General features: G+C 40.8%; 3 protein-coding genes across 6 annotated transcripts in view; all 3 read left to right on the top strand.

The window, feature by feature from the left end:
• The first annotated feature begins 8332 nt into the window (after window positions 1-8332).
• On the top strand, window positions 8333-33653 carry KLHL7 (kelch like family member 7). Of its 3 annotated transcripts, XM_080340727.1 has the most exons (11): window positions 8333-8589; window positions 12381-12483; window positions 13793-13886; window positions 15019-15143; window positions 16938-17113; window positions 19686-19860; window positions 21280-21422; window positions 26636-26876; window positions 29775-29976; window positions 30266-30363; window positions 32345-33653. In XM_080340727.1, exons 1-11 carry the CDS (start codon window positions 8470-8472, stop codon window positions 32626-32628), a joined length of 1761 nt encoding a protein of 586 aa, XP_080196853.1. In that variant the 5' UTR covers window positions 8333-8469; the 3' UTR covers window positions 32629-33653. The 3 variants fall into 3 exon arrangements, with proteins under 3 accessions (XP_080196853.1, XP_080196855.1, XP_080196854.1); XM_080340729.1 differs by lacking the exon at window positions 12381-12483 and having other exon boundaries at window positions 8459-8589; window positions 15057-15143; XM_080340728.1 differs by lacking the exon at window positions 8333-8589 and having other exon boundaries at window positions 12385-12483; window positions 15057-15143.
• An 848-nt stretch (window positions 33654-34501) lies between these two features.
• Window positions 34502-42866, top strand: NUP42 (nucleoporin 42). 2 transcript variants are annotated; one of them, XM_080340730.1, is made up of 7 exons: window positions 34502-34765; window positions 36082-36328; window positions 37591-37685; window positions 37955-38031; window positions 40160-40246; window positions 41958-42042; window positions 42175-42866. In XM_080340730.1, exons 1-7 carry the CDS (start codon window positions 34648-34650, stop codon window positions 42741-42743), a joined length of 1278 nt encoding a protein of 425 aa, XP_080196856.1. In that variant the 5' UTR covers window positions 34502-34647; the 3' UTR covers window positions 42744-42866. The 2 variants fall into 2 exon arrangements, with proteins under 2 accessions (XP_080196856.1, XP_080196857.1); XM_080340731.1 differs by lacking the exon at window positions 34502-34765 and adding an exon at window positions 34908-35031.
• Window positions 42867-65230: 22364 nt separating this feature from the next.
• The window catches only part of GPNMB (glycoprotein nmb), a gene marked incomplete at both ends in the record, with an annotated part of 16563 nt that continues 13770 nt past the window's right edge, over window positions 65231-68023 (top strand). The window contains one exon of the mRNA XM_080339391.1: window positions 65231-65300. Within this exon, the coding sequence (XP_080195517.1) occupies window positions 65231-65300 (70 nt within the window). The remainder of the gene's footprint in view (window positions 65301-68023) is intronic.

Below are 68023 nucleotides of genomic sequence, written 5' to 3'. Positions count from 1 at the left end.
CTTGTGCTGGCTCCATACAGCACATGCACGCTGTCCCAGGAATGAAAGAAGCAGCAGGACCTATTCCAGCAGCAGGATGGAACAGCAGCAATAACAGGAAAGTATTACAGCCAAGCGGGGGGCCCACTGACTGGACGTATGGATTCCATACTCCCTGAATTTCATGCATCAGGTCACGCAGAATGATTTTGCCCTTCCTAAACAAGCTGTACCATTTGTTTATAATTTGTTTATAATTTGCGAGACCCTCCATCCCACACCTGCAATGAGCAGGCTCTAACGTATAGTTACCTCTTCTCAAACCTTTCTCTCCTTGCATTAGTTCTCCCGCACCTCACAGAGTAGGAGACTTGAAAATTAGAACCAAGAGGCTGAGAAACACAGCCAGAACTAAGCCCATGTATGACTGGGAATATGTGAAAAACTGTTCTAAAATAGTATTTGCATAATACAGAAAGGTACACAGAAAAAAAAACCAAACAAGCCACACAAGTTTGTGAGTGCTGCCGTGTTACCCACGAAAATCCATAGTGAGCTCTCCATCTACTCTGAGGTTCCCACAAGAATTAACTCTCAGAAAGTATATTTTACATTCAGTCATTCAAACAAGTGTTTAATGAGGAGTAAAAGTTTTATGAGTCTTAAATGATCACAGGCTCATACTTTTTTTCTTAACATAATCCAGAACAAACTATCACTGAAATGGCATTTTAATCTTCCTGTGATGTTCTTCTAACATCAACAACTCAACATTAATTCTTACTGTCATAAACAAAAAAAACCCCAACAGATTGCTTCTAAGGCCATTGGGCAATTATGTGAGTAACGTAATACTGTTTATAATTGGATGTTTTAGTTGGATATACACGACTTTGTTTCAAAGGAGGTGCCTCAATTGCACGTCTCTCAAGGATGACTCACACATTGTTTCCTTTAAGGCATCCCATTCCAGGCAGCATTTGGAATGGAAAAATTTGATTTGTTTAAAAATGTATATATAGAACTATCATCACATGTATTGGCGGGGTGTAGAGGCAGTGACTTCCTTTAAATAACAATGGAATCCAACACCACTATGAAGACAGTTCTACTATTCCTAGCGTGCTTCTAAAAAAATTAAAAATTGTATTCCCTACTCGAGGGCAATCCTTTCTTCTTTTTTGGTCCTTGAACAATAAGCAATTCATTGTCTTATTCAAGTAGAAGGGTCTCAGGAATATCTCTTGTTCACCTTGGGATATTGGTAAAAAGCTTTAAATCACAACCGCTGACAGCAACTTTTTCTGTTGACGAAATCCAACATTTGCGAGCCTTCATTGGTAGATGAGATGGCATAAACTTCACTCAACTGTTATTGTTGTGCTCCTCTGCTCTTCCTCAGTTTAGCTGTGGGTTAAGCTCACAGGGACAAAGGTAATTCAGATAAACTCAGTCTCTGGCTTCACTGTTTCTACGTTGTCCTATATGTTCCTCTTTACAAAAACAATCAAATAAACAAACAAAACGACAAAAAAAACCTACTAAGTTACAAACGCGTTGAAAATAATCACATTCAAAGAGTTCAAATACAGATTAATTTTTTTTTTCTGGAAGGTCAGATGATGTTTGTTATTTGGCTGAAAATAAATCTCTGAACTGCTGAAACCTTAGCTGTGGAGAAACTGATGCTCTCTATAACACAAGGCATCAGTTCTACCCATTGATTTGGACTTTGGCGCAAACAGCTCTACTGCCCCCGATTCTGTTCCCAGTTGGGACACTAACCTAACTGTGAGCTTAAACAAGTTCAGACACTTAAACACATACTGCCTGAATTCCCCTACTTAGCAAGCAGATTTCTTAACACTGAGAGACATTCCCAACAGGAGCTATTTAGGTGTAGGTAATCCTTTTCCTGCTAGGTTTCTCCCAAGCAAAGACTAGTTCTCAAGAGGGGAAGACGGCCCTTGGGAGGACTCTGGTTGCTGGAACTTGCAGAAGGGCAGAACATGATGAGAGAAGACAGGTAATATTCTATTGTATGTTGTCACTTTAAGGTTATGGTAGTTCAAACTCACTAAAAAGAACTCATGTTTAAGTCTTCATCAAGTTGATGTCCAGTGACTTTAAGCAATAAAATCAAGAAGGGTACTTTTTTTTTTCCAATTAATCCCCCTGTGGACTTCATTTTTTTCAATCCTATGGTTATTACGAGCTTGCTACGAAGTCTCCCTTGCTAGGGCTGCTTGCTTTTCCCTCTCATGGGCAAAGGCTTTTGCAGTATCCAGACACTTGGCAGCAGGTTCAGGCTCCACTGTCCCAGATCCTGGCGAGCTCCCTCGGGTCAGCTCTGGAGAGCAGCAGCCTCTGCTACAGGCTGACAGCGAAGCCAGCCCCAAATCCGCACACTGCAGTGACAGGCTTGCGATGTTCAGCTGCTCTGCTGCTGTGTTGATACAACCCGTGCTACAGTAGTTGCTGAACTGGCTTGAAGACACATCAAATATTACTTTTTCCTTGAGGAAGAGAAGTGGGTTGGATTAGAAGTGTTGTAGACAGTCTAAATATTTATCTTTCTTCAGCGTGGAAAAGCTAAATGAAGGAAAAGGTCTGGAATTAGTTCCAAACATTACCAAAACCCGTGAGATGTATTCATCCTACGACAGATGTTAATGACTTTGTGCAATGGCAGAATTAACTTCATCCCACCCACTAGCTGGGGTCAGCCAAACAGGGATCCAGGGAGTCCTCTGCCTTCCTTGTCTTATTTGCTTTATCTGTTCCAGAAAATAGTTTTCAGAGTATTTACATGCATTTGTCACAGTTGCCTCTTTGGGTTGGCTCTAGCAATAAATCAGTCTGCAATAATCTAAAATGGAAGTGCAGGCGTGAAAAAGAACCGGTGCCTGACAAGAAGCACGTACCAACCTGGGCTGCCGGGACAAAGATGCCTTCGCTCCTTAACCCGTCACGTCCCCAGCCTCACCAATGAAACACGTGTGAGTTATGTTACAACTACAGTGCAATTAAACACTTAATTCAGCTTAGGAGAATGTAGGAGGTACACTTTCGAAACCAAATACATCAGGTGTTGTCTCACTGGAAGAACCTCCCTCATCCAAACCGCTGGGGCCCTGGGCAGGGTGCGCTGCGCTGAACACCCTCATCCAGGATCCCTGCCTGCTGCCCCGGGGCTGGAGGTCCTTGTCACCTTGCCTCTTCTGACAGCCACTGGACCATCGGCAGGTCCTGTCACCACCCCGGCCCTGCTCGGACATGGGGGACGGTGCCCTGACAGGCTGGGGTCTCCTCAAGTGGTGGGCCCCCACGGGGCAGCCCCGCTGTTCCCTCCCCCCAGCACAAACGTGCTGCTTTTGGCTAAGTGTCACTGCTTGGGGGAACAAGCAGTAAAAATCAAACAGCACACATAGCAGTTAGACGATGTGAAAAAGAATCACTTTGCCAGTTGGGGGTTCACATGTAAATTATTTCGTGGTCCAGGTTTTCAAAGCGGACTTTAGACTTTAATGCAAAAAGGAAGCAAAAACCCCCCCACTTCCTTACAACACACATAAGCAAATAAAGTGTAAATCCATTTTAGTCTCTCTTCCCTCTACTTTTAAAGCTTTAATGCAATTGATGCATCTCTCAGAACAGAAGATGTGAGATGCCAGGGGATGTTGTAAGCCACAGTTCACAGCATGGTAAGAAAACGAGTCTCCACTATCACCTAAGGCACATGAGAGAAAAAAAAGAGGAACACTTTCATTATGCAAAAATAAATAAAGCCATGTGAAAAGGCTACTTGGATTCTAGAAATAAGCAGCAAGCAAGTCTTAATTCAGGTCATTAAAACAATTCTCCAAGCCAAGACATCAGAAGGACCTCTAGTAAACTGTACAGGATGGAGTATCTGGAAATACTTCAAACATGAGGAAACAGTTCAGACCAAATTCTCCTCGTGCTCTGGCACAGCTTGAAAGGACTAACAAAACGTGGGACCAGGCATCCTTGCCCAGAAGAGGCCACTGGCACCCAGTTAAAACATGCTCCTAAGAAGACCAGCAACAGTTAAAAATGTGCCAGTCAAAATCAGAATATTGATTTCAGGAAGTCTAAGTTCTCCCACTGCTCTTGGGAGTACAAGGAGATAAATATTTGATCTCCTTAATGCATACAGTAAGGCACACTGGCTAATGTGATAAGCCCATTTTATCCCTGAAGTTTACGGCTCCTGTGAGCATCAATGCTATGACTTGCCCTGGTGCTTCTTCTGGCATAACACAGTTAAAATTCCTACATGTAGCTGTTTGGAAAACAAAACAAAACAAAAACCAAAACAAACAAACAAATAAACCCCATCACCACCACCAAAAAAATAACTGATCTGGGATAAATGAAGAACAACCTTGAGGTTTTTTTAAAACTAAAAATATATCTGGTATGGGTTAAGATTAAGAGTCAGAAACATTAACATTTGGAAAGTATTTTGCCACTTTGTTAGATAATAGACCCAAGACCCACACGCAGTCCACTTAAAAAAATCAAATGTGCTGACAGTCCCTGGTTTAATACTATGCCCAACTAAGCATCTATTTTCATCTTGGATGTCGTATTTCCGCTAATCCAGTAGTGTCTGATCTGAGTGCTTGTCATTGATCTTTTTGCTCTCTGCTGTGACTCCTTGGCTCATATTTCTCTAACCTACTGAATATGAATTGATCACAAACTCAAGCGGAAAACTGATTTTAAAAGCGGTGTCTGTTAAACATATAATCAGGGCCTCATCTGGGCAATTTTTCTTTCATGCTGAATGTGCCAGCTGCTCTTCAGTCAATATACTCTGAACAAGACCTGTTACTGACCCCAAGTCACAGGTTTCTGTTGGATTTCACTGCTTCACCTGGGCTGTCAGCTCTACACACGACAGCAGCACCGCTTGCACCCGTCAATCATCCCCGCGTAAGCTGAGGGCACCCGACCTGCCACAAAAGCTGACCCAAGGCATTTGACTCTTTGGATACAGTACCACTTGAAATAGGATCGGAATAGCACTGAGTGTCACAACAGCATTAAATCTTCCGGAGAGGATTGTTGTGCTTTTGAAGGGAGGTGGTTTGGTGCGGCAAGCAGGGATTTCTCCTGATTTCTGTGGGAAGAGCAGGAGGCTCCCTGGGGAAGCCTTCCTTTCATGGCAAAAGCTGCACTGCAAGTTGCCATGAGATGTTCTCCACGTTCAGTGTAACCTTCCCCTTCTCTCTCACATTCCTGCCAGAACCCACAACTCTTCTCAGCTTCTCCATCTTCCCAAACATGTACATGTTGCCCATAAAAGGCAGAGGCACTGGTAGCAGGAAGATGGGAAAGAAGGGAGAGCCCCTGGGAACAGTGTTGCTTCATCTGAATGAAGGGTGAGTAGACCCAGGCCCAAGAGAACAAGATATAAAACATGAATGACAGATGTATCTGTGTTGTGGCAGCAGTTTCCATACCGAGTCCAAATCATATGCGACATAATGAGATATCACAGACATTTGGATTCAGAACTCGACTATTTTTCTGACTTTGTGAATCGCAAAAAACAAGACAGAGGTGAACTGTTACCCTTCATAGACAATATAGAACAAATTATTAACGCCAAGGAGAATCAATCTCACCTGAGTGCCCAAGTAACTGAGGAGCACTCCTGAAGTACATTCACCTCTGAGAAAAAAGGATGCTGTAAATACTCTGAGTCTTGGTCCCAATCCGGCCTAAAGAGCTGAACATAGCTGGTAGGTACCCTGTGTCCTTCTGAATTCATACTGCACAGCCAGGCCTTGCTAATCTTCTACATTTCGGCCTGATAGGCTCATTACTCCAGCTTCTTGATGGAAACATCTCTACCACACTATGGATTAGAGATTATTGGATTAAGCAAACAATGTTCACTAAAACATTTCAGGATATCCAGCTGTCCTGCACCAGTCTGTTTAGCAGCATTAGCTGATTGCTCAAAATGTAATTTGATACAGTTTCAAAACCACAATGGATACGGTATTGTTCATGCCAGGCCGATGATTTCCCTGTCAAAGTCAGAAATAAAACGTGCTTTAGAGAAGAAGATAATCCTTTTCTATTTTTAATTTGAACATCAGTTAGTGAATCAGGGGATAAAATATCATTAAACTGTTAATGTTTGTAGAGCACTTTGGGGATTACAGTGTGTTTAGAAGAGACATAGCACATTATGATGCTTTCATTTGTATTAAATCTGTTACAAAGTGCCTATTCATTTAAATGATTTGAATTTAATTTCTCAGATTTCACAAGGAACTAACTCTTCTTCTTCTTTCCAGTCCTCATCTCAAAATTCTGAATAAGAGATTTTTCTCTGAGAGTGAACCATTTTCTGCCACCCCTCCAAAATTCTGATGCCTTGGACCTGAAATCTAGGACTCCCATACGTTTAATTTTTTAAATCTTGATGTGTTCTTCCTTTGTGGCTTTGTTTAATTACACATGGCAGTGCATGTATGTATGTACAAATATGTATACACACGCATCAATGAGAGCTGCTTTTCATCAAAAAGGAATATAGAATCTCAGGCAAAATGATACTTAATCCTAAGAGCATTTAAGCTAAATCAAGAGCTCTCTTGCATAGCATGCCAGTTTCTTGTTGGTAAAGCACCTGCACCCACCCGCCTTGGCATCACGTTCTGATCCCACCTCACCACCCTTTTTTGGAGCAGCCAGCCCTCGCTGCTCTCCCACAGGCTGTTCATCTTGTGCTGTGACCTGAAGTAGTGAAAACTTCCCCAGAGAAACGGGCTCTGTGGCACGTCGTTGCCTCTTGTGGAACACAGAGGTTCCCTGCCTCACTGGTCACCCTCGATCTGAAATCCCAGGGAAGCTGCTCACAGAGTCTGGGTAGAGCTGAGCCCTCATCCAGCCCGATGGGGACACGGACGTCACTTGAGCTGCCCGCCTGTGTTACAGACACCTCCTCAGTTGTCTCCTCTAACATTGTGATTAATGCTACAGGACTGCACTACTAGTGCCGCTATGCTACATGACTGTGCGAGCACAACTAATGCAAATTAGTAACGCTAATGATTAGGTGAGGTAATGCTGCCCACCCCAGGGTGGGCAGTACCAGGGCAGGTGGCACACGAGTGGTACCAGTGCGCTGAACCGCTCACGCGGTGTCCATCACTGGAGCAGGAGCCAGCGGTAAATTCTCTGCTCAGAAGCTGCTCCCCAGGGAAAGCAGGGGCAGGCCCTTGCTCTTTGCTTCCCCCAGCACAGCTCTTATCAGCAGAGCAGCTGACCTTGGGCACAGCAAGCTGAACTCCTTCACTCAGCCGGCTGAGCTCCCAGCACAGCGGAATGCACTCGGGGGCCCAACACAGCTATTTTTGTGTATCTCATACACAAAGCAGGCATCTTGTGATTGCTTTCAACCTCAAATTAAAAATACTGTACACTGAAATCTGAAAGTAGCCAGATGTGCATACCCAGTTTTATCAATCTGCCACTAAAACAGCTCCACTAAGATTTGAGATAACCGGCTATTAATCTGGCAAGGGAGGTGCAAAGTTCTTATTTTTACTGTTATAAACAAAATATGGAAAGTCAACTGATAGCTGTGTCAGTGTGTTTACTTCAATGAAATAAGGGATGTGTTAAAATTCTTACTGCTTCCATGTAGGAGTAATTATAAGATGGCAGAACAAGATAATACAAAGCCTGGTTTATTAAGGCTTACCATAAGGCGTGCAACATCAGGAACAAAACAGCTCATTGCTTTAGTTAACAAAGCCTCACTTTATTGCCTGCATAAATCTGTCTCCCTTCCAGCCACTGTTCAACACCTTGTTATCAGTGGGATTAAAACTGGACGCACCATACAAACAAACAGCCCATTTACACCGGAGTGCAGCTTTGGCTGTCGGAACCCTATTAAAGAACAGGGACCGAAGCACCAAACCCTCGGTCAGCCGCATTGTTTCTGCAGAGGGGCGAGCGCAGCCGCTAAGGAAGGGAAGTGGTTGCCTCGGGTTCACACTTTTTTCCCATCTCAGTCCATTCGAGCCTGAGACGTGTCCGGCCCGTCAACGCGGCCCCAGGGGCTCCCCAGAACACTCCCAACAATACCCCCCGCAACACGGCGCGTGAGGCGCGAGCACGCTCCCCAGCGCGGACCCGGCCCCGCCCCGCAGCCGCAGGAGCGCGCACGCGCGCCTCCCCACGCGCCACTTGACGCGCCCAAACCCCGCCGCTCTTTGTTTATCCCGCATGGGGGCCGCGCGCCGGCCGATGGCGTCAGTGCGCCTTGCCCCGCCCCCTGCGCGAGGGCCGCTTCCGCCGCGGCGAACAGCGTCGCGGTGCCGAGCGCTGGGAGCCGGGGGTCGCCGCCCAGCAGCCGGCGAGCGTCGCCCCAGCGGCGCATGTGCTCCGGTGGGGGCGGCAGGCCGCCAGTGTCTGCGGTGCTGAGGGCGGGGGAGCATGGCCGCCTCCGGCTCGGAGAAGAGCAGCAAGAAGAAGACAGAGAAGAAGCTCGCGGCCCGCGAGGAGGCGAAGCTGCTGGCGAGCTTCATGGGGGTGATGAACACCATGCGCAAGCAGGTAGGGCGCCGGCGGGGCCTGGGGCCGCCCGACGGCTCCGCGGCGGCTGCAGCGAGGAGCTCGGGGCTTGCGGCGCCGACCCGCGGGCGGCCGCTTGTCGCCCGGCTCCGCTGCCTTGTCGGGCTCCCGCGGAGCCGAGCAGAAAGGTCCTTGTCGGGGCTGCCCGATGGACAGAGCCCGTCTCCCCGGTGGAGGCTGGCTGGAGTTTTCCGCCTGGGTGCAGTGAATGCTCAGGGGGAGGCTGAGTGCCCGAGCCGCTCCGGTGGCCCTTGGCCACTGTGGAGGGTAACTCCGGAACGCTGCCTGCGCACTGACACAAGCAGCGTGACACGCTCAGGTTTTACTTGCGACAGCCTATTGTTGGTGCTGAAGGCACAGACGCGGTGGATGTGCTTCCTCACTTCATGATGCCTTGCCAGTGGTAGGTCTGTGCTCTCGCTAGGGTCAGTGTTAAACTGTGATTGCTGAGAGCCTCTAGTTATTCACATGGCCCTTTTCAAACAGAAACCTGAGGGCAGATAAAAGAAGGTGATGCTGAATTTTAACCAAGAACTGTTCCATGAACATATTCACTGTGTACCCCTGTGAACAGTATCACAGTATAGCAAAGCCGCAGCAGGAGGAGTGTCATGGCTGTAACCACACTTCAGTTTTACAGGTAGCATTTCTTCTTGTGCTTCCTCCTGACTACACCTGCCTGACTCACTAAGGAGCCAGTGGTACTGAAGAGGCCTTGGTGGCCTCATCCTTGCAAATTCTGACCTTTTTGGCAGATCAGATTCCTAGATCATTAGTCTAATATCATTAAAGGTGACTCTTCTGTTTACCAATAGAGCAAGAGTGGCAACCAAAATTATAATTGCACAAGTGGATCTCAGCTGACCTGTCCAAACTGAAATAAATGCTCTCCACCTCCTACCCCGGCCTTTAAAAAGCTCAGAGTTCTGGTACAAGAGCCAGGAGAATGATCTTTGTAACTCCTTGCATATGGAGAAATCTTTCTTGTGAGAGGAGGAGCTGGCTTGATTTTGGGACTGCGGTTCATTTTAAAACAGTGACATGTAGCCAGAATTAAAGCTGACTCCGAAGCCAGGTGTTCAAGAACAGTCAGGGGCTTCAAACTTGGCACTGTCACGTGTTGTATCTTCTAGGGTTTAGCTGCTTGTCTCCCAGTACCAGTCTTGCCAAAGGTGCAGTCCAGCTTTTAGTGATGTGGTCATCAGCAGTCTGGGTCCTGCCCTAACAAGTGACATCAGAGTGTCGATTTTGCTTTTCTCTGTTGTGTCAGCCCTGTTGTCTCAGTAATACACAGTCAGTTGTGTAAGTGCAAAGGCAGAGAGGCAGTCACAGCCCCAAGCTTGACAGTGTTCAAGGAGAGACTGGACAACATCGTCAGACACATGGTGTGAACTGTGGGGCTGTCATATGCAGGAACAGGAGTTGGACTCGATACTTGTGGGTCCCTTCTGACTCAGGACATTCTATGATTTCATACAACTAAGCTCCTCTATGGAAAACCAAATTGGTTTCAATTATTTCAGTAGTTGAGTTGAGACTTCAGGCCTATGATGTACTTTGTCAATGTAGGCTTTGTTTCTGTTCTAATTGGGTAAACATATTCCAAGGTGTAGCTGAGTTCATAACTCTGCTCGTCTCTGTTTACCTCCCACCTCTGTCATTGTTGACAAGGGAATGCAGATGCTTTTATACTTTCTAACTAGATAGAGGAAATGTTGCCCTCTTTCAGATGTATGTACAGCCCCTAGTACAGGGAAATCACAGTGCTTTACCATGTCACTACTCCAGTACGTGGCAACATGTTGTTATTCCATGTACATACCTCGTCTCAGTAGAGTGCCAACTCTTATCTAGTTAAAAATCACTCTAAAAATGTAGAGAGAGGATCACAGTTAAGTGCTGTGAAATCTGTGTGTACTTCCCATTCAGATTTCAAAATCTGTTGCATTCAGATGCAACTCTGAATTTCTGCCTGCTATCAGAGTTTTCTGGAATCTTCTGATCTGACTTCAGATGGTGGCTTTGCATATCCCACCCAGCGCTGACTGCTCCAGAAATTCTTACATAGTTTATGACACTCATGCTTCTTTTAGGAGTTGTTTATAAGAGGAGGTTACCTATTATGGGGGCAAGCAGGGGGAGGTGTGATTATATAGGATAAAATTAGGAAGTCACCAGAAGCCACAGGAAAATGTAGTTGTTCAGCTGATTAGTTGTGCTGAAGTTTAAGAGGATTTATAGGGAGCTCTTTCTTGTGTTTTGTTAAGTCAAGGGCTATGGTGTGGTTGTAAAACCTAAATATGGTAAAGTTAAACATTTCTTGTGATGGAAATACCAACACGCATGTGGAGCACTAGCTATTTCTCTGCATTAGTTTAATGCTGTAGGAAAACAGGCCAATTGGAAAGCACAGCTAATTTTAAAGAGGCTGCTTTTTGTGCAAGCTGGTATCTAGAGACATCCTCCATGTGTATGGGAGTTTAAACTATAGACATATCTGCACTTAGTGCTGGTGGGATGTTGGGAGCAAGTGTGTTTAATGCATGGAGGACTTCTTGCTCATCTCCAACATGAGATGGCCCATGTTGTTGAGGTTTTTACAGAGCTATTTGACAGCATGTGCATAAATCCTTTGTTGCAACCTTACAGCTGAGTGGAGATCAGGTGAGAGTGAAGTAATTGAGAATGAAGCTGTGACAGAGTTGCAAGGTGTTGCTGAACCTGTTATTTGGAAGATGAAGCACTCTAATGCAATCTCATGCTTGGGTGTGTCCTTTGGTTGATGTAGCACCAGTCATCTCTTGCCTCATTTACATGATTCAGTGACACCAATGGGTCTTTCTGGAAAGAAGTACAGAAATCCGCAGAAGAGCATTAGTTGAAACAGAACAGTCACATCCAGAAACATCACAGCGAAATAAATGAAAATGATGGTCTGTTTCGCTTGATGAATATTTTTTGCAACATCCAGAGCGGCCTGAGGTGCTTCAAATGATGGGCTGAGGCACTAAAGCTATCTTTAAAGCACAGTGTGAAGTTCAAGCAGTAGTTGAAAGTCTTAGCAAAGCTTGACCATGGGGCTTTTTGGTGTCTGTACTGTTAGTTTCCAACACTTGTTTTGAAGCAGATGTGCTAGGAGTTTCAGCTTTAAAAGATTTCCTCTGAAACTTTTCTCAAATGTTCCCTTTTTTTGTTGTTGTTTCAGTCTTAAATTGTTGAAAGCTACAGATGTACAAAGGAAGCTGTATGTCACGCCATCGAACTTTGAATTAAAACTTAAAAAAATAAAAAAGAGTATTATTTATATTTTGTCCCATTCATGTCTGAGTGTTCTTTCCTTTAAGAAACTGAAAATTATGTTTATTTGAAGGGGATGCATATATGGATTCACAGCCTTGTGAAGCATGCCCTAGATAATACTGTCTATATGTGGAAAACATTCTCATGCTGTTCTAAGCAAGTATGTACTTCCCACAGTAGAAATGCTCTTTTCTGGGGTTAGTGTTGGCTTGGGTGCAGATAGGCGTTTCTGATAGTTTCATGAACTTATGGTAGTAGTCGAAGATTAATTCATGTTTTTATGAAGCAATGCTGCTCCATTTTTCTTAACTTTGTCTTTCCAAAAATCTTTTTATTACATAATATTCTTGAGTTGTGTGGATTAAAAAAACCCAATGAATTTCCATAAGCTATTTTTACAGAAATATTGTTGAAAGATTTTTGAAAATACTGATCTTTGGTTTTTTGTTTGTCTGCTTTTTCCTCTGATTTAGAAAACTCTGTGTGATGTCATTCTTATGGTTCAAGAAAGAAAAATCCCAGCTCACCGTGTAGTGCTTGCTTCAGCCAGTCATTTTTTTAACTTGATGTTTACTAGTAAGTCTTTTCAAACTTGCTTGATTATAAGCTTTCATGATGATATCGTGTCATACCAGTACTTAACTCACCACAACTCTTTGGGCCTGACCTTCCAGCCAGTTCTTTACCCAGTGTGTGAGCAAATGCAGGGAGGTCACAAGCACAACCAGAGGCCACGAATGCAGTTGCAAAGAGCAACTCGTTACCTCGCTACTGGGGGATCTCTGAAGCAGCACCTAAGCTCCTGGGCAGAGGTGACGCAAGCGGGGACACAGGTGCTGCAGAATTCAGCCTTGGTAGAAGATCACAGGGCCTGCTGAGTTTGCCTGTATTTCAAGGCTTCAAGCAGGCACAGCCTTCTGCTGTGCTCTGCTCTTTCTCACAACAAAGCAGGAATCTCAGGCATAATGATAAGGTGCCTTAGAGTTTCTCACAGGCCTATGTTATCTAACACAGGTTCTACTTGTCAAGCCCACAAGGTCAGTAAAACAATTAGTGTGATGTGTGTGTTTTTTCTACACTGTAGCTGCAGTTGCTTGAGCGTATTTACAATGATCCTCCTTGCCATTCTTCTGCTATTCGTGTATACCCAGCAAAGAGCACAGCCATCCAAGCCATGAGCTGCCTGTTTCTTCAGGAAAATGCTGTGGGAAATGGTGTCAAAGGCTTTACTAAAGTCCAGATAGACAACATCCACAGCCTTTCCCTCATCCACTAAATGGGTCACCTTGTCATGGAAGAAGATCAGGTCACTCAAGCAAGACCTGTCTTTCATAAACCTGTGCTGACTGGGCCCGATCGCTTGGTTGTCCTGTACGTGCTATGTGACGGCACTTGAGGTGATCTCCATAACCTTCCCTGGCACTGAGGTCAGACTGACAGGCCTGTGGTTCACCAGATCTTCCTTCCTGCCCTTCTTGTAGATGGGCGTTGCGTTTGTCAACCTCCAGTCAACTGGGACCTCCCCAGTTAGTCAGGACTGCTGAGAAATGATGGAAGGTGGATTGCTGAGCACCTCTGCCAGCTCCCTCAGTACCTTTGCCTGTGTCTAAGTGGTGTGGCAGGTCGCTAACCATTTCCAGTACTATTTAATACAGTTTATCATCATTTACATAATACAATCACGCACACACACCTCTTATTTTGTTTGTCCCACTGCCTGCTGTATTTACTGATTTGCATTGTAATCCTGGGAAAACAGCCATCAACTGTGTGCAGTCTTTGGTAGGTTCCCACTTTGTATAACCACTGTATTATTTACTGTGTGCAAAATGTACAATAACTAGAGTGGCTTACTGATGCAGTTTGTCTTTTAATCTATTTGCAGCAAATATGCTTGAATCAAAGTCCTTTGAAGTGGAGCTGAAAGATGCAGAACCTGACATTATCGAACAGCTTGTGGAGTTTGCTTATACTGCAAGGTAGTTTTGTTATTTAAAGCTGACACTTTTTCTAGGAAGCCTGCCAATTGTAAATGATAAAATCTTAAAATATGATTCATCAGTTTTGTTACTATTACAATTAATTACTCTTTTTAAAGCCTGATGTGATTAGACCTTCTGTCCTTCTTCCATTTACCTTTTTATTTAACCAGTAGGAATCCCTGCAGACTAAAGAGAGTGGTAGTTGTCTCTAGAAAGCAACTGAAAGCACTTCAATCTTTTGACTTCATTGTTGGAGTTTTCTGAAATTCAGGCCCTTATTGGTATCAGCATGGCTTTTCTTTATGGTTGTGGTAGCTATTGCACAGAACCATTTCCAGGAATTATACCTTCATCTCAGGACAGGCAAGGTGGATGACTTCTATGAACAGCCTTTCCCTCCTATCTCAGGCAGTCCATGTGTGTGTGTTTCGTTTTTAAGTGGAGCTTGTGCAGATATTTGATTGTAAACAGTATTTCTTAATCTGCTCTCATGACTGATGGATGGCAGGCCTTTCATCTTTGTACTAATGGGATTAACTCTCCTTAGGAAGGCTTTCTCTTTTCTTTGAGAGGAATCTTGGATACTGCATCAGTGGTGAGAGGCAGGCAGTATCAGCACTGCAGCCATAGGGTTGCCTCCTGTGGTGCCCAAGCCCCTGTCTGTGGGCTCTGTGCCTTCTCCTGAAGCACTGCCAAGCTAGTTGTTCTGTTTCTGCACTCTGGGCCAATCAGCCAGAGCAGAGTTTAGACAGATTATGCTGATGCCTGTTTTGGGAGCAGGAGACTGTGAGAAAAAAAAAAAGGTTCTGTTCATTTTCTGTTTTCTGAAAGTGGCTTGTCACACATATCAAAGCGGTAGTACAATACTGAAGAGGGCCTGCGTTAAAGGCTTATTCTTCAGAATCGAGAACTGTTTACTCTTTGCCCTTCCACAGTAAAGTAGGGCAAATGAAAGCAATTTGGAAAGATCATGAAGGGAGGTTGTATCTTCAGATGGTGTTTGAAAGATTCTTGGGCAAATAGCAGGGAAGTAATTTTGCCATTTATGTGAACTAGTGTAAGTTGCTTTTTTTACCACAACAGAGTAGGTCATTTTAGTGATGCTAATTTTACACCTTCTGTTTTGCAGAATCTCAGTTAACAGCAATAATGTCCAATCTTTACTAGATGCAGCAAACCAATATCAAATTGAACCTGTGAAAAAAATGTGTGTGGACTTTTTAAAAGAACAAGTTGATGCTTCCAATTGTCTTGGTAAGAGAAATGCGGACCTAATTTCCCCGTTTATTTTTTAACTTTGCTGTTCCTGAAAAACAGATAGTATTGTCTAAAAGACAATAATATTCGGCTAAATTCAGGTATATAAATAATTTTGCTCTGAATCGGAACTGTCATCCCTTGCTGTGGACAAAACAGTCTGACAGTTTTCTTTACTAGTATCAGGGCCCACTGGCTATACTAGGTCTTGTCCCAGGCTGGCAGTACCCTGGAGCTTCTTGTTTGTCAGAGAACCTCAGCTGCTTAGTAAGGTGGAGTTTCAGTTGTTGTTACTGTACTTGGAGACAGAATTTACACAGAGTTGTGATTTCTACAAAACAAGCATATATTCTAAAAATATGAACATGATAAGTTTAGGTGGTTTTTGTTTTCACTTGGTTCGCATTTTGACTGAAATCCATTAATGTCGTCTGGGTAGGTCTGATATTTAATATGTTCTGTAGCTCTAATGCAAACTCAGTGTTACAGAAAAGGGAAACAACAAGAACTAAATGCTTTTTGATGCTTAAGATTTGGTGCATTTTAATCTCTGATTAAATTTGTTCATAGGGTTTCTTATTGACATTTGTCATGTTATTCTCCTAGTAGCATCTCAGTCATGTTACAGGTATTTATAATGTCAATATAAATGTTTTGCAGAGTGTCTGAATTATAATGATTCAACTGACACTTGAGTGCAGAAGGAAGACATTACTTTCTAAGGAAAATGCCTCTTTTGCCTGCTTTGAGGCATATTCCTTCCTCTGTGTTTTTTAACTTGAAAGTTAATTATACTCTCTAACACTTGCATATTTTGTTGCTAATTTATAGCAAAAAGGGAGATGAAGATTAGATCAATTTTTCCTCAAGGCTCTGTTTACAAGTTGAAATATGTTCTGTGCAGGCTCATAGGCAAGTCCACAGTTCATTTAAAAAAAATATTTAATAGAAACCATGGCTTATTTTTAATCTCTTGAAATTTTGTCAAGAGGTTATACACTTGGATTTTATCTTTGTAGTTTGTATTTTACTACTTAGAGCAGCTCAGGTTTGTTGCAGCCAATGGATTGGTGAGTTGCTTCTACCTCAAGTACTATCACCAGCATAGAAGGAAGATGACTGTAGCATGATGAGCGGAAGTTGCTGCTGAAAAACTGTGTACTTGCCTGGTTAATAATGGGAAGACTGGAAATGGTAGCAGTCACCATTTAAACCTTTATGCAAACCTTTATGCCAACCTTCTGCCCTTGCAGCAACATCAGCTCAACTTTTTTGTGTTGGTCTGCAGCTGACTGTGCTGCCTGTATAGAAAAGTCCCAGTTCTCTGTGACTCTTGAAGGAAATTGGGCTTGGTTGGTGACTGATGCTGCATGAGCAGGTCAGGGGAGGTCATAAAACCTGGGTCCAGTTTCTCAAGCTGTTCTGCTTAGACTTCGTTGTGATATGGCTCAGACCTGGTTCCGGTACTGCTGTCTGCTTTGTAATAGGGAAAGAAACAGTGATGAAATAGTGCTGGAGAAATAGCTAATGAAGCAAGTGCTGCAGGCCTGACTCTCCAGTTACTTCAGTAGGGATAGGGATCAGAAGCTTGTGCTTTTCTTAGTTTGTCTTAAGTTGTAAGTGAGTTATGATGACAGTATCTATTTTAAAGGAAAAAAACCCTGTGGTAATAAATATGGAACTAGGCTTGCAAGTATCTCTAAAATTACAGTAATTTTATTATATTTTAATATGTTAAAGGTAATTACAGTTCAAGTTTGGAAATGTTTTTTCTTAATTTTTCCGTCATAGGTATAAGTGTGTTAGCAGAATGCCTAGACTGTCCAGAACTGAAAGCCACTGCAGATGACTTTATCCATCAGCATTTCACTGAAGTTTACAAGACAGATGAGTTTCTTCAGCTTGATGTTAAGCGTGTGACACACCTCTTGAACCAAGATACGTTGACAGTGAGGGCAGAAGACCAGGTGAGGTCCCTGTTTCATATCAGCTAAGAGCATTGAACTTCAGTATATTTTTTAAATCAAGAGCTAGTTTAAAGTATCTCATTTCTGATGCTCCTACAGTATTTGATGCACATAGTGCTTGCTAAATTGTAGAATAAAGGATGAATCGTAGCTTGGTCAAAACCAAACATCAATGAATATCCACATTTCAAGTGTGGTTATTTTATGTGTTGTTTCAGCAAACTAGAAAGAAAGAGGTCATAAGGGGAATAAGCAAAAGTGTTTTCTCTATCAAGATAGCCATAGGGCTTCTGATTGCATACTACATGAGCTGAATTAAGTTTGATGAATTACAGCAGTTGCTCCCAGATTGGGATTAATGTGCTATCAGTGGAAGTGAATTACTTTGAAGTGGTAAGCAAACTGCATGTTAATGGCTGTGTCTACCAAAGTATGGTCTCAGCCCATTTCAGAGAGGAGTTGCTTCTGAGGGAAACGTAATATAGGAGCATACACAAGTTAAGCTTGGGGAACTGATGGACTTGGAAGCAAGATGAACAAAACACTGAAAGCTAGATGCACTGACAGTGGCACATTGATGGAAGGTGCTTACTTAGGGAGTACATACCAAAAAAGTGTAGATGGCTGAAAGAAGTCTGTAGTTTCAGTCAATTAAAAGTTGTAACCTGTGACAGAAATTTGTTTGCAGCTGTCCTGTTTGATTCAGCTTATAGAACAGCCCTGAATGCTTGGTCGGCAGCTTGTTATTCCCACTGCATGGAAATAAGAAGAGCATAGGTGTGTCTGCACTGCAGCCTCAAGAGGTGATGGTTGTAGCTGTTGGTTACTTCTTGCAGCTGCTGGGTACATTTTGTAGCTTCTCAGTCAAATCTGTTGAAAGCGAACTGAAATCTTGCCTTTCTAGCTGTGCTGTTCTGGTGCTTGAACTGGGTAATTTAAGTTTGAGTATGTCACCATGAATTGACTCATACATTTGAAGTGCAACAGAGGGATCGCATAGCCAAGATGGCATGTGTATCCAATTAGAAAGGGATATTTTCCTGACTGTGTTTAGCTTTCACAGAATTAATGTGTTTTCTTCATTGCAGTAAAAAGCTTAAATGTAAATAAGAATTACTAAGAGTGGGGGATAATAGCAGGTGATTGAATATGATAGTTGGCTAGTTACAAATACAAATAGAAGCTATGTCACAGTTCAGCTTTCTTGCCATGAGCTGGGAAGAGTCCAGGTCACAGGGTAACATTCACAAAGCTGGAAGTGTTTGGCTTGTAGCCAAAATGACACTTGGGAATTTACATTCTTGAATATTTCTGTTGGTAAGGTAGGATGGCATGCTTTAACTTGGCAGCAGTGGTAGAAGTTTAGTGTAGGCAGCATGGCATCATTAAAATTCCTTTAGGAAAGTGGCAGTGTGCAGTATGAAACTGCAGAAGTTTGCCAGTGATACTATAGGAATCTCATTTCTCAGGAGTACTGCTAGCAAGTTGATATTATACTCAAACTTTTGTATTTGTGTAAAGCATGTTTACATTTAGCAAACAAAGGAAGGTAGCTTTAGTTACCATCTGTCTTATTTTTCCTGTAAGCAATAATGTTTCTGTTGATGAAGAGAGACAATGTTCCTGTCACAGTCATTCTGCTGAATTTCATAAGCTGATGGAATTGAGCCTTAGGTATTTTTTTATTTCTCTACTCTCCCTCGCTCCCTGGTCATTTTGCAGAATTATAGCTGAGGTGGTTTAGCAGTCCTGAATAACTCTAATTCTGCCATTAAATGCCTTTCCATGTTATATTTCAGTTACCACTGATTGCTCTGGTATTGACTGTGATATCACTTGTAACGAAGCTGGTACTGACTCCGAAGTGGCAGCTTAGTAGATAAGCTTGCTGTGTCTGAGAGCAGCATGGGAGTATCTTAGTACATAGGTAATATTGGATTTTCGTTTTCATCTGCCCCCTAAGAAAATTCCTTATCTTTTCCTATAAAGAGAAGATAGAAAGGAAGCGCTCCAAGTGGTAAATTTGTGATAGTCTGCAGCTAAAAACTTAAATGGTCCCTAAGACACAACAATAGCAGTATATTTGGATCCCCAACACGATGATTTGGTAACAGAAGTAGTTTGTAAGCTTAGGAGACTATATCAAGTAGAAGCTATTTCAGCATTTCTGGTGAAGCGTTACCTGTGTTTGTGATGTGAAACTGGAAGCATATTAGTCTTAACCTGGTACAGGGGTTATCCGGATTCATGCTTCTCATTTGGAGGAAAAAAAAAGGCTAAATAGCAGAAGTAGTGGGTTGATTTTTTTCAAGTTTATAGGTGGATTTTATTCTGTGGTTGTGCATTTGTTTTCCTTCATGTCTGAACATTATCTTTTTTGGTGTTTCGTTGGTTGTTTTGTTACGGTGGTTTTGGTTTTTATTTTGGAAGATGGTGGTGGATCCCCACATACTAAACTGTTAGTATAAGTTAACCTCCAACAGGCAAAAGAATCAATTTGGAGCATTAAGCCTTCATTATTTGTCTTACTGTGTGATGATGTACCTTATCCTTTTCTTCTCTCTCGTTTAAGGTGTATGATGCAGCGGTCAGATGGCTGAAATATGATGAGCCAAATCGCCAGCCATACATGGTTGATATTCTTGCTAAAGTCCGATTTCCTCTTATATCAAAGAACTTCTTAAGTAAAACAGTTCAGGCTGAACCACTTATTCAGGATAACCCAGAATGCCTTAAAATGGTGATCAGTAAGTTTACCTCCAGCAGAAATCTTTTATGTTCTGTATAATAAATGCTGTGGAATTTTTGAAAATTATTTGCTTTAAAATGCCCTGACAATATTTTCATATTAAATTAATCTGTGTTCCCTCTAGCATGCTGCATTTAGTTGGAGTTGGATTAGCAGATTATCATGTAAATAAAACCCAGTTTATATAACAGAATGTGACTTTCATTTCTTTTCTCCTAGCAAATGACATCAACTCCATGAAGAGTAAGGAAATAGAGATTTTGCTAATGAGTCATTAGGGTAATTGGAAGTGTTAGTGTGCCTTTGGGACAAACTAGTAACTTCAACATTGTTCATGTTCATATGTGAATTAATAAAAGAAATATTTTGTGTCAAAACTTTGAATATTATGAAGTTTCCCTAAGCAAATTAAATTGTTAAGCATATGTTGTGCTATTTTAATCTCTAATATCTACTGACCATTGAGCCAACAGTTGCATTAAGGTGCAGATGAGACAGGGAACAAGCTTCACTTTTGTTTTTAGACACCATTTGCGAAACTTTATCACGTAAGAAAGAAAAGCCTAGATGTTGATAAATATTCTGGAAGGAATTTTAAAAATATTAGTAGCAGTTAACTAGTTGGCTTTATTTTAGTGTACATCTAAAAAACTGTATGCAACTGTTTTCCTTCAATCAATGAGCAAGATTCAAATTAACCTATATGTTGGTAAGTATTTGCTGACCATCAACATCTCAGTCATACTTCTTGTGTGACATGGAGTTGGGTACATTGTTTGAGAAAAAAGGCTTTTTGTTTTCCCGGTTTTAGTGGCTTGTAGTGTCACTAATATTTTTTCATTATTAGGAAAATTTCTTAGGAGGATGCTTATTTTCTTATACCAATTGTAACCAATATTTTGTGTTGTCAAGCTAAAAACAGAAGTGAGAGGTTTTCATGAGGTACAATATGCTAGAGGTGCCTTCCTTATTAATCAGAAATTGGGGGTCGAGGAGGCAGGTGTGGTTGACTCCTCGTTGCATTCAAGTCCCTTCTTTTAATGTTAGTATTGTCCTCTTGAGGCTCACAGTTCTGCTGTTCCTTTTCTTTGGTTTGCTTCCTTTTGCCTGTTTCAATGCAACAAACTTAGTTGCTTGTTAATATTGGTTAAATAAGCTGATCGACAAATTGGTATATAACATGAGTCCAAATCCATATCCTGTTTTCACATGGAGCAGGCAATTTGAAGTACGTTTTAAATCTGGACGTGCTGCTGTGCATTCTTCCCTTTTAAATCAAAGTTGTAATAGGTGTAATGTAGAAAGTTGGTTTCCTCCTTTTCCATCCCATCCCTCTCCTCGCCATCCCTGCCTCTGAAACATCCTTGCCCCTGTATGAGCTACATTGAATCTGCAACAGTTGTTGTCTTCCTTCCAGGTGGGATGCGGTACCATCTACTTTCCCCAGAAGACAGAGAAGAGTTAGTGGAAGGTACACGGCCAAGAAGAAAAAAACATGATTATCGCATTGCTTTGTTTGGAGGCTCGCAGCCCCAGTCCTGCAGATATTTTAATCCAAAGGTAATCGTTACCTCAGAATGCATTAAGATTCACTGTTTGTAATCTTATGTGTTTTATTTGCAGATGATATTAACTAAGACATAATGATCTGCAAAATGGTATTAGGAAGGATGTGTTCCCTGCCTCTTGAGTATAGAATTGAAAGAGTATGATTAATTGGGTATTTTCAAATCTATGCACCTAGATGTAATAACTTCATTTTTAATAGAATGATTGTGTGTTTGTTTATTGGCAATATTAGATATGGAGTCCAGATAAATCCATCTGAGTTGAAAATCGATTGGTATGTGCATCCCACAGCTGGAATAAAAGGGCATCAAAACATCAAGCAATTGGTTAGGAATATATAAAAGTCTGTATGCATGTGCATGCATGTATATGTTCAGAGAATAACTCAAAGCAATTTCCTTTTAGCACAAGTCAGATTATTGGCTCCTATGTTAGCATAGAACCTAGTTTTGGAGTGCAAAGTGGTTTTTGAATGCATTTATTATGAATATGTAACCACTTATCCCAATGGTTCACAATTTTGTTTGTTCTTAAGAGTATATAAGGAGAAGAATTGGGAGGCAAGTATTCTCTAAGTGGAAAAGGGTGAGTTTCTACAACAAAAAACTTAAAAGATGACCAATTTAAAGCAAGCAAGCTTTGCCTGAAATTTGTTTCCTGAATAAATCAAGCCCCAGGAATGGTGGATGTTTCAGCTACACAGGCTAAATGGTCTAGAAACAGCAGCTGCATGCAAAAGGATTATGCATAGTCTGTTTTACCAGGCAAGAACATGCAATAATACAGAAGTAAGTTGCTACATAAACATCAGGGCTCTCTAAGTTATGAGATCACATACATATAGTATTTTGTTGCAGAAATTCTGGTTGTTCTAACTTAGCATATGAAATGCTTGTTTTAATTTCAAACAGTTCTGTGTGTTATCTGTATGAACTTTGTAGTCAATGTGAGCCCTGTCAAATCTAATTCAGAATTAATGAGCCCTTGGGATGTGTTTTGAATTCATCATTCACATTCCCTTATGTAAGATAAAATTGAAGCTACCTTCTTTGAGCACCACTAAAGTCTTGAACAAACGCTACCAGCTTTGATGACTTAGTTTGAGAGACATTAATATGTATTTTTGTTGGGAATTCCAACTTCCTAAATAATGACAACCTCTTTCCTTCATACACATAATCAAGCAATAAGCAGTACTCCAACTGGGGGTGAGGAGGTGAGGGCAACAGAGCAGATAATTCCTTTCTGTCCAAGGTCTGAGCTGGGCAAACCTTTGATCAAGGCATTCATCCTTTACAAACAGTTACTTGGTTTTGGCATTTTAGTAAGCTGTAATTCAGCTAACATGTTCTGACCTTTCTTTTATTAGAAGGAAATCAGGTCAAAGTGTCTTTCTCTTAATCTCCAGTTATTTATGTTGGAACAAAGCTAATTTTAGGCAGGATGGAAACTAGCTTTGTGACTTTTTGTCCCAGTCATTAATTGGCAACGGTATTATCAGCATAGTGTGCAGTTGATTTCTTTGCCAACCTAACTGATAGGTGAAATTCCGTAAGTGCCTAATGTCAATGGTGATCAGAACTCAAAGGATGGGGGTTGTTGCTTCATCACTTTATAAACTAATATAAACTCCCCCAGTTGTCACCATGTATTTTCTGAAAACTTAACCTCGTTTGAAAAATAATAATCTCAGTGCATGCTGAGTGGGAGCAACAGGCAAAGACTTCCAACTAAAAGGAGAATTATGTATGTAGTTAGAGGATCTTCAGCCAGACCTCAACTATAATATTACACAGAAATTAATTTTGTGGACAAAAAGTCATATCTATATAAGTCTACATAAAGCATACGATAAAATAGCTCATTTTATTCCTAGACTATTTAGCCAGGCTTAACACCAAAACAGAAATGAGTTTGGAAGAAATTTTTTAGAACTGCCTCTTGATCAAGCTTTATGGCCTTGCATGTGGATTAATGGGGAGGGGGGAGGTGGGAAGAAGGAAAAAAGTGAGTAATTGTAGATCTTGATTCTAACAAGCATGTCTTTCTTTAATGTTGTGCTAGTGCTTATATGCTTTCTTGGGTATTCTTAGCTAGCCTGTCCTGTCTTGTTGAATAGCTTTTACTTACTTAATTTCCAACCCTAAGCTATTTAAAGGTCCTTTTCTGGATGTTTTGCTTGAGTATTTGAGTTTGATCTTTAATTAATTGTGACAGTAGCTTCTTAAATGCAGCAAAGCAAGGATCCAGAACCCCTGTTGAATTAGCATCAAGTGCATGCAAAATAAGTGTGGGATGTTACGCTCAAATGCTGCAAAGACTGTATCACATTTAACTTGCTTTAGTCTTATCCAAAGGTGGTGGGAGTGTCACAGAGCAGAGAATTAAGCCTGTGTATGTACTTTTGCAAGGTTAGGACCTTGGGAAAGAACTGAAATCCTGTTTGTTGTCTGAACTGATGGAATAGTGACCTAGTCCTTCACTTTTGACTTTAATTTAATTCAATAATTTAATTAAATTCTTATCTCTCAGATAAAGAAACAGTTCAAAAACAAAGGTCATGTTTCTCCTGAAAATATTTGTGCAGTTGTGAGTGATACAAATTTCAAGAATCCTAACACTATAAAAGTAATGCAAAAAAATTAAACTCTCACCAATTTGCTTTGCTTGCAAAATTAGTCTCTAATGTTAATCTTCATTTCCTTGTTGTAAAAAAGAGTTCTTTAAATAAGAGTGGATTGGATACTATGTGTTACTTGTTGAAATTGTTAACAGTATTACTTTAAGTCTATATTTGTTGTCTTTGTTGCACTGTAACTGATATTTCTATTGATTCATGTACTTCATCAAGAGAGAAACATGATGCAACAGGACAGATGCAGATTGGTATAAAATTTGTGGAGCAACTTGGCACTATTTTGAGTAGAGATGTCTGTTCTCAGAATAATACTAGAAATCCTAGATGTCCTATTAACAGTGGTGGGAAGCATTTTCTTGTTGAATTTTCCACAGAATGTTTTAAGAAAGGTGTTGTTTGTTTGTTTTCTTCAAGTTGGGAATAAAATACTTGTCGTTTTATGAATTCTTGGGGATTTTGAGGCAGCAATATGCTTATTCTTTTGAAATTGCTGTCTCTAGTGACCAGAAATAGCTGGAAGTCTAAACTTTTTAACTGCGCGAAGTCCAGCAATAGCAAGTAAAAAGTAACAGATATCTGGCATCACTCTTTCTTGATGATGAAGGGAACCAGCATACCTTTTATGAGCGGATAGAGCTATAGTCAATAACCTTTTGGTGGGGAGGTTGCCCATATTAGACATGTCTGCTGTTTTCCCTGACAAACTTGGAAGAGGAGGTTATGAGCTGAAAATGAGGTACTTTTTCACATGGCCCATAATTACATGTGTACCCTGTCACAGGGTCTTGTGTCTGCTAGGAGTTCAGATAGTTTTAAGAAGTGATTAAATAAATTCATGAAAGAGAAAAAAGGCTTTCCAAAAACTATTAAACACAAAGGCACAGCTTCTGCCTCTGGTGTCCTGCATCACAATTTGTTGAAAACCAACATCAGCAGGGAAAGTGTCACCATGTACCTATCTTGTTCTTTGTTTCCTTACTCAGCCCTGTGAAAATGAGGCTTGCCACTGCCCAGGGCTCTGTGGATCCTGACTGTGGCATAAAGCAAGTCTTCTGCATAATTCTTAAATGTGTACAGTGCCTAAACTGAAATCAGTTCTATGTGGTACAGAGTAATACTGAAGAGAATGACTTAAATTGCCTCCTGCTGAGAGAGGGTACTGAGTGTGCCCAGGTTATGGGAGAACCTGTGGCTTTTCATTTGATAAAGGTGTGGATGAAATGGTAGCTATGAACTGAAGCCATAAGAGTGGGTCAGATCACAGCCCTTCATAACAAGAAAGGAAAATAGCAGGATTTTTTGTAAAAGTGCCAGAAGTTTGAGCTAGAAAAATATGTTGATCTTGCACAGTGCACTAAGACATTTTCTTAAGATTTATGCAGCTATTTATTTTGCCATGCTGTAGTATGGCTTTCCTTTCTAGGATGCCCCAGGACCTGTTTCTCACCATAAAGGGCCACGTGCACCTGCCAGCTCTTCTTGATATGGGGGATGCTACAAGAAAAGATTGTAAGATGGTTTTGGACTATAACATGCTCTGCCTCTTTCTTTGAACCCCCATGTAGGAGTCGCTGTTCTTCTTCATTGACCAAGGTGTTTGAAGTATGTCCTTGCTAAGAAAATGTAATGATGTAACGTCTTGTGTGAAACATTACAATGAAGGTCATTCAGCACGTCTAGCTAGACCATACGGAGGTGATGCAGATAGCAGTTAAGGTCCCATACTTACTTGTTTGGTATAGGATACAAGCTACACTCATGGAACATGTGAGATGCTATTACTCAAGAAGTGTTTCTTGTGCTGTACGCTATCCTGATCTGCCATCAATTGCTGAGTTTGGTGTTCTTAAGGCTTCGGGTAGCATTACCGCCCGTATTTGATACTTGCTGGATTTGCCAATACATGCAAAATCAGTTTCTTGGCAACATGACTGCCAGTATTTGTGATGGAGCATTACTCTCTTTCTCATGGTATCAGCTGTGGATAGCTATAGATCATTTGTGTTTTGTAAATTCTGTAAATAAGCTTCTAGTTGTCATGGTAATAAAGTATGTATCGGAGCTTTTTAACTGAGTTGCTTGTCAATTTGGATATTATCTTCTCCTTTTTCCTTCACCTTTGTTTGGTACATTCTGTATTTTTTCTTTTTAGAAATAATCTGTTACTATATGTAAGATGTCTTTTTCATTGCCTATAAAAGAAAATGCAGTTCTGCTCTATTGATCACATGCATTGTTTCTGATATCATAGCAGCACGAGGTCAATTTTGTTGGGAAAAAAAAAAATCTGTTTTTCAGGGAAGCTGTACTGGGTGCACACAGGGAACAAGGAAATAGAAATTGATAATGTCATGGTTCATTGCAGCTAACTATGTCTGTGTCTAAGAGAATTTTTCAAGAGTACGCCTGAGGAGTTTTCTTCAATAAACAGTATTCATGTTTGTTTTGAAAAGGAACTTTAAATCTGACCATATCTAAATCTCTGTGAAAAGCTCTGTTTGAAAAACACTCGCTATGCAGGTAAGTGTTACAATCTATTAGACATTACCTGTTCTTTGTAATGCAGGATTACAGCTGGACAGACATCCGATGTCCCTTTGAAAAGCGCAGGGATGCAGCTTGTGTCTTCTGGGACAACGTAGTTTATATTTTGGGTGGTTCCCAGCTCTTCCCTATAAAGCGAATGGACTGCTACAATGTGGTGAAGGATAGCTGGTATTCCAAGCTAGGACCTCCAACACCTCGAGATAGCCTTGCAGCCTGTGCTGCTGAGGGCAAAATTTATACATCTGGTGGTTCAGAAGTGGGTAAGACACTAAAAATCTTTAAAACAAACCAAAAAAAAAAAGCACAAACAAAGATACCTTACAATTTTTCTGGTTTTTGCATGACTGTTAAAAAGAAACTGCACGTTGCCATGTTAACCTAATGAGTTCATTTTCCCATATTTAGGATTTTATCCTTCCAAACTCTGTTTCTGTTCTGTTTTTAAAATGGTTTCACTGATTGAAATTATTAGTATTTATATTAACTAGAGCATAAAGTACACTGTAGCACTTAAGAGTTTAGGGACAAGCAAATATATTTTGCGAGTGCCACTCTGCTTTTGGCTTACTTCTATAAATCCATAGAACTCATTGTGGTATAAAATTTTCTGTAATGTTTGGCCAGAATAGTTGCATTTTGACAATGGCATTCCTTGTGTATCTTGGGCCTGATGAGGGTTTTAAGGAGAGGAAAAAAAAAAAGGAAGGGATGCTGGGGAAAAAAAGCTTTTGAAACTACTGCTTTTGGTGGTAAAATTATACCTGGCCCTGTAAAGGAATTTGTCCAGTTTTTCTCTCTAATGATAGAAGTTATCTTCTCTTAGTTTGCTAGTCTATTAGTTTGCTTCAGTAAATGGAGAAATACTACTTCCTTCAGATTTTTTTTTACTCATCATAGTAAAAAAAATTAAGACCACCAGTTGGTTTTTTTTTCCTCCCCAAGAAACCTAGTGGCTTATGCTGTGTTATAGCAACATTTTAATGTATTACAACATCAGCAGTTGGAATGTAGGTATGCTATATCCATAAAAAATAGTTGGTTTTTTTTTAAAAAAAAAAAAGCTGTGTTCTAGGGAAAAAGAAAACAAAACCACCACGACAAACAAACAACAAAACCACACACCAACACCCAAACAAAAAACCCCTAGAGCCAGGGACAGATTTTTTTTTAGTAGATCCTCTTGAGTTCTGCCTTGCTGCAGAGGTAGTTGAGCAGAGAGGAAAAAAGGTCATAGTCGGTGCTTGACATTGGTAAGTCACTTAACGGGAGCAGTGGCATTTAGGTAACATTATCTGACTTCTAAAATATTTTAGGAGGTCTAATGTAGCAGCAGATTAGACAGTTCCTAGCTGCCACCTAGTGTGCTAAATGTGAAATAGCACCTTTCCCATTACTTGAAATAGGCATCTCTAAGGCTGCATTGGGAAACTTGGAACTCTACAAAATCTCATAAACCTTACTAGTTTCCCACATGTCAGTTCATGAGAGAGTATGATACAAACTTTGATTGTATAGTTTGTTGTCCAATACATTATAATTAGTTAATACAACTATAATGGAAGTTTTAATTTTGCTTTTAAATCTACCCTCACTGCACAGTTTCACTTTGCTTTCCATAAATAGTATTCAAGGTAGCATAGTAAAAGCTAAACATTAAAAACTGAGTTTATTTTGCTTGTACTTCTTTTCTTCTTTGGAATCCAGTGTTTGAAAAAGTCTGTCTATCCTGAATCTAGTATTTTCTAATTTGGAACAGACAATTATGTGAAACCATTAATCGAAGAAAATGCTGCAATGTGTTTAGCTGTAAAGAAATGTAAAATTTGCATGCTTTTTGCATTGATTGAAGAGTTTGGCAAAAAATTGCTGTGCCAGTCCATTATAGAAAACAGGGTTCTTTCCCTCTTTTTGAGTTTGCAATAGCTAGCTGAGTTTGAAAGCTAAACATACTAAATTCTTCTACTATATCTAGGTGTATGGAAAATATTTAACATTATACTGACAGCATACTGAAAATGGAAGCTTTTCCCTTTTTTTAAAAAAAAGACATTAAAGACAGCTCAGCTGTACTTCCCATGGATGAGAAGTTCTACAATTTCAAAGCAATAAAGATGTGTATTTACATCAAGAAAAAAATATGTCCCACTCTAAGTTCTTCATGATATTGAGAATGAACTGGTAGGAGTAAATGCAGAGTTAAAGTCTACTTTTGTATTTTGGGTCTGGAAACGTAGCACTGTTTTTTAGGGTTCAAATCTCAACCAGTAGTGAGTGCTGCTAGTGTGACACACTTTTTAGAAGTAGAAAGTCAAGGAAAAAGATCACAAGAGAAAGCACCTTTAACTGTTCTAGGGGAAAATATCTATTGAAACAAAGGAGAGAAGGATCCTGGTTCTTTTCTGAAGAAGTTGTATCCAGCCTTCTCTCCTTTGGCTATGGTTCAGCTCATTACCTGAGCACAAGTCTTTAGACTCCCACCTATCTTCATTAGAAAAATTGCTTTTGATTTCAGTAACAGTTTTATTTGCCCTTGAGGGAGGAGTACACAGACCTTGCACTTCCAGAAAATAAGTATCTGCCAGTCCCTAGAAAGAAGGTAGCATGGTGAGGGGTAGCTATTTTATGGTTGCTAGTAACTCTAGGAGTATATTATGACATAATCAAGCTATGTAGTTCAAAAGATAACAAGTATTCTGGGAACTGGGCAAGTCATATTGCTTAGAGAAAAGACTTGTGAATCTGTACTAAGTTTACAAAGCTGTTTTCGTCTTCATATCTGAAAGCTCAATGTATTTCCAAATAGTGAGAGCAGCATGAGACGATGATAATATGGATCAGTAATTTATATACGTGTCCCTCCAGTGTTTATTCTCACCGCCTGCCCTCCTCCCCCGCAAAAAAAGCCTTTTCAAACACAAATAGAATTTTTATAAACTTACTTGCATATTTTGGAACAAAAAAGTCAAAAGAATTACAAATATGCACTTTCTGAATAGTCCCAAGTTTCAAGTTGGTTAGTTCTGCTTTTGGAGGTGGGAAAGCAGCTTTCCCTTTTCAGCTAACAAATAAAACATCAATTTGATAATTACTGTTAGACTCTTCTCTTGAAAAACAACCATAAAAATTAACACCACTTTGGTGGGTTTCTATTTTTAAAGGAAATTCTGCACTGTATTTATTTGAGTGCTACGACACGAGAACAGAAAGCTGGCACACGAAGCCCAGCATGCTGACTCCGCGATGCAGCCATGGAATGGTAGAGGCAAATGGTCTCATTTATGTATGTGGAGGAAGCTTGGGAAACAATGTTTCTGGAAGAGTCCTAAATTCCTGTGAAGTTTATGATCCAGCCACTGAAACGTAAGCATTGTATCAATTCTGATTATTTTTGGCCACTTGCGTCTTTGCTTGCTATGTAAATAACTGAAGTATAGATGAATAGGGAGAATTCTATGTGGTAAGGAATTTTCCTGAGTCAAGCAGTAATAAAACAGTTATTTGTAGTTTTACTTAAAAGGTGTCTTTTCTTAAGCAGCTTTCTTGTGTATTTCATTTTCCTAATGCTAAGTTTTATAAACACATTTTATACTTATTTTCTAGGAACTAAATAGTGAGTTTTCCTGGTTTGTTTGGTTTTCTTTTTCCCCAGTTGGACGGAGCTGTGTCCAATGATTGAAGCCAGGAAGAATCATGGGCTGGTGTTTGTAAAGGACAAAATATTTGCTGTGGGTGGACAAAATGGGGCAGGTACTTTACTTTTATTAATTCTCGAACTGGTCACACAAGGCTTTGCTGGAGCCGTTTTCTTTTGCAAATAATTCATTCTACTCTGTTCAGCTGCAAAACTTTGAGCAGTACCATAAAACATGTCCTGTTGTTGTCACATCATTGCCTTCTTTCCCCTCCTGACTTTACTGTATCTTATTTTTCAGGCTCTTTTACTAATGACAGTACTGTCAAATTCAGAAACGCACCCATGCTGTAGCCAGTTCTGCAGTAGTTAATATGGCTAAACCAGTCATCTGAGAAAATATAACCTTTTAATTTTTTAAATTCTTCATTATGTATTTTGATAGATTTTAGCATTCTTTTGAGATAGGTAAAGGTGTAGCCACTATTTGGGAAACTTTAGTCTAAAGACTTAAAGCTAGTCAGCTATTTTGAAGTGGCAAAAAAGTGAGAACTTTTTGACTGCCCTAGTTTTGAAGTACGACTTACTGTTATGGGCAGCTTATTTATGATCTGCTTATCTCCTTGTCTTTAAAGCTATAATAATAATAATAGTTTATTTCCCAGGATAATTTAATTTTAATTACACAGCATTTCTGAAGTGCTTTTCAAAATGGAAAATTCTTGGCAATTATTAATCATTACTTATAGTAATTCAAATATTTTATTTCAGATCAATGCTATTTTAGAATATAGCTTGCATTTCATTAGCTACTAAAACTATTCCAGCGTGATTCATTCCTCATGCAAAAATTCAGTAGACGTGTTTTTTTGCACTAACGTTTTATCAACCAGTTAGAGCCAGACCTGCTACTTTTCAAAATGTTTGTGTATTCACTGAATGCTCATTTTAGAAGTCTTTATTATTGAACCAATAATATTATTTTGCTGTTCATATTCTGTAGCCTGACTAATTGTTCTTATTATAACAGGAAAGAGTTATTATATCTGGGGTGAAATATTCATACCTTTTAATGTTACATAAAGGTTTCTTAATCTCTCAGATCTAATAATTCAGGACTGGAAGTGAAAACTGTGACTCATAGTACTGTTGTTAAATGGGGATAACAGGATGCTTGTAGATATTGAAACAAAGGAGGATGGAGCAAGGCTCTTCTTGGTGACAACCAATGATAGGACAAGGGGCAATGGGTACAAACTGGAACACAAAAGGTTCCACTTAAATTTGAGAAGAAACTTCTTCTCAGTGAGGGTGACAGAGCACTGGAACAGGCTGCCCAGGGAGGTTGTGGAGTCTCCTACTCTGGAGACATTCAAGACCTGCCTGGGCACCTTCCTGTGTAACATCATCTAGGTGTTCCTGCTCTGGCAGGGGGATTGGACTGGATGATCTTTTGAGGTCCCTTCCAATCCCTAACATTCTGTGGTTCTGTGATACTAGCCTGTTTCCTAATAAAGCAGGTCTTAATCACAAAATCTACTTTTATCTAATAACTTTTGATTCCCTTGGCCCTTTTGAAAGGGACTTAGGCTTTTCAACTTCAGTGATTTTAATATCGTAATGAAGGGAGACATCTGCTATCAGTAAAGTACCAATTTAGGTAAAGGTACTGGTGATCCCTTTGGAATAAAATGCCCTCACTATAGGGAAGTTTGAGGTGGATTCCTGAGTTTTAGTCACTAGTCACAAGTCCACAAGAAATTTGGCATTGTTAGTTCTTCTGTTCATGAAGTAACATGGTAGAACCTCTAGAAAGCACACAATGTGAAATTTGTTACAACACATCTCACTTTCCATCTCCTTTTTATTCTTCTCTGTTTCTGTATTTATAAAAGGATAAACTGCTAGTTTAGAAACCTGTGGCCTTTTTTCAAGGGTTTTTTTTTTGTTTGTTTCTTTGTTTGTTTTTTATTCTAAGGCTTATATTTGAATCTAAACCTTGAAAATAAAGACTAAGTTAAATGAAGCATTTGTATGCTCTAGTTCAGTCCATATGGTATAATGTAATAAGCAGTTATCTATTTCATTGCTTTGTAGGTGGCCTTGATAATGTAGAGTATTACGACATCAAGATGAATGAATGGAAGATGGTGTCTCCGATGCCATGGAAAGGTGTAACAGTGAAGTGTGCCGCTGTGGGTTCTATAGTCTATGTCCTGGCTGGTTTTCAGGGTGTTGGTCGATTAGGGCACATTCTTGAATATAATACTGAAACAGACAAGTGGATAGCCAACTCCAAAGTCCGTGCTTTCCCAGTAACAAGTTGTTTGATCTGTGTTGTAGACACTTGTGGGGCAAATGAAGAAACCTTAGAGACCTGAAGACCTGTAGGAGATGCTGAGACATTTTTCAAGGACTTGGGGAGAGATGGCTACTGATGTTTTTCTTCCATGTTTTACTGAATCTTGTTGAACTGAGTAACAGAAAAAAATGAGATGCAGTCTTTCAATTTGTATATACAGCATATTGTATAACATGGATTTTTTTTCATGCCCATGTTCTTGTCTGTTTTAAGAGATGGGGATGTGTTTTGAGAATCCACTTACCTAGCTGAGATCATATGGCATCTTCCTTTTAAAGATACTCTGTGTTTGGCATTGTCAAAAATAGACCCAAGCCAATTATTTAGAAGAACTCAAAGCATTTGATGAAGATAAGATTTCTGGTTAAATGACACTTTACCAAGCTCAGTTACAGAGATTCTTCATTTAATAAAGGTGAGTAAATGCAGCTTGGCTCATGAGAAATATGAGCAAAACCTTTTCTCATTTATACCTACCTGCAGAAATCTTACTAGGATGTAATGAAGATTTTCCTCAGGAAGGATCAAGGATGGCAGTATAATAAAGATTTCCATGGTGAATGGGGATAGGTTATACAGCTCTCCAGATTATGATGGCTGCCCTCTTCCAGTGACTCTCTTCCATCATTTGCATGACTGCATATCAGTTTTTAAAGTAAGACAGGCCACATATAGATTAAAGGAACACTTTGCTAATGACATCTTTGGCATTTTGGGGAGCTTTCACAGAAAGACTTTATTTTTTTTTTAATTATACTGAGGTAGGGGGGTGGTGGGGCAAGTCCACAATAATTGTGCACTGGCAATTAGCAAGTTGGAAATTTGGGATTAATTTTCAATATATCTTCCCATGTGTCAGACTGTACATACTGTGGACGTCAAGCCATTAGCAAAGATGGGAATAGGAATGGGAAAGCAAAGTCAATACAACAACTGTATTGATTTTCTTATTGAAAATGACTTTTTTTAAAATGGCATGAATCAAGTCATTAAAGATACTTTATAGAAGTCTTCTAAAGTTGCACATGGTTATTAATCTCTGGTTTACAAGCATATAGTTCTGTAAATGTTTCTAGCCAACATGATAGTAAATTACGTCCAGCACAGAAGTTTAGCTTGTCAAGCTATCAGTGTCAATACTGTGTATATCTTCCAACTTCTGGGAAACTATAAAAATGATGTATTCATGTCTGTCCTGCTCCCATGCTAGTTTATTAATATATTCATCCTCATTCTGTCACCTCTGTTCTAACTTGCTGATTTTTTCAGATCTGTTTCTATGAGACTGTTGAATTAACTTTAAAAGTTGGTGCTTGCCTACCTGTACCTTGTGCGTCACTGGTGGTGTAGATTTTTAGTCTGTTTTATTTCCACGGGTCCTCCAAGTTCTCATAAATAGTATAAACTCCAGTTTTCAAAGTCAGTGCTTCGCTATAGACTTCCTCCTGGTTTTCTTCCTCACCCTGACAGCTCTGCATGTACTGAAGGCAGTAGGTGCACTCCTGAGCTTAGCAGTGGTTCCTGCAATTCAGTTATTTATTCAGTAGTGAGTGAATGCTACAACACCCTTTCTTCTTGTTCCCCCTTGCCTTTCCCGTTTTCCGAGCCACGAAACAAACGCCTCACTGGTGTTTCTGATCCTTAATTCCATAACACTGTAAAAACTCGAGTGAACTGTGCACTTTCCGGGTTGTACAGTCTTTTTTTATTTTTTTTGTACCTGCTTTTAAAATTGTGACGCATATAACTTTGTCAAGGGGTTAATAGTTCTTGTCAGAGATAACGCGTGGGGCGGCTGTCGCGATAGGCGGCAGCGGCGGGACCCAGGGGGGTGTCGCTTGTGGCGCAAGGCAGGCGCTCCCCAGGCCCGCGGCGCCGCCGTTAGCTGCCGTTGGCGGCCGTTGGGCTCGTCGTGACGCCGGTTGTCCGGGCCGGCGCCTGACGGGCGGCGCTGCGCTCCCGCCGCGTCTCCGCCCCCGCCGCGCGGCGCACGCCGCTGACGTCAGGGCGGCGGCGTCCGACGGGCCGCGGGGCTGCCATGGCCATCTGTCAGTTCTTCTTGCAGGGCCGCTGCCGCTTCGGCGAGCGCTGCTGGAACGAACATCCCCGCGGCGGCGGCGCCGGGCGGTACGGGCCCTCTGCACCCCACTACCAAGGTACCCCCGGGCACGGCGGCGGCGGGAGGCGCGGGGGGCTTCAGAGGCTCGCTGTTGGCGGGAGCTGCGAAGCAAAGCGGCCGCGCTGCCGTGTCGCGTTCTGCAGGCGACGGTAGCGGCTGTTTCAGCGCTTTGAGGAGTTGGGGTCTGGCCAGAGTGCTGCAAAGTGTGCCGTGGGAACAGAAAAAACCTGCGGATAACGCGGGAAACGTGGCCCGTGGGACCAGTGAGCGAGTTTAAGCACCTGCGTGTTGCACCTTGTGAAGGTGGTTCTAGCTCTGGTCGGGTGTGGGTCTGTGGAAGCTTTGGGTGCGCAAGGGGCACGGTGGGAACAGGTGGATGCGGTAACACGGCTGCAGTTCCTTTTCTTTGTACCTACAGCCTGACAAAGGTCCCAAAACTTGGGAGGTCTTCACTGTTAGAGCAAGAAAGATGATTAAGGCAGTGGAGCATCTCCCTTATGAGGAAAGGCTGAGGGAGCTGGGGCTCTTTAGCTTGGAGGAGGCTGAGGGGTGACCACATTAATGTTTATAGATATATCAAGGGTGAGTGTCACGAGGATGGAGCCAGGCTCTTCTCAGTGACAAGTGAGACAGTAGGACAAGGGGCAATGGGTACAAACTGGAACACAGGAGGTTCCATTTATATTTGAGAAGAAACTTCTTCACAGTGGGGGTGACAGACACTGGAACAGGCTGCCCAGGGGGGTTGTGGAGTCTCCTTCTCTGGAGACATTGAAAACCCACCTGGACACCTTCCTGCATAACCTCATCTAGGTGTTCCTGCTCCAGCAGGGGAATTGGACTGGGTGATCTTTTGAGGGCCCTCCCAGGCCCTAACATTCTGTGATTCTTTGATCTTTGTACCTGCAGAGTGAGCAAGGTCCCAAAACTTGGGAGGTCTTCACTGTGCAACAGAGCCCCTGCTGTAGCTGTGTGGGCAGGAGCCCCAAATGTAAATGTGCTGCGTGGGTTTTTTTTGTTTTGATTTTGGTTTTTTTTAATTTTGAGGTAGTTGCTTTATAAAACAACATAAATAAAACTGAAACGGACTCTTTTCTGGGGTGCCAACGAGTTGTTGTTGGCATGCTAATGTGGGGAGGAGTTCATGTTTATCTCTGACTCCAGAACTACCCTGGGTGACTCACTAAGTTAAGCTCACTAAATAATCAGCTTAACTTGTTAGGAAAATCTAAATTTTCTTCTCAAGTTTCTTATCGACGCCATAAGAATACTTACAGGTTTTGTTGATGTTGTATTGGTAATATCTTAATGATTTAAGACTCGTGTTGTTTTGTTTTGGTTTTCCATTGGAAGGTACTAACAGAGGAGGAGGATGGGATACTGCTAACCAGAGATACACAAATGTTATCCAGCCATCGACATTTAAGTCTAATACATGGGGTGGCAGCAGAGATCATGGAAGAGGATTTTTCAGCTCATCTGATTCTGGATCATCGGGAGGCAGCAGCAGAAATGCAGACTTTTCGCAGAACAGATTCTTTGCGTTAATGAACAGTCAAAATATCACTGATGGCTATAAAGATGAAGAGGAGAGACTTCTGTAAGTTATAGTCCTGTATCACTGAAAGCATTTAGAATGAGCAGTTTAAAATCTTGCTGACTTACTAGAGTTAATACAGAGGACGTAATCGTGAGGGGGAAGCTGGGACATGTAGTAAGAACCATAGAAAACACAACTTCATTTATTTCTCTTGAGTTATGCCTCCATGAGAATAAAGCAGTCCTTGTTTTGAACCTGGGCTGGGCAGCTAGACAACTGTGATATTAGTAAGATGGTGTGGGATTTAAGTTAGGAGCAGGAGGATAAGAAAAGAAATAAAAGATTTCACTATTTCAAAATAAGGGGTCAGGGCCCCTTGGACAGCATTTCAACCATTAAAAAAAAAAATCAAACACCTCTTTGAGAAAATGAACTATTTGACTTAGTTTTCCTGACACTTAAGGTAACAGGTTGTTCTGCCACTAGCAAAACTATTGAAACCTGGTTTCACATGCGAGTATTGTGGAGTCAGTTGAGAGTGACCAGCAGTTTCAAGGCAATTACACAGCAGGTGATGAAATCCAACAGCCACTAATTTCCTGAAGCAGCAAGGTTTTGGAACCACTTCCCATTTTAAGATTACATTAAGAAAATGCTTAACAGATTATTTACTCGGTTTCTCAAATGAACATACATTGTGTTACAAACATCTGAAATGCTTAGAATCTTTGCTTGTTTGTTACTATGTAGTGATCTGCTTGTCCACTTTAATTTTTACTCTATCACTGTTTACATTTGCATTTACTTTTGGTGATGTAGCTTTTATTTCTCTGGTTTTGCAATTTCTCGGTTTTTATGCTTTTTATTCCTTTCCAAAACTCTTGTGTGGAACACTTATTTCTATTTTTTGTTTCTCTCTTTTTCTTTTTTCTGAATTTTGCTGTTTAACACTGTGCATGTTCATTTATACTGTAACATCATCTACTATTGAGAAGGTTTTAAATTGTACCATAATCTACACCATCAGAGAAAATCCTGTGACAGCATACACCATACAAGGATTCAAAAATTCTTTGTGCATTTTGGGATTTTTTTTTAAGATCTGGTTTGATTTACTTGCAGTTAGATAATAAGGTAAAATGCTTTGAAGGGACATTTCTGTATCTTGCCAAATAAGTGCATTTTTTCCACTGAGAACTGAGTACTTCTCTTAAGCATTCTGACTTGTGTCACCTACAACAAGAAAATTAATGAAGTGTATCTGAATCTGACTTTGGACTGGTGGTTTTATTTTTACCTTCATCTGTGGTTTTGTTTTCTAGTGAAAGTGTAGCAAAAGACATGGAAATTTGGGAATCTTCAGGACAATGGATATTTTCATCTTACTCACCAATGAAAGAAAAGCCAAATGTCTCAGGTAGGTAATATTTTTAATGTTGCCGCTATTTAGGGTGTGATATTTAGGTGATGATTTGCCTTGTGATGCAACAAAAAGGAATATTGGATTATGGCAAATACATTTTGGACATTCACGTCCTTGAAGTTCTGTAATAAATCCTTTTTGTACCTCCAGGTGTAACTGACTTACAGATCACGTACCAAGGCCCATTTCTTCATAACTATAGAGGGCAGTTGGAAGTATTAATGTATTTTCTTGGAGGTTTTTGATTGTTCCTCTCCTTACAGGATTTTCAGATTTCTCGCCAGAAGAGTTGCATCTGGAGTATTATAACTGCAGAGCAAACAATAACATTCAGAACTATGTAAGTAGTTTTTAAATGTTGTCTTTTTATGTCAACATGTTTCAAGATAGGACTTGTTACTATTCTTCAGGTAGCAACTCTTGACTCATATAGTTACTGAACTCTGGGAGGTTATTGGAATGCAAAAATATTTTTGCATTACTGTGCACCAAATAAAATGCAAAAATAGCTGTTAGTCTGTATGTTCTTGTGTAACTTCATGTTTCTGCCTGAGATCACAGGCTAAAACTGTCAGATCTGGGCTTCTAAAACTGGTGGCCTAAATGTCTAGAAACATCAGCTCCTACAAAAAATGGTAGCAATAAACTTTTAGGTATTCTCAGTCAAATGCAAGGTCTTTCTAAACATTAGACACTCCTTATCTTAGTTTCCTCCCTGCTCTTGTGTGTTATTTGTAGAAGTTACTTGAATCCTATATGAAAAGTTTAATTCTTTATATGCTATTAATCAGTTTGATTGTTATAGCTGGATGTATAGAGCTTTAGGTAGAACACTGGGGAGGCTTATTTGACCTTATTTTTTTCCATTCCTTTATTGCAGGGAATTAATGCTGAAAACAGCAGATACTTTTAAAGAAGTATATATATTTATAGAAAAGAAATAATATATGTGGGTTTATATATATAAAATCTAAATGTATATGTCTTATTAAGTGTCTTTTATTTATAAATCTTAGTCCTAGCAATATGAAGGAAGCTGGCACAGTTCAGTGTTGCTCCAGGAAAGGAATTAGGTTATTGGATCGATGGAAGTAGAAACTAATTTGAGCTACATTGCACTCTTTCCTCTTCACCTTGGTTCTGCATTATAGAAGGAATTGCTTTTGTCACCATTCTTTCTTCATGTGCTTAGAATTACTAGAATTGCATTTTCAGAGACAGAAGTGATTAAAAAAAAAACACAAACAAAACAAGCAGCTGAAAAACAACTCTCATTAAAAAAAAAATAAACAGAAATGATTAAACAATACACTATGCCTGGCTATTTAAAAAAATAGTGGCCTCTCTGAAGCACTGAATGCAAGTTCATGAAAGCCACAGTGTAAAGCTGATAACTGTATGATACAGTGCTCTCACAAAAAAGTACAACATGTCTTTTCCAAAGCATGTGTTTCTATTCTTAAACTGGGTCAAAATCTGAATTTTCCAGTCTGTTGTATAAGAAGTGATACCAAGAAACATGATCTTTCAGCATGTGACTAGACACAAAAGAATTATTGATGTTTGTGATCTCAGACCCTTTTGAAAAATTAAGGAATTTGTTTACAAAAAGATTACTCATTTCACTCTTGCAGGCATTTGGGACATTGTATGTTTTACTTGCTTAATTTTTAAGGAAAATTTAATTAGGCCAGGCTTTGAATAGGGGTGTTGATAAATTTAAATATAGGAAATTAAGGTTTGAAATTCCTGAAAAGTTTATTATTTAATGACTTTCAATTTTCTTGTTTAATCAGTTATCAGCTACACACAGATACTATTTATTGCTGTATATGTTCTGTGCAGTAATCTGTTGGATATCACATTAAAGGACCTGATTTAAATTAAGAAAGTTAGTTAATTTCTGCAAAGCTAGATATTTTAGGATGACACTGTTGTGAATTATGTTTTGAAAGTGGGCATTTTTTTCTGAAAATGTTGTAAAAGCTAAGGCAGATCTTAGGACTTCAGCTTAATGAGTGAGCACATATGTGGACAAGCCAGAAAAAAAATGAGGGTTGGAGAGTTTTTTCTCTTATACTTAAAACTTAACATATTTTTTGTGGTTTGTTGTGGGGGGTTTTTTGTTGTTTGGTTTTGGTTTTTTTCCCCAAACACTTACATCAGACAGTGATTGATAGATCTTAGATTTAGAAAACCCCAGGACGTGTTTTTTTTAACCTTATTGTTATGTTATGTGAAGCAAAAAAGTTGATTTAAGGGAAATAGAATTGAAAGGAATTCTGTGTTAATAACAAAAATTTCAGCTTCTCACCTTGAAGTTTCAAGAAAGCAAAAGTCTTGTTTTCTTGGCTTAAACTTTTCTTTTCTAATTCTAGAAATATTCTTTCAGCTTAGTTGTCAGATCACTCTATTTTTTTAAGTATTTACCAGCAATAAAAACGTGCTTTTATTTTCCCCCTTTTTAGATCAGTTCTGTCCAACAGCTGGCAAATAAATGGAAAGATCGGCTGCTTCAGTTGAAAAATTTAAATGCATCGACAAAAGCAGCTTTGGTAAGTGTTAATGAAATGTAAAATATTTCTGTTCCTGTTGTTGTTTTTGTATTAATCTTGGGCAAATGTTTTTATTAGATTCATGGTTTTTCAGACACATCCACCAAACTGTCCTGCAAATGTCAATGTTAAGTTCTGCTCCAAAGACTTCTAAAACCGCGATAGTTTTAACATGCCACCTTGTTTTTAATGAAGAGATCTTGCAAATGTTCCATAGAAACTTCAACTGTTACCAACGTATTTAACTACACTGCTACTAACTTCTGTATAAATAGGTGATAGATATCACTTTGAAGATCACGGGATACTGTATTTTACAACCAAATGTACATTATTCTTTTTGGACATCCTTCTTTGCACATAAATAGCTGAGACACCAGAATGTTTGATTCCTAGATTCACTGGCAATTTTATGGTAGATCTATGAACTGTCCTGAAATTCTCAACTGTGCCATGTTATGTTCTGGCACTGCAGCCTTGCAAAACGTCTGACGTGAAAGTGTTTGGCTGACTGATGGCACGAAAAGCGTGACAGTCATCTTAGAATGCTCCTGGGAACATTAGAGAAAGTGGAAAGGGCATAAGGAGGAATATTACGCAAGAGAATAACAATTGCAGTTTGAAAACTGCCCCATCTCTTAGTCTGTGTGTTTTTTATAGGTGATAGAAGTGTGACTGAATATTCTAGCGCTGCCTGAGTCGGGTGCATGTGGAAGTCTATGAACACAGTTTTGAGTCTTACATCCACCTTTCTCTGGAATAATTAAATCAATGAATTGCAGGCAGGTATTATAAAACCCTTTTGTTAACTAAGGAGACCAGCGAATCAGGATGATTCCATGTTACCAAGGTAGCAGCTGGATCCCTGGTTTGGAACACTGGCATTGCAAGCCATGTGAAAGTAACCAGAGCTCAGGGATGGGATCTGGTCAAGTATGTGCACAGTAAGAGGCAAATATCCACCCCACCTTTGCTTCCATGTGCTGATGTTGACTCTTCCAAGGTATATTCAGCAGACAAGACCAGAATTATCCTCCAGACTATCAGGATAAATAGAGCATTTTGGTAATGCCAGAATGAGAAACTGATAGATAGGTGGGAGAGAAACTGTTTGGATAAAATTATAAGATATAAAGAGTAGTTGTTCCTGGGAAGGTGGCAAATGCTTGTGAATCTGGAAGTGTAAGAGAAGAATGCTTGAGGTAAAGCCAACATTAAATAATCAGGGAGGCAGAGTAAGTTGAGTCTGCATGAAGTGCGTTAAAGTTTTAGTAATATGGTCATATCCCTTGGTATGTTCAGTGCTGAAGGTGAAGAATTGGGCTTTGGCCCAGAAGAACAGATGTGCCAAGGTGAGAGAACAGACTAAGTCAAAGCAAAGACATAGGATCATAAAGCAGTAACTGAAATAGGTAAGAGATGAGAACAAGAGCTGGAAAAGGTATTCAGGTCATTGGCTGACAAACAAAAATCTGTAAATTGTAATATATTTGTGCTTCTGGAGTGTTTTACAGAGAATAGTATATAGTCTTAAAGCATTTTGTTCATTGCTTCAAGAGTACACAATAATGATGAAAGTGATCAGTGTCTGCCTTTGTCTAAGGTGTATTAAATTGAACTGAGCAGCTATCTTTTTGCTTCAAGTATTTATTGGAAGACATTTGTCTGTTTTGGAATCTAGTTTTCATTTATGTATTTGGATTTTTTTAAGCTATCTGAATTAAAGAACACGGTCACTCAGCCATTGCCTTCCTTTGGATTCGGAGAACGGCAAACATCAAGCTTTGGGTCATCAAGTAAGTTCTTGCATTAAGAACCAAGAGTTAAACATTTTATTGAGTTTTTCTTCTGCATTATTGAAACACAGCAGTGGTTTAGTATGACAGGTATGCATGTTCTAACATTTTTTATAAATTTTATAATTGCAGGCTTTCCTGTGAATAGCAGCAGTACCAGTGCTAGTAGTTTCTCCTTTAAAACAAGTTCCAGTCTCACCAGCGCATCATCTGGAAACCCCCCTGCTTTTGGGAGCTCTTCTGCTGGTTGTAATCCTCCCGCCTTTGGTGTGACATCCCCTCCAAGCGTATCCCATTCTGTTGGTTTTGGCAGCCCGGCAGCCCCATCTGCAGCCTCCTTCTCATTTAAAACTTCTGAAACAAGTAGTGGTTTTGGAACTTCTGGGTTTTCAGGGTTTGGCAGTTCTTCTGCTGTGAACTCATCAGGCAGCGCTCCGCTTCCAGCCTTTGGAGCTTTTAATGCAGCAGTAGCAGCTTCTGCCTCACATTCAAGCAGTGCTTTATTTGGACAGACTGCCAGCGCCTCTGGACATAACATAACATCAGCATCGTCTGCGGCCACAAACAATACTACATCAGAAAAGTTATTTACACCAAAGAGTGAATTATCAGCTGAAGAGTTAAAACAATTTGAAGCAAAAAAGTTTACAGTGGGAAAGATTCCTCTTAAGCCACCACCATTAGAACTTTTAAATGTTTAGGACTTTTAAGTTTATTCTGAAACAACATGTTTTTGTAACTTCCCTGGTGCCTCAACTACACGCTTTTGTGGTTGAGTAATGAAATAAAAAATGAAAATTAACTCAAATGGAAGCATTTATCTCTGTCTTCTGCAATAACAACTCACAGGTATAAACATTTGAACACTGTATTTTATCATTTCTTGGTTATTTTGGAATGGACCTTTAATATCCAAGAAGTGAACGAACGCATTTCCCTTTTATATTCTGTACTGTGAAATTTTGAGCAAAAACTGTAGTTAAAAAGGTTTTGTCAAAAGTAAGAATGCACACAGCCTCATTTGAGCAGAATGCTGGAAAGAACCAGTTGCAGTGCAAGACTGACTGGACCACCTTGTCTTTTGCCTCTTATTTTAAGGGCTTGTGCAGCCTTTGACAATTGTGTTTGGAGACAGAGGGCTCCTGTGTGGTCTGTACCCAGCTACAGGCTTCTGTTGCTGAGAGTTGGTTACCTCTCCCAGTTGATGCAATTCAGCTTTTGTTAGTTGTTCTGCTTGAGGTCATAATGCAGGCATTGATTTAGTATGGGGGGTAGGACAGCCTTGGAAGCAGTCATCACAAATAAGAAGCTTGTGGTTTCCTATTTTGGCAACTCTTAGATAAAACTTTGCAAACAATTGTAAAACTGCTTACTAGATTTATGTAAATTTATAGACTTTTGTTGTCTGGTTCTCAAAACTTCATGGGTGCACATATTAGCAATAGCTTTTCTGAACCGTTTATATTGAGGTATATATTTTGCCAAGATGCTATAAAGCAGGGGTCAGAAGTTTTCCAGAGGAGGTATAATACTAGAGTCAGGTGAAAAGAACATTTGTTATTGAGCAGGCCCTTCCATTAATTGCGTAAAATTACCAAATCTCATATTTAAGAGGAAAACAAAAGTTTGCTCCAGGATATACATAAATAAATTGGTTTCTTGCTTTAACACTTGAAGATAACATTTCAGTTCTTGCTGTGGACACACGGTCCTACTTAAAATTTCACTCCAGCTGTGTTTCCTACAAAGGGCCATAACATGCTGGGACATGACTTGCTGAAATACTGTGAACATATTTAAGATTTAGGATAACAGGCCATGGCATTGTGCAGGTTTACCAGAAATCCAAGTTTCCCTGTCTGTGTGCTCAGTGTAGATGTACCAGAAACTTGCAAGTGTTATATTATGGTACTGAGTTGCTTATAGGGATTTTTCTGGTGATAGTTTCGTAGATGAAAGAAGGCATCTGCTTTTTGTTAGTGTTGTGAATGACCCAGGGCTGGCTTCCTGCAACTCACAAACAAAATACTGATACATTGGCCCAGAGTCCCATTGAATTCTTATGAAATGTGTTTTTCCAAGGGAGGCCCCCCCAGAGCAGTACTGAGAGGGGGACAAATCAATACATGTGCATCTGTCAGGGCTCACTTGGCTGTGGATCGTCTGCATCAGTTACTCAGATTTTGACAGGAACTGAGGAACATACCAAAACCTATTATGCCACAGTAGCTGCAGATAACCCCCATCTTTACAGAAGTTGTTAAATTAAATCTTTTACATAAGACAGTATTCAACAACAAACAAAAAAGTGTTTGTTGTTTGTGAGATGAACGCCACAACTGCCTGAACTCATTCTATTAATATGACATGCTATACGCTGTCCCCTATTTCATTCACAAAGCCTTAGTGGTTCTTACACCCAAATGTATCAGAAAGCTACAAGATTTTTTTAGAAGTTGCTGTGATTTTTTATTATTATTTGTATTAAAGCAACATTCTAGTATAGCAAGAGTATATTTTGGAGTATAGGTACAGAATTAAGTCTTGCTGATAACCTTAAGGATCCTATGGCATATTTTAGAGAAATACAGATGGTTCTGTCTTACACTTAAAGGAGTAATAGTTATGGACTCACCTGTGCTTTTTTCCTAATGCTCATCCTCTTAAATGACTAATTTAACCAAAAAAAAAAAAGAGAGGGACATTCTGAGTCACAATTAAGGGTAGGCTACCTCTGACAAATGCCAAAGCTAGCTATCTTTACTGAGTTGAACTATCTTTGTACACAGGACCACTGCAAGATTTTTGAGTTTCTATACCTCAGTGCTGCTGCTGTGCTACATAAAGCAGCTTTTGAACTTACATGATGAGCTAAATCCTTTTGTCTTTCTTCAAGTATCTCAGCAGGCTGTTGCTGCTCAGCTGCACTAAGAGCTTTCAAGGCTCAAAAGTGCACAAAAGCTTCGCTAAGTGGAAGTGCTTTTGCTTAAAAAAAAGTAAGGCCATGAAAAATATTTATTATCTATCTACTGTACATAGCCAAAGGAACATTGGCTGGATGTCCTCAATCATCCTAACCTATGAGGACCTACGGGGAGAAGCGAATTTTGAAGTCTTAGGTCACCTTGTGATTAAGAAATAGAAAGATTATAGGAAGTTTTCTTTATTTAGATGACAATACATAAAGATTAATGTTTGGTCAAATTTTTTGACCAAAAGCATTTTTTTGGATCATCTCCTCACACGGAAAGGAAAACAATCACTCTTGCTCACATACCAAGACTTGGTGTTTTGTCGCAAATGGGCTTGTGAGCATCTAAAAAGATGTCAGAGAGCAGCATGGTATGAGTTACCTAGCAAAAGGCAAGCTGGGGATTTGGCTGCAGAAGCAGAGATAAGGACAGGCTAGAATAGAAGGAAATAGTATTGCTTTAGTGGGCTTACAAAACTGCAGAAAATAAACAACAATTTGTCAGCAGATAAAAGCAATTTTTTTTGCTGTTCATTCTGTTCTGATTTTGGTATGTTTGATATCAAAGTTGGCTGGCAGTACAAAGGTGGCTAAATAATATCTTCCTTCTAGCTAAAATCCTTTCATTTTCTTAACTTTCCCATTTTGCAACTGCTTTTTTTGTTTGGCATATGGCTGTTCTCCAGAAAGTCATAATATTGTGGTCTGGCATATAAAAACACATACAGGGTGGCAGCAAACTGGCAGATCTCACTCCCTGTACCTCATTTTCAAACAGAAAACATGAGGTGAACATCCAAGCAAAGAGGTGTAACGTGTCCTGATGACTAGAACTCAGTCTGTGAATTAGGCTGGAACATTCAAGCTCCACATGATATTTTCAAATACTTCCCTTCCTTTGAAATAACAGGATTTATGAGTCACTGAAATTCCTGCAGTGCGGTACAAACAAATTATTTGAAAAATTATTTGGAGTTTTGGTTTCCAAGAGATCATGGATTAATCCTCAGGTAACAGTACTCAGGCTGTATGCAGGGGAAAAACTCTCTGCTGCCCCAACAGAGAAAGCAACCCAGCATCTAATACATAGAAACTTTTTGCCCCTTTTCCTCCAGGTGATAGTAGCAGCACTAGGAAAACTCAAAGTTGAAGAAGAGAAATAAGGGGAGCCTTGGAATGCATTACGATTTGATCTTAAAAGTGAATCATAGTAGCCATATGTTTTGTAGTTTCACTATATGCAGCATAAGTGGTGAGGTAGCCTTACATTGAATGAAGGAAGATGGACAGCAAATAATCAGCTGACTAGATTTAAGCCTCAGAGACTAAAGCTAAGGGCATCAACAACAGCAAATTAAGAGCAGCCAGAAGGATAAGGAAAGAAGAGCTTCCACAAACATGTCTGAGGGGAAAGGAATACAAAAAGCCTATTAATACAGGAGCACTGAAGTGAGATTGATAACTCTGAAATGGTGGAAATCTATTTAAAATACTTGAAATGAGGGACGGTTGAAAAATCAATGAGGACGTAATGCAGTTACTGATAAAAGGCCAGTAAGAAAATATTTGTGAAACGTGAGCTCACTGCGGCACCATGGGAGTCCAGGTAATTTGCCATACTGGTCAGTAATGGGATCAGCTAATGGACTTGCCATAGTTGTGATAATTATTTGGATAACTGATAGAGCACTAGGGATGTGCCAGCAGATGGGGAAAATAATACATCTTAGCAAGCAAAGGTACTCACTTTGTTGATGGTTATGAATAATTTGAAGAGGTTCTAAAGACGGATCATCTAGCTTTTAGTTAGGCATTTAAGAGCTGTCAGATATTTATATAAGAGTGATTAGATTTAGCGATTAGTCACGAACATTGGCAAGTGAGAGAATGCTTTTTGTTTCTAGTCCACCTCCCGTATCCTAATGTAGAAAACAGAGAGAAACTGTAATTTAATATTTACCTGGACAGTAGTGGAAGAAGAAAGCCATAGACAATTAGACAATTTAAATAGATATCTAATTGCATTTGTCCTAATATAAGCCAGCAGCTAAAGGAAAAAAAAATATGCTACTAGTATTCAGAGAGACAGAGGAGAGTGTAGAGTTTAGGGTGGCAGTAAGGGAGATAAGAAGCCACAGTGAATTAGATCAGTAAGATGTAGTGTGAGCTGTAGGAATCTCCTTCCCTGCACTACCTGGTGATGCTGCATTTGGTTCTGGGCAGGCGGTTGCCATAGAGCTGTGTGAGGAGTAGGAGGCGATTCAGAGAGTGACCAAAGTGATTGCTGGTTGAAAATGAGGATTGAGGAGGAAGCTTAAGAGCTGAAAAATTACTGTTCGGTGAAAGCAGAGGCTGTGATGTGGAATGGCCTTCTTATTGAAAGAGTACCCTCTCAGAAAGGAGGACATGGGATTTTTTCAGGGCATCTTGACTAGTAACCAGAATACTGCAATACTTCCTCGACAGTGTCTTAGATATGAAGTTTCTGAACTGGGTCCTTTTTCTTCCTCTGTTAACATCTGGCCAAGCCAAACCCAAAACACTAGAAACAAATCCCTACCTCTCAGGACTAACAGAATGTGTCCTGAGAGATGGAGAAGTCAACATAAGTAGATCTGATTCCTGGCCTTTGAACCAAAATACACGAGCACCTGTGAAGACAGTGCTGAGATTGCAATGCTGAGCATCCAGAGCAGGCAGCTCTGTGTGGCTGCCTCCAGTCCTGGGGGGAGCCATAGGATGGAAGCCCTCTCAAAGCATTGAGTTTAAAGAGGTAGATTAGCTCTCCAAAGCCAGCAGTGAATATGCATCTTGGTCTCGAAAATCTCAATTGCAATTGTCTGGTTTTCCTGTTCAGAATAGCCAAGTAAGAAAAATAATAATAATAATAAAAATATATATATATAATACTTCTCAGCAACTCAGTATTAGGCAATGTTCTTATTTAATCTGCTATGCTGTTGCAAGTTTTCAGTTTGGTCTGCAGAATTAAGCTAGGCACATATTTTACAACATGCAACAGGCTCCTTGGTGGGACCTACCTTCCTGCAAAAAAACAAAAACAGATCTTAAAACAGAGGGAAGAAGAGCAAAAACAACCACCAGATTTAAACGTTAACTGGCTGATCAAGATTTTTGTTTGGGTACACAGATTGCTTTGTCTTTCCTCCACAGGCAATGGGGTTTGTTCTTACTATGTCACATGAGAGACATCAGAAACAAGTTTTACGCCTTACCCTTTCCAGTAGGCACATCTGTCACGTTGCTAATTCCGTAGTAGTCATCAGAAAACTGATCTGGTGGTTTTAAAGTACCTGCAGCAATTATATCCTGTTCCACCTGAATATCTGTTTCATTATGGCGGTGTACTCTTAGCAAACTAAATGCTTTCTAGTCAGCATCGAGTCATGCTTCTCTAAGTCTTCCATGGAGCCTTATATTTGCAAATCACATGAAATGTGCCCATTGCATATGCCCTACAAAGTAAATAGATTAGTTCTAGTTACACAAAATAAACCCACCCTGCTGTATGAATCAAACAAGGAACATTTGCGTATGTGCATGTAAAACCACATGCCATATCACTTTTAAAGGGAGACAAACAAGGTACAGTTTTGATCTCTGATAGCTGATCTTTTCTGTGTAAGCAGTGCTGTTGTGTTTTTTCTCAGCCTGACAAGTATCTGTACAGCTGTGGCTTGTGATGCACATCAGAATTAAAGCACCCCTTGTAGTCACATGAGATTTTGTTGTTGCAGTTTGCTTCTGCAAATACAGGTTTCTCTTGAAGTCTCTGCAATGATGAAATAGAACTAAAATTACCTAAAACTAAAAAAGCAGTTTATAATAAGGGGTTGCATTTCAAAAAAAAAAAAAAGAAAAAAATGGTCTGTTATCACTTACTGTTTCCGTATAATAAACGGACAGTGGATGAGGTGGAGAAGAAATCTCTGTATTCAGTATATGTTAACTTTTGAGGGGCAGAAGAGAGTCCTCAGTGTTCTCCCACGGCCTGTGTGCTTGCTCAGCAGCTCCCACGGGGGTGGAGACCAACAGCCCCAAGCAAAGCCAAGCAATGCTTGAACTTGGCGCAGCATAAAAGAGAGAGCCAGCCTGCAGGCAGATCTGCCTGCCTTGAGATAAGGCTGTCTCGGATTTCGCTGTAGATCCTCCTGCCTGGAGTCTTCTTCAGACAACTCTGTCTAACCTGCCTGACATCCTGGAGACCAAAATGCTTTACCCCTGCCCTGCATGCATCCTGCTCCCCATGAGCTCCCTGGTCCCCTGTTTTTGTGTACCAGGGGACCTGACTCTGGCTCCCTTGGCCTCCTTGTGCGGGAAATGGCGACCAGAAAACCCTCCTCCCCAGAGATCTCTGCCTCTTCCTGAAGCCGACATAGGAATTCACATGTGCATACAATGCTGATGACCCTGTCAGGACACAGTATTCATGAATTATTTGAGACACCTCCAAGCCAGCCTGAGAACACAAAGCAGAGCTCTACATCACAGTATGTGCTGGTAGCTCCAGCATGACTTGCCTTTCCAGCTGGTGCTGGTTTACACTTCTGTCCCATTAGTGAGCTTTACTCACACATTCAAACTCGATATCATACGAGATTTCTGGCAAAATGAATCCCCCCTAACCTTTAATCATCTTCTGTAACCACTGGTCATCTCCTCACACCTGTTCTTCTCAGGCAGCTGCCTTTGCCTGTTCTTCTGAGGACCACACCTAGAACCTCCAAGATACTAAAGCTCTCTCCAGCCCCTGACAAGAGTGTGCTTCTGGTTCTCCAGACGCTTGTCTGGAATAGGTCATAAGGTTTATTTTCTCCTAGAAAAACACAGATACACTGATGAACCTTTCTGTCTCACTTGTCTTCTAGTCTCCCGCCCCTTCAATAGGGAGATATGGGGACTGTCTCCATCCCGAGTTGTACGGTGGAGGCAGAGGCAGCACCAGCATTTTGTCATCCATCAGGTGCACAATCCCAGGGAAGGAGGAAGCACCTCCAGGCCTCCACACAATAATGACTCTAGTCTGTCTGCTAACAGTTGCTTAATTGCCTGTATCTGCTAACAATCAGGTTAACTTTCTCCAATTTTTCCCTTCTGAACAATGCTGTACAGAGGATGAGGAAAAGAGAGGGGGGAAAAAAAAGGCACAAAGTTTTCAGGCAGGTTTGCTGAAATCCATTATACTGCCAGGGGGAAAAGCTTGAACATCCTAATTTTTGGTTATACAACTGAAGCGCAAGTCCATCCATCTTTTCACAGTAAAACTACAGAGCAATGCCTACCAAAGAGCACACATTATACAAAGAAGACAAGCAATATAAGTTAACCCTTGCATCAGGAAATACTTTTGCTTGCCAATAGTAAGTCTATACTGAGATAACCAAGTTATGCTGGACATTTGACAACATACAAACTGTCTTGTCTGTGCAGAAAAAACAGGTGGCTCTCTCTGACCTTTTCTTCTCCATTTATCTACTTTCAGTTTGGAAAGATATTGGGTAATGTTAAATAGGTTAGCAGAGCATCTCAATATTAAATACAGTACTGGAGAACAAATAAATATGTGTACACAGGACACTTCGTGATCACAGCTGCAATAAACTGGTTCTGGCAGAAAAGAGATTTTCTCCTACTTAAGCGGTCACTGGACACATTCCATCCTTATGATGATCTACTTTGAGAAGGTTTATTCTTCCAACAATAACATAATAGAAACAGTCATGAACAGAGGGAGTCCTATAAAGTAACTAAAGAGTACATGAGAACAATATGTGGTGGTTTTTTGTTGTTTCTAAAAATCTGTGTGTGTGCGGCTGTAATTTATAGCTAAGTATTCTAGGTCATTTACTTAGGAGTATATATATTGAAGTACTTGGCTTACAGGAAGGGGAAATAAATTGCTTTTTACTGCATTCCCACCTCTGACGTGGGGTGTGTGATGATTCAGGCAGCCCTGGAGGGCACCCGGAGGACTCCAAAGCCGAGAAGCTCCAGTGCACACTGTGCATCTCATGTGTCCTGCTCAGCTCTCACAGACCCTCAGCATGGACCTGTCTCTAGAAAAGATGCCCCAGAGCTATGATGCTGGCTTTTAGCCATCTCAAAATTTCCCTATGGAAGCAGGAGTTCCAAATGGCAATTTAAGTTTCTGACTAAGTGCACAGGAGCCAGAAAACTGCCGAGGTCCAATTCATGATGTTTTCTGGTTTATATTCAAATTACTCAATTTTAGCAGGTTTCCTAAGAAAATAACATGGTTTTGATTATACTCTCTAATCATCTGTCTGTGATTCCTTCTGCACCAGTCGCTTTTTTTTAACCCCATGGCCATTTTCCAGGCGCTTAAGTCTGGAAGATGACTGTATTCTCATAGCTGTAGTAGGAATTGGCAGCTGGATGAGGAAGGAGACCAAAGTTAGTGTTGCAACTGAAAGAAAAAACAGGCAAAACTCAGCTGCTATGATTACTATGAGCAACTAGCTGGCTGATCAGCACACATATAAAAATAGTGTCTAGAGTAGTTTGCCAGGCTTTTGCCTCTTTGGGGTATTACAGAGGACAAAGGGCACCAATCTATAGGAAACTAAGTTTCATATGCACATTCTGTGGGTTAAACCCCACTTGTTTCAAATATCAAAGCAAAATTCTTCCATGTTCAAACATGAAATTAACCCGGGAATGAGGAGCAAGACTATATTTGTAAGTCCAGATATAACAAAGAATTGAGTCTCCTAACTTCACACTGGATTGCTGACTTGCTGCCAACTTCGTATTTAATTGAAATCAATGAAATCATCCATTATTTGAGAGCTCCGAATCACAATCTCATAATTCCTAGGGTCCTGCCACATAGGACCTTCCAGCCTCCCGGAGCTCACGCGGAAAACGGGATCACTGCAGAAGAGCTTCTGCAATGAAATGGAAACCATGAATGATCTTTCACTTAACTGAAACTGGAAATAACAATCTTGCTAAAAGTAAAACAATTTATTTTTTGCCTTCTGGCCAGCTTCTAGCATCAATTGTTCATGAACCCATTACTGTATCACTAATCCTTCATCCTATTGTATGACACGCTACATTAATTTGCATGTCTTTCCTTTAGCAGAGAATACCATTTCTGCCAAAACACATGAAATTTTGCAAGACATTTCATGTATCCTGAGATTATTTTGAAGAAAGTGCTGGCTATAAATATCAGCTGAGGAGATTTGCAATGTATTCATTCATCTTCTAATCTTAAACACAACAAAACTTACGTCATAAGGCTCAAGGTATAGGAGAGACTGAATATAAAACTCGGATGATTTGAGATGTTTCTCCATCACACATGGCAGACTCAGTAAACCCAAACAGCCCCTGGCTCCCTCTCTTCAGAGAGAGTTGATCATGCATCACTCTGTGCAGCCTCCTTTACTTTGCAGGGCAACCACTGCCCCTCCTAAAGACTCCGAAACATTCAAGGCAACCCAGGTCCAAGTAGGAATATTCAGACTCACCGGTAAACTGAAGCTCAGGCAGAGTCCAGAGCATGGCTGTGACGGGCTTTCCACAGGAAACCACTGAACCAGCAACCACATCTCCCCTAACATGACATAGCTTCTGCCTCCTCATATACCACCATCGCCAGGTGGTGTCCTCCTACACAGTTATCATACAGGGCTTGCTAAAACTTTTGAATCAGTCAGGCAAGACTTCTCCTGTGCAAATGTAAAAGAAGAGAAAGCAAAGAGCAGAAAAGCACCAGATCAAGCCTTCTCCCTATTGCAATGCTCCTAGAACACCTGCACTGCCCAGGGAAGGACCCTCCTTCCCACTTGCTCCAGCTGTGGCCCATTGCAGCCTGAGAGGGTGAAAGCAAGAAAGCAGGTGTTGAGAAGTCCGTTAACAATGATAATGAGAAAAGGATGATTGTAAAAGTTTGCTCAGGTCTCTAGCAGAGGATTGCATCTCTGTGCACCTTCTCTCTGTGGGCACATAGGTTCCATGGAGGTTTGTGTCCCGGATCATCAAAGTATTACCCTAATCATATGAAAAAAGGTGTAACTTAGCTACTTACCCTCATTCACTGCTGCCACACTCTCTTTGTGCCTCCCAAGTGTTACAACCTGTATTGGTCAAGTCAGAAGCCACCAAAGATTACCTGCTGCTACTATGGTTACCACAAGAGCTTGAGTTAATACAAGAGCAACCTTTGCTTACGATCAATGAAATATGTAGATAATAGGCAAATACTAAGTATAATTTTGTTTGTCCAGGATGCCCAGACTGGCATGGTAGAAGCCTGGCTGAGCTGAGTCATACCATAGAACCACAAGAGAACATGAAAATACTCCCGCCATACTGGTGCTTGGCTTCCTGGATGATCAGGATATGGTCATGAAACATTTAGCACAAACCAGTGATAGCTGATTATGCCCAGTAAATACTACTGTGGTACTAACACTAAGTGGTTCTATTAGCAAGTTTGTTTTGCTAGTTCTTAATTACAGAGAAACTTGGGAAGATATAAACATCAAAGGAACCCTTTTCCCTAACCAGATAAGTCTTGTCTATATTCCTATGACATTTTAAATTTCCCCACCCTGTTCAGTTTGAAACCTGCTGTAGGCTGTCAGGATTTAAATCAATATATGCTTATTTGGAGACTTCAAAGGTAAATAAAGGTTACGTAGACTGGCACAAAATTGCTTCATTTCAATGGTTTGCAGGTACATAAGAAATAGAATTAAATACCCTTCTGGTCTCCCAAGCTGTCCATTATAGTTCCCCAGGCCTGTCATTTTTTAAACTGATTTTAAATGTTCTCCCTAAAGATTGTGATGTATCTTGAAGCACAGAGCTGTCTGCTCTAAGCATTATCTCTGTAAATTATTATTATATTAGCAAAAAACGTTGTGTCCATCAACTCTTTCTCCACACAACCGAAGGAATCAGGATTTGGAGAGGAACATAGCCAAAGGTCACAACTGAGAAACAGACCCTTACAGACTTACTGCAGCCCTTACAGCCATTGAAATGGCCTTTGACTGAGGTGCAGCAAAAGAAAAGGACCTGTCCAACGACAATGAGTAGGGACAGAATCTCTTTTAAGCTGCCTGCTTTGTCTTATTCTGTATTTGTTCGGATTTAAATAGTGAATAGTTCTCTCTTATGTTCTAACCAGACCCAGCTCTTGAGAGCTAAAGCGTTTCTTGTGTGTCAGGGATGCTTATTTAAAGAGAAGCCATCTCAAAGCTCTGGATGACTTGCTGGTCCCACCCAACAGAAAATAACTTTTCTTATTTAAAAGTAATAGCTCTTACAAATATATTATGAGGGAGAGTTCTGTGTAATCTGGAAACACATGAAAAGCCTTCAAATACTATAGGAATGAAAACTATAAAATGTGTCATAGATAAATAAAGGACAGAGTTACACATCCCTCTGTTTCAGTACAGAGCTTTGATGAAGAGGCAGGTTCTGTAATTTGAGCAAAAATTTCAAGAAGGTTATATTTTCTTGGAGTTTTGACTCCTATCTGCATGAACATAGTGTCTTGAAGCTTTCCAACAAATGTCACCTGATGTCCAAAGCATGCAACGGTAACAGTGTAACTATACTCCCTCTGCTTTTCAAGGTACTCAAACAGTGTCCTCAACCCTTGCCACAAAAATTTCACAGTGCAGTTTGGTCCTTATCTGTTTTATTTCCAGTTGCTGTAATTCTAAGAGCCTTGGAGAGCTGGCACTAAATTCTTAATAAAACACTTTGTGATTTGCATACAGTTTTCCACTGAATTTAGATAGACAGAAATATTTTTAGCTGCTTAAACAGAGGAGCAGTTGTCAGTGTAGCATCCATCCCATGGAAAGGCTGTATTAGCTCCTGGGAAGACCATGCTGGGTTATCCAGAGGGAAGGCAAGCTGGTTTGTGACATTTTGGTGGGCTGCTCCACCAAACCAAAACCTCATCTTTGATCACTTTTTCTCAGAAACTTTCTATTTCAGATGAGTTAAAGAAATAAAGTTGCCATTAAACATTTTCAATGATTGTGAGCATGAGTCCTTAACAGGGTATTAGAGGCACTGGGAAGATGTTCAGGGTCAGGAACAGCTCAGTGCAGTGGGCAGAGTGCTGATTGTGGTTATGGATAATTATAGATATAGTATTTTTACATACTGTTATGTTTGCAGCCCTCACTTTACTTAAAGTATTACTAACCCTCCCTCTTCTTGATTTTCCTCACTTGTAGAAAACAGATTAAGTTATCTACACAAAGAGTAGAATGGTAGTGAAGTCTCCTTGATACTCATGCGTCTTTTTCCCACCTGCAGATGTTTTGAACACCTCACCTCATTTTGCTTTCCCTCTATCTGTTTGGACAGCTGAGATGGAGAGGATGATGAAGAAATCTGTCTTACAGACTCTCTGCAAACACCCCCAGACAGCAGTGACCTGAAAGGAGGTTGCAGAGAGGCAGGTGTTGGGCTTTTTTCCTGTGTAACAAGCAATAGGATGAGAGGAAATGGCCTCAAGTGGTGCCAGGGGAGGTTTAGATTGGATATCAGGGAAAAATTCTTCCCGGAAAGGGTTGTCGGGCATTGGAACAGGCTGCCCAGGGAAGTGGTGGAGTCACCATCCCTGGAGGTGTTTGAAAGACATGTAGATGTGGCGCTTAGGGACATGGTTTAGAGGTGGACTTGGCAGTACTAGGTTAACAGTTGGACTCAATGATCCTAAAGGTCTTTCCCAACCAAAACAATTCTATGATTCTATGATTTTCTGTCTGAAAAATCTCTCTACCTTCTCTGCTCAGTCACATGGCCCTGTGCATTTACTATGAAGCTTTTTATCTTGCTTCAATCAGATGGGGAGTTACATCTCGTGAGTCACTTTTGTGCCAAGTATTAAGACACAAATAAAAATTTAAAGCAAACAACCTCATCTCACTCTTCTGATGGTTCAGCTGTGGCTTAAGGAGACAATTTTGAAACATCATACAGTTAAAGAATTCTGCCAGAGCACAGAGCTGAATTTCTGCTGAGGTATTGGTGAAAACCATGCCCATGCAAAATACTGACCCCAAAAGCTGCTGCTGCCAGCGCTGCATCCCGCTGACAGGGTCCCTTGGCAACACTGCTCCTTCTTTTCATCCCGCTGCCAAGTGGCAACATGATGGCAGCTGACGGCATCAGCCAGTGTTCTCACCAGGAGGTTCCTTTGCTTGTTTTCACTCATAAGGGACCTCCAGATGAGTTTTACTACTCAGTGGATTATTTCTGCCTAAAAATGTAAACACTGATATGTGCCAAGTGAAAGTATAGGGGCATGAGAGGGGAAGGGAACATAAATGAGTATCTGGGTGAAATCCAGGAAAACAGCTGCCAAATTGTGTAAGCAGCTTCATCAAGTTTGCTTCCAGCTTCAGACTTTTGAATGGGCAACAAATACCACAAAAAGGTAAAGAAGCTCTGACTTCTCATTATATTCTAAATAAAATAAATAATGCTGTTTGGGCTGTATACTGCATTTCTTTACCTTTGTCAATGTCTTGATTAAACTTCTTGATTTGTATAAAATTCAAATACATGGAAATGTATTAGCAATTAATTAGTCTGGCCACAGCACCCATCTGATGTAGCTTTTGTTATCAGAACATGCACAGAAGTTAAGCTGTTGAGAAAATTGCTCAGCAAATAATGATTTACAACCTGAGTTTCCTTGTTGTCAGTGTCTCAGCAAATGCTGGTTCTTCTTCTATTTTAATTTTTCATTCTAAAAAGAACCATTCAATAACTAGTTTTTCTTGATGAAAGTTCTTCTGTATTGTGTAATAATAGAAGAACTAGATACTCGAAAATGTAGCAAACAATTGGTAACTAAGAGATCAAATTATGTCTATTTTATCATTTTGTTCTTATTTCATAAATATTTTTTTTAACCTTCATCAAACACCATTCACTACAACTGCAGCATGAAAAATCAATGTAAATGTATAGAGGTCTGAATGCACAATACATTTTCCACCTCTTCACTTACACTTCCTATTTCTTTATTTTGTTTTCTTCAGGACTATTCCATTTTTTATACTTTGATATCAGACACTTACGTTACAGAATTAAATTCAGACTATTCAGATTGGGTTTAAAGTCTTTTACTAAGAAGAACTGCGACTATCTTATATTGGATTTGAATTGTTTTTTATAACTGTTCGACTTCTTCTGTTCAGTGCGTGCAGCAGAACTGAGCCATTTGCAGTGAAAACGTAACCCCTTGCGTTAGGCATGGAAAAGCTTTCTCTTCCTTCCAGAACACTGGCGCACAGCAGAGCTCCAAGCGACCTGCTGCAATTAAGCAGCGTGGCTGAGGGAAGATTTGTTAAGCCCTTTCGCTCTCTTAGGAGAGACAATTTAAACTATAGATGTAAGAACCAGATTTTTCCGTTACACGATGCACATACATTTTCTATAATTATTCTTATCGAGTCATATAGTGTTTCCCATGCAGAGCTCATAGCTCTGGTAATCAGTGCATTACACATGCTAGACATTGAGATTTTACCCTTAGTACTTCACTTAAGCCAGGGATTGGAAGTAGGCTGCTGTATTAAATCAATTTTTTGGTTCTCATGCAGTAACACAATAAAGTCATGTTAGACTTTCCAGTACTGGCAAAGAAAGTTGAAATAAAATATCCATATTCAATGCAGATTTAAAAGAGGATCAGTGCAAATTTACTGCTCCCATCGCAGAGAATTTAAATAAAAGCTGTTGGTGTTTAAGATAAACTCAGAAGACTAACTCCTATATATTTAACATATGTAATGATATATTTCCCTGCCCACATGCGATCAGAACTGTTGAAGATAATTATGTAATGCATTTGGAAACAGGGCATTAAAAATACACTTTTTTCCCGGTGAAAGAAAACCAGCAGCTCCTGTTCAAGTTTTTGTAAGCAGGAGCCCCCCCAGCCATGCGCTGGGGAGCCAGGGCAGGAACCTGTGCTGGTCTGGGGGCTGCACAGCTGCGTGACCAGCCTGGATGTCCCCCTGTCACCTGCCAGCACCGTATCACGACATCAGGGCCTGATCTTGCCACCCGCTGCTCTGCAGCAGCTGAGGACAAGTGGATGTGGCGATGTGTGCCTGTGTGTGGGAATGGGCAACTCATGGCACAACCAGACTGCTCCTCCTCTGCCTCACCAGTCAACTCATGGGCACAGCAAGCCGTGACCACTCTGCAAGTGACAGCAGATAAACTTGAAAAAAAAACCAAACCAAGCCAAACCAAACCAAACCAAAAAACCCACATATGCCTTCTATTTCCCTCCAGGCCCCCAAATAAAACTTCCCCAATGTTGTCAGCCACCAAAGCAGGACCCAGGCAGATTTAAGTCCTGGGGCAGCGACACATCACTAGGAGAACAGCAACTCCACTTGCTCAGAATTTGCCCTCCTTTTGTGCTATAAATTTTACTATCTAAACTGGGCTTCTAGACAGAAAGCTGGTTGCTATATAATATTCATCTTTCTTTTCCCCTCTCTGTTGTCTGTATGTTCACTAGTGGGTCCAGTCTTTAAGGAAGAGGTTACTGTCTGAATTAATGCCGTGAGTCAAGGGGAATACCATCCAAAAATTGCAGAATTTCGCCCGTGTTCTTGTTACTAACATATTAAAGAGTATGTTATGCTAAAGTTCAGCTGCCAGCATTTTCATTTATTCTGACTTCTGTTTCAGAGAAGTGCTGAGGTTATTTCTTGAGCAGTCAAGGCAATTTCACTGCACCATAGAAGAACTGAGCTCCTCTACTGAACTCTTCTCCCCAGACCATAAGTGAGGTATAACGTATACAGGGAATAAGGTACAATTGAGACCATTCAGTTTATATCGTTTCTTAGAAAGGCTTTAAAGGAGCAGACTTTGGCTGTGAGACTATTTCTCCTTCAGTGCGCTCCCACCAAAATGACTACACAGCAGATGTCCTTGTTTAGTCTTTTTGATACACCACCTTTTTGGTTGGGTTTTGCTGGTTTGATTGTTGATGGATTATGCTTCTTTATCAGAATTTTTTCTCTTTTTCCTAACCAAATTATCAATTAATGTCTTTAGAGAAAACAGAGCTTTCCATCAATAATTTGGTTACTCTCTCTTGAGTTGAATAATACAACATTTACCTTTTAAAATCTCTCTGAGTAACAGGGAGGCCTGAATGGAGTTCATTATAATATGATGTAAAATATGGGTCTCACACCATCATAATAATGCATTTTCACAGCAATTGTCTGCTCTCCTGATTGGAAGAGGACTGTGCCTTGATGAATCAGCAGCAAAAGGAAGGTTAAGGAAAATGTTGTTCTGCCGCTGAATGAGGTGTGTGCCCTGGTGATGGATGATACAGAGAAGACAGAGTTACCGAATGCCTTCTTTGCTTCCATCTTTACCGCTAAGACCAGCCCTCAGGAATCCCAGACCCTGGAGATAGGAGAGAAAGTCTGGGGAAGGGAAGACTTTCCCTTGGTTGAGGAGGATCAGGTTAGAGACCATTTACACAAACTGGAGAGCCACAAATCCATGGGCCCCAATGGGATGTACCCACGAATGCTGAGAGAGTTGGCAGATGTTATTGCTTAGCCACTCTCCATCATCTTTGAAAAATCATGGAGAACAGGAGAGGTGCCTGGGGACTGGAAGAAAGCCAATGTCACTCCAGTCTTCAAAAAGGGCAGGAAGGGTGACCTAGGAAACTACAGGCCAGTCAGCCTCACCTCCAACCCTGGAAAGGTGATGGAACAACTCATTCTGGATGTCATCTCCAAGCATGTGGAGGAAAGGAATATTATCAGTAGTAGTCAATGTGGATTCACCAAGGGGAAATCATGTTTGACCAACCTGATAGACTTCTGTGATGGTATGACAGGCTGGGTAGATGAGAGGAGAGCAGTGGACATTGTCTACCTTGACTTTAGCAAGGCTTTTGAGACTGTCTGTCACAACATCCTCATAGGTAAGCTCAGGAATTGTGGGGATGAGTGCGGTGAGATGGATCAAGAACTGTCTGGATGGCAGAGAACAGAGGGTTGTGATCAACAGTGCAAACTCTGTTTGGAGGCCTGTAGTTAGTGGGGTTCCCCAGGGGTCAGTACTGGGTCCAGCCTTGTTCAAGCTGTTCACCAGTGACCTGGATGAAGAGACTGAATGCATTCTCAGCAAGTTTCCTGATGATACCAAACTGGGAGGAAGGGCTGACACACCAGAAGGCTGTGCTGCCATTCAGTGAGACCTGGACAGGCTGGAGGACTGGGCAGAGAAGAAACTGATGAAGTTCAACAAGGGCAAGTGTAGGGAGGAATAACCCCAGGCACCAGTACAGGTTGAGGGTTGACCTGCTGGAAAGCAGCACAGCAGAGAAGGACTTGGGAGTTCTGGTCGACAACAGGTTGACCATGAGTCAAGAATGTGCCCTTGTGGCCAAGAAGGCCAATGGTATCCTGGCGTGCATTAAGAGTGTGACCAGCAGGTCGAGGGAGGTTCTCCTCACCCTCTACTCTGCCCTGGTGAGGCCACATCTGGAGTACTGCATCCAGTTCTGGAGTACTCCCCAGTTTAAGAAGGACAAGGAACTACTGGAGAGAGTCTAGTGGCAGGCTACGAAGATGACTGGGGAACTGACACATCTTTCTTGAGAGAGCTGAGTCTGTTCACCTTGGAGAAGAGAAAGCTGAGAAGGGATCTCATCAATGTTTATAAATATCTCAAGGGTGGGTGTCAAGAGGATGGGACCAGGCTCCTTTCAGTGGTTCGCAACAATAGGGTAAGGGGCAACAGATACAGAATGAAGCATAGGAGGTTCCATATAAATATGAGGAGAAACTTCTTTACTTTGAGGGTACCAGAGCACTGGAACAGGCTGCCCAGAGAGGTTGTGGAGTCTCCTTCTCTGGAGACATTCAAACCCACCTGGACACATTCCTGTGTGATCTGCTCTGGGAGAATCTGCTTTAGCAGGTGGGTTGGACTAAATGATCTCCAGAGGTCCCTTCCAACCTGAACCATTCTGTGATTCTGTGATCATTGTGAATATAAAACCGTTCATTAAATCAGTATGAAAAAAGTCGTACAGTAAAATCAAAGTCTGGACTGTAAATGAACTTTGGCAGCTTTAAAAATGAAAGTGGGTCAGCTGAGCCGCACAAAGAGTGAGCCAGAAGCTTACAGAGCCCTTTAGAGGACTGTGGGCTACGGTACCAGAGCACTGGGACTACCAGGGTAGCTACACCTCCCCCTTGCACTGACACCATAGTTTAAAAATATCCCAACTGCCAAGAGACATTGAATGAGTTTGTTTTGTTTACATGCATTTGAAAAAAGGTGTGTGGTGCAGTCTGAAGGGTTGGTGTCCATCACTGTCCTTATCTCCAGCTGCTGGTCATTGGCACAAATTGGTGAGTGTTCCCAGGAGCAGGGAGGCCAAGTCTACCTGCAGGGATGAGTGGACTGAGATGCTCTGTGGGTTCAAAGCTCAAGGCTGAGCTCTCCTGCATGTTTGCTGATGTTAAAGCACTGCAGACAATTTCTTGGGCCTCCCTACCTTCCCCACAAGCTGCTTTCAGGAGGTGTTTTGGGGTGGTCTCTCACAGACAGGGCTGTGACTGAGCAGTGAGTTCAGTGTTTGTAGGGAGGGACCAAGAGAGACAGCCCTGAAAAAGGCAGAGAGCTGGCGTGCTCATTTGAGCCTTCCCTCTAAAAGAAATCAGGCCAAAAATTACACTTTCATCACAAAAACCCCTCCAGAATTGCATGTTATGGTCAAATGCCAAGTTTGGAAAACATCAACCCCAACGCAGGAATTTGGAGAAAAGTATGACTGCAAGGAAATACCTCCCCATAAAAAATGGTAAAATACAATAGCTTTAGCTACCACAAAGGCAAAAAACAGAGACGCTGGAATTATTAAAAGCCTTTTTGTCCAGTTGCAAGGGTTATTTTTTTTTCAGTGATAAACTGAGCTGGATGGTGCCATAAACTGATCAGGAGCTTTTGTAGAGGTTTTTTTTTCCTCCATACAAGAAGAAAAACTGCAGACTGCTAACGTTGCCGTGTTTACATGTTCGCTTCAGTCAGCTGATGGCCACTGCCCCATGTGAAGCGAGACACAGATGATTTCTTCTCAGAAAGGGAACTTGTCCAGCCTGAAGCAGAGTTCCTTTGAGAGACCATTGGTAACAGCAGACAGGATTTACCTAAAACTACCTGTCTGCCAAAACAAGATTGTCTCATTTTCCTTGGCTGGCTTGGCCAGAAGTCAAGTTCTTTTTTCAAATCCTTTTTTTTTTTTTTTTAAAGTTCTTGCAAGCACTTATTAACAATCCCTGTACTCGTGTTGTGGAGATGGTGATGTGATAGCAATGCGAGCATGCCAGCTCTGTCCCAGTCTAGACATGCGGGTACACATGATGTGTTCACACCCTGTCATCTGACAGGCCTTCAGGTAGCAGAGATGTATATCTGCCCAGTGAGTTTTAATAACTGAGGTGCTAAAGCTGTGAAGTACCAAGAACTTCCTTCCCACCCACTTCTTTGTCAGATTAAGCCCTAAGTCTCTCCAAATGTGTGCTTCTTTGCTAGAAGAATATTTAGGATATATTTCAAATCTTTTCCCTTTCACAGCTGCACAATTCAGTTCAGTTGTTTTAACTGCCAACCTGTTTCTCAGAGACCAAGAATAATAATGTAAAATCTATAAAGTTAATCTAAGGTCTGGTGATGACCAACCAATTTCAAGAAACTCTTCAGTGTTTCAGATGGACCCATTTTCAGATATAGCTACAGCTGGGATACTTGGAGAAGTCAGCTCAGTTTTCAGATGGCCCCATCAGTCTTCACTTCTCATACTTTTCTTTGGCTTTTTTTATTCTTCTCTTCACTCCTTTTACTTCTCTGTTCCTCTTAGCTCTTTCTTCCTTTCTTTTAGGGCTTCCTCCTCTCCTCTTTTCTTGCTAACGCTGTCGGCTACAGCACAAGCAGATGCAAACATTTTCTGTGACAGCCCTCCAGGAATGTGTAGTCTAAGGCCCAAGAGCTGAGGAGGGGGAACGTGAAGGACTGGAGTGTCACAGTGCGGCCACCTTTTAGTGATTACCCCAGCCCTGGTGGGTTTGGATTGCTCTAACCACAGTCCTGATCCTCACTGCCCCTGAAGTCTATTTACAACGTGTTTAATAATTTCCACCAGCTGGCCCTTATGAAGAGTGTCAGTCAGTATTTATGTAACTTTTTCATGTATCAAATAACATGGAAAAAAACCTCCGTCCTAACCAACTTTATTGTTTTTAGGCTGATAAATTTTTGGTTTTAATTACCAGGCATTTGTTGTCAGCAGTTATCCTCTGGAGGTTCTCAAAACTCTGTTGGGAATGAGCGTTCAAACCTCCTTTCTCCCCAGCAGACTTTGGCTCAGGCCCTCAGTGCTGAAACACACTGTTTGAAGGTCACTTTTCACTTCTAGGATCAGCAACCTGGAAACAAAGGAGTGCAATTAAAGTTAATGTCCCACATGCTTTAAAAAATAATTGTGAATGGCTTCGAAACCTGACATTTCAACTGGGAATGTAGCTGATTTAATAACAACAAAAAAAGCAACAATCACATGAGGACGCTGCAATCATATGATTTTTTTTGCACAGTCAGTCACAGCTTTGACTTTGACTTATGCTCCCTCTCCTTTCTGCCAGATAATGAGGGCTTAGTTCAAACAAGCCTGGTATCCCTAAGGCTATTGCCTTCACCCTTTTCCTGGGCTGGCAGCAGGAGGGGGGGCTGGCTCCAGCCAGGAGGGTGCTGAAGCAAGGGGTCTCCATGTGCAAAATGCACAGGGCTGGACACCAAAGCCTGCGAAGCTGAGAGAAATGCTGGCTGGGGGGCTCTGGGTAGTGACACTAACAGCTAATAGAAGATGCTAGAAATACAGAAGAAACTAAGTACAAGTAAAAAAACCCCTAAAAATAATAAGCAGTCACAGTTGTAGAATCTCTTTCCATTAGGCAATCTCTTCATTCTGCTGACAGCGCCCTGGACTTAGGGGTTTCTGCTGGCCCTGCCCAAAGTAAAAGCAGTCTAGTGTTGCCCAGCTTGCCGGTTTCTGGCTAGCCAGTGCTGTGCTTTGGGCTCACTGAAACCATTACTGAACTCCTGTCTTGAGGACCATCCTTGCTTCTATGCCACGTCGTCTCACCAAAGTTTGTTCTTTGCTGCAAATAAAAGCAACAAACTTCACAAGGCTGCCAGGGCTGCAATGAAATTCAGTTGCTGCACTGCCTGCAGAAGAACACCTGGGCTGGTGGAGCGTGTTGGACCTGAATTTAAACCACTAAGTGCAGTGTTTGCCAATCTGCCTATATTACCCCACTCCTCTTGAGCCACTGGTTGTAACTCATTATATAGGCAGCAAAGTCTGTTTTTCCTTTCTCTCTACATGCCATGAAGTACTTGTCTGTGTGTAGGTCACGGCAATTTGTGAGCTAGATATTGACTGGCCATCACTACATATGGTCTGTGATCGCACCTCTAACCATGGGCACATCCTATTGTGCAGCTGTGGTCAGATGGCTCATGCACATGCCCAATAGATGTTTAAATAACATTTTCCTTAATAATCAGCTCTGATCAGGGACACAGCCCAGGGATGTATTAGAATTGGCCAGTCTCCATTGTGTTCATAGCTGTTGCCCAGCATGTGAGGAAAGAAACATGGTTAAGTGGTGATGGGTCCATCAAATGCAGCAGTGAGCTGTTGCAGTAACATTTGCAAATCAGGCTGGGGTAAGAGTTAATTTGGATTTATGGAAATAAACGTTCCTAATTTAAAAACAAATTAAGTACAAAAATTGATCATAGTGTAAAACTAGTATAAAAATGCCTGCGAGGTAAATGGTGTGGCTCTAAACAGGTCTCTCAGAAATCCCAGGGAATGTTGAAAGCAAAGGGAGTGAGTCATAAGCACATGAGCTGAAAGAAGCTGAAGACAAAATCATGCATCTCTGCTTAATTCCATCACATGATGAGTCCTGGGGCCCTTAATTTAATTGGAGAGCAAAGCAGCGGAGAAACTTCATTCTCGCTTCTCAGTGGGGACCGGAGGAGTTACCGTGAGCAGGCACCGGGCGCTCTCTGCTCCTCCGCACACGCTGATCTTGACGCAGGTTCTCCGGCACCATGAGCGGTGTTTGCCACCACCTCAGACTCCTGCTCCTGGCTGAAGCGGTGCTGTGTGCTGCCGCCATACGTGAGTGCTTCCTTCACCCCGTCCTCTCTCCCTGCCTCCCCGGGTTCAAAGCTCTGAGCGGGTGCTGTGAAAACGGCTGCTCCTTGCAGGTGCAGCCGTTGCTGGAGCTGTGCTTTGGAACCAGTAGGCAACAGCTAGCTCCACCTCGGGGTTGACTGGCTCTGGGTAGAAATGTCACCAAAGCTGGAGAAATATGCTGAGAGCTGTTCGGTTATCTGTTTCGTGTGCTCCACAAATACACAGAGCTGATCGGAGCTAAGCCTTGGCTCATTAAAAAAAATTTCTAACAATATTTCCTCAGCTCAAGCATGGCTAAAAAGGCAGATGCAGAATGCACTTTCCCATTTGCTCAGCTCAGATGTGGCTGGGAAAAGCCACGTTAGAGGCTGTACTCCCTGCCAGGACACCCAGACCTGTGGGTCTCCAACTTCAAGGAGCCCAGTCAAGAAATTAGATCCTCAAGCCATGGTGTGCAAGCACCGGGCTTGTTCCCAGCTTCTTTCTGGTTCCCAGCTTGACTCAAGTCTTAGGTTGACTCGCTGATCTTAGGGCTGGAATTCAGAAATAGGATTTTAGGGTCCAGTTCCAGGATCTGCAGTAAGGAAAGTGAAGACCTTAAAAGCTGAGGTCCAGCGGAGTACCCATCTAGCCTTACACCTGTCTCCAATGGGAAACAGTAATAGAAGCATAACTGGTCAAGTGTATACCAGTATTTATCCAGGACATTTTTCCAGTCTTTGATGATTTATAGAACCAGAACTGCCTCTGTCAGATGCAGAGTCTTCGTCTTTAACAGTTTTTACTGGACTTTCCTTCCATCCGTTCATGCACTTAAGTTTTGATTGCAACTGGTGTAAATTTTTGGCAAACACAACATCCTGCCAGCAAGATATTTCACACCTTAACTGTGCCTTTCATAAAGAAATATCTTTTACACGCTTAGAAACTGTAACCTGCTGGTTTCATTTGATTCTCCTTAACTTTTGTGCTTTCAGAAATAGCGACAAATTGCTTCTTCCTCCATGCTGTTCCTGATTCTGTTTTTATATTCTCTTCTGTCACCTCTTCAGGCTCAAGACACGGTCTATTTAGCTGTTCCTTATACGGAAACAATTCTGTCCCTTTGTAGCATCCTTGCCACCTTTTTCTGTATTTTTTCAGTTCCCTTAAACCCTGCTTGAGCTGCAGAGAACAGAGCACACAGCATTCAAGACATGGATACACATGGAATTACACAATGCTGTAATGACATTTTCATCTTTGTTTTCTATCTAGCCTTTTCCTAGATTCTTTAGCTACCAATGAGCACTGCATTCAAAACTGTAAAGCTATGAGATCTCATTTCTGAGTAGTGATAGCTGGTTTAGAGCCCCTCATTCTGTAAGTAAAGTTACATTTAACTATTCTGAATTTCACATGGTTTTATTCTTGAGTTAGTGAGTCTCATGTGGTCCTCCCTTCTACTACTTTAAGATGCTGTCTTCAGCAGATTAAAAAAATGTAATATTTACCTGTTTTCCAGATTATGACCATTTTAAATTATTGCAATGATTGAGAAAACTGGCCACCTATTCTTCATCCTAACCAATTCTTTGTTCACAGGAAATCCTTCATTCTTATCCCACGGTAACTTAGTTTCTTTATCTGCCTTTTGCAAGGGACCTTCACAAATGCTGTCTGGAACTCAAGCAGACTATAACAAGCAGGTCAGCCTTGTTCCCATGCTCTCTGGCTCCCTCAGCAAAACTCAAATATATTTGTGAGGAATGCACTCCTTTTACGGCGTATCATTTTAATCCACTGTATCTGCTGATTCTGTTCTTCACTGCTGTTCTTACCCGTTTCTTCAATGTGAGCCTCAAACTTTTCGTAATCCTCTAAATCTTTCCTGGAAGTGTTTTTAAAAACTGTCATCACATTTGCCAACTCTTATTTCTCGGCCACTGAAGCAGTTTTAAGCAAGATGTTACATGCTATGGTTAAGAGCTCATTTATTTCATCCTTGAATAAATTCCATACTTTTTGAGCCATCCTATCTAGACAATTTCTTCAGCTTGTTGATTTGTTCTACTTTTGGGTGGTTGGTTTTGTTTGTTTGGTGCCAGCACTTCATTTTGAGATTCTCCATCATTGTGAAGAAAATTCTAGCACAAAAACCTCTCATGCTCCTCTTTTGTGAATGAAAACATAAAGTGTCTGGCAAGTTTTCCACTACTTTTGTATTTGAAAAACAAAACCAAAAACAAACAAACAAACAAACAAAAAACACAGTAGTTTTTATGATTTTGCAAGTTGTTCCTCAAATTCTTTTTCATCCTGCTTTATTATGTTTCTAGATGTAACTTTAGAAAGTTTACATTATTTTCTGTCTTCCTAGTTTGGCCATAACATCAGTCTTTTTACTTCTAATACACCCTTTTCAGCTGGATGATCCTTTTATTGCTGTTGTTCTAACACTGGCTTTTGTTCTCTCTTTCATGGCTAACACACCCTATCAGGAAATGCTGAACTTTTTGTCTTTGCTCCCTTTTTCACCAAAATGAAAACCAGAATGAGAAAGAAGAAAGTCAATCAGAGTATAAGTTCTTTTCTTCTATGATTACCTCACCAAAACTAGTACAGTAATCAATGCCTCAGAGTGTAATATTACTCTATTTCGAACTGAATTGCTCTAATTTTGGTTATTGCCAACATCTGTTCTTGAGTGTTTTTCATTGTTAAAG

Source organism: Nesoenas mayeri (assembly GCF_963082525.1).
Source record: "Nesoenas mayeri genome assembly, chromosome: 2".
Lineage (NCBI taxonomy): Eukaryota > Metazoa > Chordata > Aves > Columbiformes > Columbidae > Nesoenas > Nesoenas mayeri.
The sequence above is the reverse complement of the archived record's forward strand: the minus strand, read 5'-3'. Positions and strand labels throughout refer to the sequence as shown.

Coding starts and splice junctions, on each gene's coding strand:
- KLHL7 (XM_080340727.1), top strand. CDS start 8,470: ATGGCCGCCTCCGGCTCGGAGAAGAGCAGCAAGAAGAAGACAGAGAAG. Junction 13,887..15,018: donor GAGTTTGCTTATACTGCAAG/GTAGTTTTGTTA, acceptor TCTGTTTTGCAG/AATCTCAGTTAACAGCAATA. Junction 26,877..29,774: donor ATCTGGTGGTTCAGAAGTGG/GTAAGACACTAA, acceptor CTATTTTTAAAG/GAAATTCTGCACTGTATTTA.
- NUP42 (XM_080340730.1), top strand. CDS start 34,648: ATGGCCATCTGTCAGTTCTTCTTGCAGGGCCGCTGCCGCTTCGGCGAG. Junction 34,766..36,081: donor CTCTGCACCCCACTACCAAG/GTACCCCCGGGC, acceptor TTCCATTGGAAG/GTACTAACAGAGGAGGAGGA. Junction 37,686..37,954: donor AGAAAAGCCAAATGTCTCAG/GTAGGTAATATT, acceptor CTCTCCTTACAG/GATTTTCAGATTTCTCGCCA.